The sequence below is a fragment of the Lissotriton vulgaris genome, chromosome 2_1 (genome assembly GCF_964263255.1).
Source record: "Lissotriton vulgaris chromosome 2_1, aLisVul1.2, whole genome shotgun sequence".
In the NCBI taxonomy this organism is placed as follows: Eukaryota; Metazoa; Chordata; class Amphibia; order Caudata; family Salamandridae; genus Lissotriton; species Lissotriton vulgaris.
Genome location: NC_141687.1, coordinates 412262588 through 412334676, shown reverse-complemented (window position 1 = coordinate 412334676; position 72089 = coordinate 412262588).

Sequence of the window (72089 nt, the reverse complement as noted above, 5' to 3'; positions counted from 1 at the left end):
GCAGTGGAAAAGTACCCACAGCATCTACATTGGCAACTTTATATCAGGAAAACAGTCTAGGGGAAAAGCAAAAAGTTTAGGGAACTTTAGCCAAAAAGGCCTAGTCCTACAGAGACATTATAGTTAGGAAATAGAATTTGACAACCTTAGAAATTCACTTAAAACACAAAAAACAAACATAACAGCAATTTTTTATATATATTTATATATTCTTATATAAATATATTACCAACTGGCGGTCGCCAGTTGGTACTTATAGTTAGAACCTTGTTTTAATTAAAAAAGTGTTTTTTGTTTTGCGAATATCTTTGACGCCTTTTGACGAATCTTCGCAAAACTTTCCAAACTAATGGTTCTCTTAGATCAGCTTCTGTATTGCACGTTTCGGGGTGATTCGTCAAGCAGGGGTAGAGAAAAAAGGGCGGTACTAAAACACGTTATCTCCATGTTAGTTTCCATAGGAATTTTGGAACAGGCTACAGCTGGAACTGCTGGACGGAATTACGCCAAATTTGGAAAAGGGTCTTGGTTCAGAAAGGGCCCTTTTAAAAAAAATGGTGTAAATCCATTTAGTAGTTCTGGCTGTAGCTTGTTCCAACTCAAAACATAAAAATATCAATATCTAAGGGCTGAGGAGGATTCACAAACCCTCCCGAACATGAGCTTCATTCTGGTTTAGAGTGTTTGCAGCAATCTTGTGACTCGGTAAATAAGTCACATGAAAACAGTAGTAACAGAAAGGTAGAAAACAAGAAAAGGGGGCAGGTAGAAACACCCTGACCTCCTAGGGCTGCTTGGGGGTTCCACAAGCACCCATGGCCCCAAAAAGCATTTTTTTTTAATTGGCCAAATTCGCGCTGGTAGCTCGAATCCATCTGAAAATAAAGCCCAAATCGCGGACTCCAGCACTTAGTTTTCTATAAGCCCCGAGTGGGCCAGGTCCTGGGGGCAATTCCCAATTAATTAGCGGGGGCACATGGCCCGCCTGTGGCCCCGGGGACTGCCACCTCCCCTGGGCTTTTTATTTATAAAACGCGGGGGCTCCTGCCCCCATTCTGCCCCGGGGACCGCCACCTTCCTGGAGCATTTACATTTGTGTGCAGGGGCCTCACGGCCCCAACCTGGAGCCCTAGATGGCCCTGGTGAGGGCCACCCCCCGAGGGACGGCTCCTGCAATGTCCCGGGGTGCTCACCCCCGGGACGTTGCCGTTTGCTAAAGCAGGGCGGGAGCACAGCTCCCACCCTGCCCTAGCAAACACTGCTTTGCTTCTTGGTAGCAAGAGCAGGACACCTGCTCTCGCTTCCAAAAAGCAAAGCAGAATTGCTTTTGGACAAGGGAAGCTGTTGTGTATCGATTTAGATTCCGTATGAATCTCCCGATTCATGCCCTTATATAGTTACAATTCACATTTCCCTTATTTAGGCATAGAAATCCAGCCCTTATTTAGGCATTGTCCATGCTAACCAAATACAGGCATGGCCACCTACATCGTACTCATTTATTATGCATGAACATCTATTCCTTAGGGGTTCATTCATGAAGTTCTTATGCCCGACTTTTACGTCAATACTGGCATTCCTAAATACCTTCAAGGTATAAATATACCTTCACTTGCTATGGCAAGCCGCAGTGCGGTTCTTCTACCTACTTGCATGACACGGCTCGCCACAGCAAGTCCCGAAGGAATCAAGTCCCCAAATGATGCACTGACCAGACGCTGCCGTCCTCCTCGCAGAGAATCCAGCTGCAGTGTTTCTGACTCCCCTTGCGGGGTGTTAGAGATCGAGACCCGGGAAAGAGATACCAACCTCTCTCATTCTAAGGTATGGAGCAGACTAGAACCTAGAGAGACTCCTGGAAACTATAACTAAACTATACTTTAACTAAACAGCACCTACTTCTTCCCTCGTACTGCACTTAGGCTAGGTACACTGGGGTAGGATTATTTTAGTAGCACCAGATGAGTATTTTAGCCAGTGTTATTTATGTATGTTTATGAATATATATCATAGCTTCAAACCATGCAATTACAGTCTTATTTCATCTTACTACAAGCGCTCTACGTATTGTACTTCGCATTCTGTCTTACAATTGTAGCAATTCATATCTCTTGCATGAGAAAGAAGACTGTTCAATAAACCCTTTTTATTGAAACGCCCATCTCCCTATTTCTGTTCAAAACTCTGTATGCACGATTGCACGATTGACTGAGTGAAATGGTATCTATTGTTTCCACTACTCTAAGATTATTCCGACTCTAAGGGAAACAATGTTGTTATGTTTATGTGGTTGTTAGAAACAAATCCCTTCTTGTTCATTCGAGAAATTTTCTAGTGACCTCTGAGTTAGCTGGCACACGCAAGTAGTTACTGACCTCAGTCCTATGTCAAAACTATAGTGCATATTATTCCAATGCGCAGAGCCTATCAGGGATATAGGAACTACATTACATAGCGCCCAACATGGGGTAGAAGCTTTGTTTAGAGCCTGTATCATCCCTGAGCAGCAAATTATGTTTTTGAATGACACTGTACAACAAACGTCTTGCCTTGGGTTAGCCAAGATCAAAGACATGAACACACCGACCATACCTATACCTGTAAGCAATAGCATTACATGGGGGGAGGTTGACGTACATAATATTTTGCATCACAACAAATCAAATCCTGAATGGAAAAAATGGTTACTTTGGCCCACAGACACAAATATCTGTCAAGATCGATTCCTGAACAAAACACAACTTTTCACTATCTATAGGCCAGACCCAAGATATGTTCAAGGGCAGCATCCTGGGGTAGTAACAACATACAGTGTAGGGAAACTATGCCTTGATTGGCTACAGACATCTACACTTGAGAATGTAAAACAACACTTATTATTACGTAAAGATGGCGCAGACCTTAGGGAATTCTTGCTAGGACCAAGAAAACCACTTCAAAAACTTTTCATATATGCCAGTGTATACGCTGCATATAATGAAATATGGAAGATTACCCAAGCAGAGACTGCAGAACGAATACGAGTAAAATTGATCATAATAATTTAGAGAAATCCCTCTCTGTGGTAGACAATGGGTTAACGACTCTCTCGTCCAGGATATATTCATTGGACAGCATTATGTCTTCATACAAGACTTGGTCATGTTGCAACATGGTCAGTCTCAATTACGTTCTATCATGCTATTAGGCTGGAAGCTACAAAACTTGTGTGCAGCTGATATGCCTTGATGTTTAATCAATACTACGTCACTGTTTTCAGAATTCAATCTCACTGATGAACAGATCAAACTGGCACAAAGGGGGGCAGACTATAGGGTGCAGAGCATTGAATAACAGTAAAAACTACCATTCACCGTGGTAAAATTACTCTGCCTGTTACAATTTTCCATTTTCAGTATTGCTTAAATCATATACCAGCAGGTAAATATGAAAGGCTGGGTAAAGAATACATCAAGACATCCTGGGTTTTACCATACACACACACAGATGTTGGAGTGGGGGACGTGAAGTGTTTCTTAGTGGCTCTAACTGTGAAAACTCACTAAACGGTTCTCTCCTTTGTCAGAATATTAATTTACACGGGCCCTGCGATGGTTCGACTACAAACTTATCCTGTCACCTGCAAGGCTCACCGGCTGCAGTGATTAATCCAATTTTTGGACTACTTTCTAATGGGAGTTAACTCATGTAGAACGATCACAGCTGCTGTGCATGCTACCAGGTATCCCATATCTAGTAACTGTGTCCTCCAGGATGACTTGCTGTATGCAAGTATTGTTTCCACAAACTTAGACAGCAAGGGAGTCACCTCTATGGCCTTCACTGAACATCTCTTCTATACGAATTGATACTCTAAGCAGAATAAAAGCCATTCTTTTGCAACAAACTGTGCCACTGACCTCGGCCAAAGAAACCTATGATCTACAAGTCGCAAGGACTTCTACTGAGATGCATGCCCTTTTGAATACAAACTGCCCTCATAATTCCTCAGAAATGTTAGAACGTATCTTAAACATGTCTGATACAAGCGGTATTGTACATCTATTTAAGAACGTATATGTTCAGGATTGTTCATGACTGTTAGCCCCTTTTCAAGCAGTCCTCGGAATACTTCCCAACTTTGTGCACTTTGTTTTTGGCAGACTGCCACTGCTTTTTGGACTCATTGAAGGGATCCTATTTTGGCTCCTACTGCTACGATATGTCAAGCCAAATCACCAAGTGTGTCACCCACCGCTTTGCCTGTGTGCTACCTACCACGTTGCCTCCACCACTACTTGTCGCATGCTCGTCTATGTGTTGGCTATGTAAATTTTAGATTTGTTTGTCAACACTATGTGAATTATCAATTTGATCATCAAACACTTTGAAATGTATCTATGAAATGTGTATTCATTTTCTCTAAAATGTTAATATATTTAAGATAAAAATATAAAGGGAACAAAAATGTGTATAAAAATATATATATGTGATAAATAAAATAAAACAGAATACATCTAAATATCTGGTGATTCAGTACTAGAGTTAGTGGGCTAACAAAATAGTAGTATTTATCTATTCAGTTTTCTGGTTTTTCACTAGTTATAGACCTTTTCAAAAAGCCAAATCACCAACGCCACTCCAAGCACCTTTCTTCGTCTTTCTGTACTTCTGTTGCCTCTTTCTGCATTTCTCTTGCTTTTTTCTGCACCTTTATTCCTCTTTCTGCACATGTCCTTTCTAATTAGCATTTTGAAAACCTTTGAGATTTACTGAAAAAAACGGAGGTTTCAAGGACGTTATATATAGGAATTAGCATTTAAAAAACCTTAGAAATTCACAAAAAAAATATAGGTTTCAGTTACGATATAGTTAGGAATTAGCATTTGAAAAACCTTTGAAATGCGCTGAAAACCCATAGGTTTCAGGGACCTTATAGTTAGAAATTAGCATTTAAAAAACCTTTAAAATTCACTGAAAAAACTATAGGTTTCAGGGACTTTATAGTTAGAAATTAGCAATTAAAAAACCTTACAAATTCACTGAAAAAACCACAGGTTTCAGAGGCGTTATAGTTAGATGGACATTTCACTCATACAAAACAAGAGAAATTCGGCTGTTATAGTTAGTTGAGCTAATTAATTCACATATTACATCATTCATGACATGGTCAGTGACATCACTGATGACATCTCAACTGACAACATCCACGTGATAATCTGATGTACTTCCTCACACCCTAATATAGACTTTGATACACCCACTCTAAAATACAGACTACCATTTTTGAAACCATAGACACACCAATTCCAGTTACTACATACCGACTCACTGGTTCCTAGGTCTACACACACATCCACTCATTCACCCTCACAGTCACTCATACATGCAGTCACTCATCAATATAGCACTATCATATACACTCATGCACCTATTCAGACACTCACACACTGCCACTCATCCATAGAATTGCTCACACACCTAGTCAGTCATGCAAAGAATCAATCACACTCCCATTTACTCACCTATGCAGTTGTACACACACCACCTCACTTATTCATACAGATACTAACACATGCTTACTCTCTTATGCAATCACTGATACAAGCACACACTCATACCTACAGCCACTCTCAAAATCAAGCACTCTCACATATAGTCATTTATATACTCCAACACTCAAATATATTGCCTTTCACGTATGTAGTTACTCACACATGTACCACTGAGACATCCATTCACTCGCCAGCACACCCATACACACACTCACCCACCAATATAGCCCTTCACAGATGCACTCTTAAACACATACACCCAGTGAATCACCCATTCCCACATATATGCACAGAGTCACACACCCCAAGACACTCAGGCTTCCATACAGATACTCAGACCACCAATCAAAAGCCCACATAGACACTCAAGTAGCTACTTACCAACACATGCAGCCTCTCACACACCAACTGACAAACTGATACAGGCATTCGCACAGTTTAGTCACTAACCCATGCATTCAGTAAGACACATTTAATCACTCACTTACATAGTCAGTCACGCAACTACTAAATCATCTATTCAGACACTTATGCATCCACTCATTCTTCAACACACCTTGGCATCTATATATGTATATATATTATATATATGTATATATATTATATATATATATATATATATATATATATATATTACCTACTGGCGGTCGCCAGTAGGTAGTTATAGTTAGGATAATTTTCAATGTTAAATCTCAACATTCTATTTTGAATAACTTTGGCGCCGGTTGACGAATCTGCCTGAAATTTTCAGGAAAATGGTCTCATGGCGGTCCGGTCCTTCCCTGAAAGTTTGGGGGGGATTCGTCAAGCGGGGGCCGAGATAAAAGGGGGGTCCCAAAACGCGTTTTCCCCATGTTAATTTCCATAGGGCGGTCGATTTCACTTTTAGCCCGAACGGCTGAATGTATTTTCACCAAATTTGGCAAAATTGTAGGGACTGGTAGCCCGATGTGCCTTTGCTATGTCTCAAGATATGTGCTCCAGTGGATTTTGAGTAATTAAGGTTCAAAAAAATATATATATCTATAGCAGCGCACAGGTGCGCGCACCGGAGTGCGCTCCAGGCGCGACACGCGAGGTGCGCATGGAAAGCTGATTGGCTCTCGGGTGTCTGTAAACATTCGAAACAGTCCGCAGCGGCCGCCATCTTGTACCTCGGTAGGATTGAGGTGGTAAAAATCAAAGGGGGAAATGAGCAAAAGGGGGCAGGGTACACCCCCCCTGACCCCCTAGGTTTGATGTGGGGGTCATAAAAAAGCCGTACAGGGCCCCCAAAATTTTTTTTTAAAATTTGCGCCGAGGGAGCGTCTGGTACGCGCACCGGTGAGCGTACGATTGAGAAAAAGAATGGCACTTTTTTTTTAAAAAAAATAGCATTTTTTTATAAATTGGAGGTAGTTCTGAAAAGAACTTTTTTTTTGTTTTTGTTATTTTATATTTTTTTTATACTTTTTGAAACGATTTTATATTTTTTTTGGTTTTTTTTCAGGGGAAAAACAAAAACAGGGATTCAGAAAATGCTCAACAGGAGCAAAAAAAATGAGAAAATTTAGGGACGGGGAGAGCATTGGTGTTCCTGTTTCTTTATTGCAATGAGTTCAACGCTCTGCTCCCCGTAACAGAGTAGTTCGTCACAGTTTGTGCATAAACATTTTATTCCTGCAAATACCGGCTGGATGTTAGGGACCATTCTTGCACGTGCTGAACCTGAAGGTGTTGCTCCACCAGTGGAGGTGCTGCTGCCATCTCTTCGTGCCTTCTCTGCCAGCTCCCTGACACTCTCCCTGGAGTAATTGTTGGGGTGTCTTCTTTTGACATGCCTAATTAAATTGGCATTTCCAAAGCTGTATTTTTTTAGAGGATTGCCTCTGGATAAAATACTTCCACATATTTTACAAGTTACTTTACTTGCATTAACTTTTTTTTGTCCTTCAGGGATGTCATAAAATTTCCAGATGAAGTGGTTCTTTGTTTTCTGGTGAGGAGGGTCCTCTTGCACAAATCCATCTGAATCACTGCTGGAGGACTCCCTTGCAGCCATTGCTGTAGATCAGGAAAATTAATGAGTAGAGAATTCACAAAACACCTCTTGCTCTCTCCAAGTGAAAATCAATAGTGAGAGAAATGGGTGGGTTTCTCTAAATTTAGAAAAAAATAATTATTGAACCAATGAAAAGTGTTATATACAGGTCACATGACCATGGGCTTCATCATTATGAAACCAAAACTGTTATGAACCAATGAAAAGTGTTATTTTCTGGTCACATGACCCGACGCGCTTACGCGACGCGCCGCGGGGCGCGGCCAGAGGCGCGCCGCGTAAGCGTGTCAGACGCCTACGTTGCACGATCGTATTCGCGCGAGTACTTCCGGGTGCGCTTACGCCGTGCGTATCACGCGGTCGCGGCTACGCGAACGTCACAATCATGTTTTCGTTTGCGATATTGGCGCTCACGAGACGCTCCTCGGAGCGCGCCCGGGGGCGCTTTTCAGAAATACGCTTTTCGGGGCGCACTCCGGGGCGCGCTCTGGGAGCGCTCCCCCCAAAAATTAAAAAAAAAAAAATGGGAAAATTGTAGGGACAGGTTGTCCTATTCTGAAGTGGTTTGTAAAAAAATTAACTTTATAAAAATATGTATTGTGCTACATTGGGCTTAATATATGTTAGAGCCAAAATGTAGCCCAAATGTAGCCCAAAGTAGCCCAATGTAGCCCAAAGATGGCCACCAGAGATCAAAAATTGTAAATGTAGCCCAAAATTCAACTAGATGTAGCCCAACTGTAGCCCAATGACAGAATGTACCAGAGTGTTAAAAAGAACAACTAGAGTGCTAACAGTCTTATTTATAAAGTGAAACTTATAGTTAGGAATTAGCATTAAAAAAACCTTTGAAATTCACTGAAAAAAACCATAGGTTTCACACCAGTTATAGTTAGGAATTAGCATTTAAAAAACCTATTAAATTCACTGAAAAAACCATAGGTTTCACACCAGTTATAGTTAGCTGGAAATTTTACTGATATAAAACCATTGAAATTCCCACGTTATAGTTAGTCGGACTCACTATAACTTGCGCGTGCAATGCACTGCTGATGACATCACATATTACATCACTCATGACATGGTCAGTGACATCACTCATGACATCACTGATGACACCATCCAGTGAATATGTGTCTTTCTGAAAAATAAATATTAGTGAGTTATGTTTAAAAATTTAAATACATATATTAGTGTTTCACTTTGTGTATAAGTGGCTACATGTGTTGATAAGTAGCAACATGCGTATGTATATGGGTTATTTGATATTATTATTAGTATCAGTATGAGTGTCTATATGGTTTGGTGGGGGTATTACTTAGCACATAGATGCATGAGTGACTGACTCTTTGTTTGTATGTGTTTTGAAGACAGCATATGTACAGGACTGTATGGGTGGATGAGTGTCTATATGTGTTTGTTAGTGAGTGAATGACTGTCTCACTAGTGTCTTTATCAGTAACTACATATGTTTTAATCTAGTATATATGAATATTGATGTATATAAGTGAGTATATGTGAGAGTAAGAGATTGTAAGATTTCCTTTTTAAATAAGTATGTGTTTCTATAAGTGATTGTTTAAGAGAATAAATATGTGTAATTTTCAATAGAAGTAAGGTGGAAGTGTGTGTATAACTCTATATTCAAATAAATGGATGTCCAATAGTTTATTTGCACGTGTGAATATGTGTGTGAGTAACTTTTGGATGAATGTCGGTGTGTAACAGGATGTATAGGTGTATCACTTCATATGATGAGTGAGTATATGTATGAGTGACTATATAGAACTGTTGGTGAATGAGTGGATGTGTATATAGATAGTGGAATTACTGAATTGCTTGTTGTAACTGATATAGGTATCTCCATTTTTTAAAAAATTTCAGTTTCTATTTTTGAATATGTGTCTCAAGGGTTACATTATAGTGAAAGGAGGTCTGTCACTATGTCACAAGGATGGTGTCATGAGTGATGTCACTGACCATGTCATGAGTGATGTAATATGTGATGTCATCAGCAGTGCATTGCACGCGCAAGTTATAGTGAGTCCGACTAACTATAACGTGGGAATTTCAATGGTTTTATATCAGTAAAATTTCCAGCTAACTATAACTGGTGTGAAACCTATGGTTTTTTCAGTGAATTTAATAGGTTTTTTAAATGCTAATTCCTAACTATAACTGGTGTGAAACCTATGGTTTTTTTCAGTGAATATATATATATATATGTATGTATATATATATATATATTCAATGAAAAAACCATTGGTTTTAGGTAAGCATGAGCGAATTTTGCGGATCTCGCGTTCGCGAATTTTGCGGATTTGCGGATTTGCAATCCGCAAAATCCGCAAATTCCCGCGAATTTGCGGATTTTTTTTTTTTGTGTTCGCCCGTGTTTCTGCCAGTTCGCGAGGGTTTTGTACACTTTCGCAAATTGCGAACTTACCTGTCGGGTCGCAAGTTTCGCGAACTTGTTGTTTCTACGTGTCCAGCCTGTTTGGGACACTCTTCTTCATCACTGCCACTCTCTGTCACCACTGCCACTCTCTGACTACTCATGCCACCCTCTGGCCCACCCATGCCACCCTCTGTTTCATCACCACACCCTCTGGTTGTCCAGTGTACATTATTTTCGGCAAAGCAAATCACACCTTCCCTGCCTCAAGTGACCTGAATTAATTTGGGGCTGATTAATGTGTCACAGAATATTTTTTTAGCTGGCACCTGCTTCCTTAGTGCGCCCTGATTAGTGATCTTTTGCACTTGCTAAGTGCTTTCATTGTTGCAAAATTAGTTACAACACCTGCCCTGCCCCAACTGACAATAATGAATTAGGGGCTGATTAATGGATTTTAACTTCCAGCCTGGCTCCTGCTTGTCTCCCTTAGCTGTAATTCAGGACCTTTGTGGCATATGTGTAACTATTCTGAGGTTCAGAGCAGGGTCACATAATAGTTTCAACTGGCAACTGAACTCTGGAGGGGCCCCTCAGGAAGCACTACAGGAAATGGCTACTAATGATGAGCCTGAACTTTTGAACCTGGTAAGTAGTTACTTTCAGTTTTGCTAAGATCGAATTTCTGCAATTTTGCACTTATTCGCGGGGCGCGAACTCACGCGAACAGTGCGAGCAGTGCGAGCAAAATCCGCTGCTCGCGGATTTGCGGATTTTGCGGGAGATTCGCAAATCTCGCGGATTGCGGATTTCCCGAAAATCCGCAAAATCCGCGAGCGGAACGGATTTTCCGCCCATGCCTAGTTTTAGGCCATATATAGTTAGGGATTTGCATTTACAAAACCTTATTTTACTCGCATAAAACCATTGAAATTCCATATATAGTTATAAGCGCTAACTATATATCGCGCACCCGCAATCCACTGCTGATGATGTCACATATTACATCATTCATGACATGGTTAGTGACATCACTGATGACATCACTGATGACATCTCAAATGACATCACTGATGACATCACTGATGACATCATCCAGTGACTGTATGTTTCTGTAAAGTTAAAATATCTCTTACATATTGAAGAATGAGTGGATATATAAGTGTCTGGATGAAGGATTTAGTAGGTGCATGACTGACTGTATGAGTGAGTGATTAAATGTGTCTCACTGAGTGCATGGGTTAATGACTAAACTGTCTTAATTTGTGCATCATTATGTCTGTTGTTCTGTAAACTGTTCCATGTGTTGATAAGTAGCTGTATGAGTAACTATATGGGTTATTGATTGGTTGCCCAAGTATTTGTATGGGATACTGAGTGTGTGTGTGGGTAGTTGGGAGGTGTGTGACTCTGTGCATAGATGTGTGAGCAGTTGATTCACTAGATGTATGGTTTCAAAAGTGCATGTGGAAACAGCTGTATGGGCGGTTGACTGTGTGCATGAGTGTATTGGTGAGTGAATGGATATCTCAGTGCTACATGTCAAAGTAAGTACATATGTAAAACACAGTACATGTGAGAGTTGACATATATAAATAACTGTGCATAAGAGCCAGTGAATGTGTGAGTGGCTGTATGGATCATTGTGAACTCGTATCAGGGATTGTATAAGAGAGTAAATATGTGTTAGTATATGTTTGAATAAGTAAAGTTTGTATAACTGTATATTTGAGGAAATGGAGGTGTGATTGATTCTTTGCATGACTGACTAGGTGTGTGAGTAACTCCATGGATGAGTGACAGTCTGTGAGTGTCTGTTTACACTGATTGTATCTAAGGTTATATTAGAGTCTGAAGAGGTTCATCGTATTATCACATGAATGATATCATCAGTGATGTTATCAGTCATGTCAAATGAGATGTTTTCAGTGATGTCATCAGTGATGTCATTTGAGATGTCATCAGTGATGTCATCAGTGATGTCACTAACCATGTCATGAATGATGTAATATGTGACATCATCAGCAGTGGATTGCGGGTGCGCGATATATAGTTAGCGCTTATAACTATATATGGAATTTCAATGGTTTTATGCGAGTAAAATAAGGTTTTGTAAATGCAAATCCCTAACTATATATGGCCTAAAACCAATGGTTTTTTCATTGAATTTTCAAGGTTTTGTAAATGCAAATTCCTAACTATATATCCACTATAACCAATGGTTTTTTCTGTGAATTTCATTGGTTTTTTAATAGCAAATATGAAAAGCTTAAAAATGTCAAGTACGTGATAAATAAAAACATTTTCGTATTTATGCACGCTGATGTGCTTTGAACGCTGCACCCCCCCCTCCCCTCTTTTGTCTTAGTAGTACTCTCTCTTTGCAGATACTGAAGGGTAGTTAACGCAGGCCTTTACCCCCGTTGTAATCCGTCGTGGCTGCTTGTCTCTCCATTTGATTGATTGTTGTCCAAGCATTTACTGTTTTAGAATTGGTTCTCTTTGGATCATTCTCTATTTACAAACAAGCACAAAGTCGCAATACTCTGTTTAGTCTTTGCAGATAGTGAAAAATCGTGTAAAAAAAATAAAAGTAATCGAGCAAAATCAGTAGGCCACTAATTGGATCTCTTTTTGACCTCGCTAAAATAGAAATATTAGGAACAACCCTTCATGAGAAATACGAAAATAGTGAGATGAACTGAGCTCCACACCATGAGGGCTGCAAGACAGCTCGGCTCCATCACCCATCCCGCACAAAATAACGACAAACCCTATGCAAATATTAAAAATATAGACAACACACCAGCAAAGAAACAGGGTAAAACATTTTATTAAAAAACTATTTACATAACGTTGGTTTATAAGATGATGTCAGTAGTGGACCGATGTGTGAATAGATCGAAAGCAGCACAAGGCTCCAAGATCCGGATGGCAAGCTCCTGGATGTTGGGTGCCATAGTTTAGAGTTCTGAATTTGAGCCTTTTTCAATGTCTGTGCTTTGTTGAATCAAATTTGCGGCTTGACACAAAGCTGACTCAAGCGTTGCTACTGATGCTATGCAGACCAAAACTGGTTTTCAGTTTGTACATTTTTCTAGATTTTTAATCCAAGTTTGGTTGACTTTGTAGAACGATGGCTTCAAATTTTCAACATACGGTGTGGTGGCGCTGACTGGGAGGGGGCGCTTCGCTCCTGCCCCCTCCCCAAGTAAGATTTTCATACGTGAAAGTACGTTAATGGTTTTGGTCCCTGAGATGCTTCGATGTCACTGCCATTCTCAAATAGCATAAGTTCTGGATGTTGGGTGCCATAGTTAAGAGTTCTAAGCAGCGCTTGTAACACTGTCTGAAGCTTATTTCCACCTACTGCAGCTTCACTATTCTCAAAGTAAGTGAGTGTCGTTTGTGGACCTGACTGCATTAGAAAACAATGTGATATGTTACCTTCCTAAACAGCTTGACGGAGGCCCCTGAGGGGCGGTGTGATGGCCATGGACTCGGAGAAGACGCTTGGCTCCGACACCCTCCCCAAGTCTTATAGCACTGGTGTAGCCTGAGATCGCCCCCGACATAGGCGGCCGGCTCCCGGGATCCGGCGGAACTTTTTGCCTTTTGATGACTCTTCAATTCTGAACCTTGTCCCATCTAGCTGAGTTGCGCCCACTCTTGCGGCTACAGCGTCTTGCCCACCATCCAGCTGAATTGCGCCCACTCTTGCGGTGCAGCGATAGGCGGCTGCCACAGGACTCTCAAAATGGCGGCCGGCTCTTCGGTTTTGGGCCTGGTCCACTAAAATGGCCCTGGGACACCTTTGAACTCGGACGCTTCCCTGATAGGGCTTGGGTCCCATTCTCGAAAAGCGTCCCCTCAGCCGTGAAGATTCTACAAAAGTCTTGGGGGCCTCCGACTCCCGCAGGCTTCTGGTAGGGAGCGGCTGCCATGATTGCTCGTGGAATGGCCACGACGGAGCTACGAGATGGTAGTGGTCTCATGCTGACGCCAGCTTTAGTCTGAAACATCCAGAAACACTGTAGACTACCAATTCGATCAGTTCCGGTAGCGCCCCAACATGACCCGGAAGAGAAGAACTTGCCCTCCCCTCTTTGACTGATGGTTCTTGTTGCCTGTCCCCTCTGTTGTCATTTAACAGAACTTTTTGGACTGCTGAAAGGAGTTGTGTTCCGAACGCTGGTTGGTGGAGACATTTTGACTATATTCTTGACCTACGTTGTCGCGTAATGCGTTATATGACACGCCGCGTTACCGCACCCGGAAGTGATCCGAGGCGCGGCGCGCAGCACGTAACGTAAGCATAACAGGACATGTGACTTGTTAATAAAACTTTTCATTGATTCATTTTACTTTTGTTAATTTAATGATGAAAAGCTTGGTCATATGACCTAAAAATTACGCTTTTTATTGTTTTCGAAAATATTTTTTTTTCAAACATATGTTATAATATTCCAGGCTAATGTACTTTCCCGGAAAATTTACAACTGTCTTGTAAGTAAAATATATTCCTTTTTCGAGAAAAAGGGCGTTTCTTCCTTCCATCACGGAGCCGTTGAGTAAAAGAGATTCGGCCTGCTATCTTAGTCGCCGATACGCCTGATTATCAGATTCTTATCGATCACTTTATATTGCAGACATGAAAAACACAACTGCTATTAAGCATTTATCTTTACTGCGTTCCTACATATTATACCTTTTATCCGTCATGTAATTGGACTGCTTTATTTCACTTGCCTTTACTGATTCGAAAACAGTGACTAAAAGTAAAAACTTTACCAATGTAAATACTACTACCGTGTTTTGTTTTAAAAACCTTTATTGTGAAAATGTCAGTATACAAATACGGGCCTATAACCACGTGGGCCGGCCACGGAGCAAACTGAAATCGTATATGATGAGGAGACATTTACACTGTAGAAGAACGTAACGAGCGGGCCATTAGGTTGCAAGAACAAAGGTGTCTAACAGTTGCGGAATCGGTGGACGTACATTTTGTAATTAAAATACGACACGGCCACTTACAATAACATTTTCTAGATATACATTTGCGGGCAAGGAGTTACGAGTCCCATTTATACCGGCGCCATTTTGGGCGAGGCCGGGCAGGTCCAAGATATAGTCAAAATGTCTCCACCAACCATCGGCCAGACCAGAACCCCTTTCGTCCCTTTATGCTACAAGATGGTGTCTTCCATTCAGAAAATATTGTTGGCAGCATTTTGAAAGGAAACAGAAACAGCCATTCTCCTAGTGAGTTTCACATTGTTACATTTAGGAAGAATGTTGAAGAGTAGTATGTGGAAAATCTGAAGCCATTTTTCTACAAACTCACAATCAGACTTGGATGGAAAAAAAAACCTGAAGAATGTACAAACTGAAAACCAATTTTTGTCTGTATAGCATCAACAGTAACGCTTGAGTCAGCTTTGTGTCAAGCCGCCATTTTCATTCAATCAATAGCGTCCCGCTGCACACATTCAGGGACCTGGTCGTGTCTTCAGATGAAACGGATTGTAGGAAAAGAAGCAGAAAGGAAAAGGAAAAAAGTTCCGCCGGACCTCGGGAGCCGGCCGCCTATGTCATGTGCCACCTTTGGCCACACCAGGGCAATAGTGAAGCTGCAGCAGGTGCAAATAAGCTTCAGACAGTCTTACAAGCACTGCTCAGAACTCTCAACTGAGGCACTCAACATCCAGGACTTGCCATTCGGATCTTGGCGCCTTGTGCTGGTTCCGACCTATTCACACATCAGTCCACTACTGACATCACCTCATAAGCCAACGGGGCACCCCACGCCGACTTTCGGCGCAGCATTGTAGGATGGCCACACCAGTGCGGCAATTTGCTGGACACCACCTCGGTGCCATCCGAATCTCGGCGCGTTCGAGTCACTGTACCGCAACAGTGACCGCAACTCAGCTGGACACGCCGTCTTTCGGCGCAGCATTGTAGGATGGCCACACCAGTGCGGCAATTTGCTGGACACCACCTCGGTGCCATCCGAATCTCGGCGCATTGTGCTGCCTTCGGCCTATTCGCACATCGGTCCGCTACTGACGCCGCCTCACGTGCCAACGGATTTTCTACGCTTTTTGTAGCCCTATGCCGCATAACAGGTCATGTGACTTGTTTATAAAACTTTTCATTGGTTCATTTTACTTTTGGTTTCCTAAAGATGGAAGGCTTGGTCATATGACCTAAAAATAACACTTTTCATTGGTTTAGAACATTTTTTTTTCCCAAACGATGAAAGCCCCACCTTGTTTCTGGATCATTCAGACTGAAGCTGGCGTCAGCATGAGAGCACCACCATCTCGTGGCTCCGTCGTGGTCATTCCGCGAGCAATCATGGCAGCCGCTCCCCACCGGAAGCCTGCGGGAGTCGGGGGCCCCCAAGACTTTTGTAGAATCTTCACGGCTGAGGGGACGCTTTTCGAGAATGGAGCCCAAGCCCTAGCAGGCAAGCGTCCGAGTTCCAAGGTGTCCCAGGGCCATTTCAGTGGACCAGGCCCAAAACCGAGGAGCCGTCCGCCATTTTAAGAGCCATGTGGCAGCCGCCTATCGCTGCACTGCAAGAGTGGGAGCAACTCAACAACATGGTGAGCGAGACGCTGTAGCCGCAAGAGCGGGCGCAACTCAGCTAGATGGCCGCCACCTGGGGAGGCCCGTTCACGCCGCCTCCCCCACCCCCGGGCCGCCGCACGCCAATTTTCGGAGCAGCATTGTAGGATACCAAAACCAGTGCGTCAGTTTACTGGACATCACCTGGGTGCCTGTCGTACATGTTGTGTCAGCCATGTGACACTGGACACAGTCCCATCAACATCTCAACGCGTTCTGCTGCCTTGGGACTATTCGCACAACAGACCGCTACTGACGAGGCCTCCCCCCGCACCACCCGGGACGCCCCACGCTGTTTTTCTGTGCTGCATTGTAGGATCCCAAAACCAGTGCGGCACCCAGGCGACATCACCTGGGTGCCGTCCAGAACTCTGCACGTTGTGCTGCCTTGGGACTATTCGCACAAAAGACAGCTTCTAACCATTGTTGCTTTTTGTGTTGAAAAATGTTTAAATGTTCCGTTCGTTATAGTTAATAGTTAATAAAGTTTTATAATCTTACTTTGTTGGAGTGTTATCTATTTTTTTTAAAACGGGTGAATGGGGCCTTGAATCGGGTTATTGTCATGTGTGGGCTTTGGAAGTGTGCTGCTGCAGGATCGGACATTTCAAACTCAAATGCATGTTCTTTTTCTTACCTTTCCGAAGCATGGAGCGCAATAGCAGGCAGAGAAAGGGTGATGCACGTGTTGAACACTACCTGACCTGGCAAGTTGCTGGCAGTGCCCCCCTGCCCGCTCCTAAAAGAGGGCACACACACACCGCCGCCCCGAGTACTTCACAAATCTTTAAAAGACCATGCGCTTGTTCATGAGGCTTAAATGGTTTATCACCTCTTCTAGAACCCCTGCATCAACCCTCTGACGTTTCCTGGAAAAATTACCATGTAACACAATACCAAGCCCTGTCAGCTGAAACCCCCAAGGAATCGTGGGGCATATTATCAAGGGGGTTTATCTCCGCTTTTTTGGCTTTAAAAGCCATGAAAGCGGAGATAAAATTATCTCCCTATTACCAAGCTGTCGCTAACACCAGTTAGTGACAGCTAAAAGGAGATAGCGACCATCTTGGGCCCCGCTTTGCATGTCAGTGATACTTATCACTAATGACATGCAAAGTGGCGTACCAAGATGTTAGCGCCTGGAAACAGTCCCTAACATCGCTATCTTCTATTACCAACTTTTGGAGATATTCGCGCTAAGCGCGAATATCTCCAAAATCTAACACCTGCCCTGAGCAGTTCTTAGCCATGTTATCCAATGGGAGGTGGATAACATGGCTAAGAGCATTTGCTCGATAATACATGAATATCGCTGACTTTTCTGCGATAATAGCAAGGTTTATCTGCGATAAAAATCGCCGATGTGCGGCGATAATTTTTGTCTCTAAACAAGTTAGAGACAAAAATTATCGCTAGTTGTTCGTAATATGCCCCCGGGTTTTTGCTTGCAGAAATCGGGAGGCGGGAGACTAGCACTGAAATCAGTAGTCACACGCCTGAATCAGGAGGGTTGGCATGTCTGAATTCTCTACAACTGGGGCCATAAACTACATCCGCAGGGGTAGGTGATAGCCTGGGACCAGCCTGGCATCTAAAATGGCTGCCGTGCACGACAAAATTGTGGCATTGGAAAAAAGGCAAGATGGCGCAGCCGCTGGAAGAGATGTATCAACATATATGAGCCTCCTCAGCCACCCTCAGGAAACATAGGGGATTAGGATACGTCTCCCGCACCCCCTTATACCTAGTAATTTAATTAACGAAGCACAAAATGGCGAATTCCCGTTTCGCTACCAGTTTGCGGCCCAGTTCGCGGCCCGTGAAGCGCTTCTACCGTGAAAAATCTTTTTTTTTTTCTTTTCCCCACGGGACCCTTTAATAACCCCAACAACATTCCTAGGGGGTCAAGAGGGGGATACCTTGCCCCCTTTCATTAAATTCCCCCTTAGTTTTTCACCTCTTCTTCTCTCTCGATCCTACCGAGAGACAAGATGGCGGCCGCTCCGGACTGTCACGCAGCAAAATAAAAAAAAGCTCACGCACAGCCGCTGGAAGAGATGTATCAACATATATCAGCCTCCTCAGCCACCCTCAGGAAACATAGGGGATTAGGATACGTCTCCCGCACCCCCTTATACCTAGTAATTTAATTAACGAAGCACAAAATGGCGAATTCCCGTTTTGCTACCAGTTTGCGGCCCAGTTCGCGGCCCGTGAAGCGCTTCTACCGTGAAAAATCATTTTTTTTTCCTTTTCCCCACGGGACCCTTTAATAACCCCAACAGCATTCCTAGGGGGTCAAGAGGGGGATACCTTGCCCCCTTTCATTAAATTCCCCTTTCGTTTTTCACCTCTTCTTCTCTCTCGATCCTACCGAGAGACAAGATGGCGGCCGCTCCGGACTGTTTAGAATGTTGACAGACACCGGAGAGCCAATCAGCTTTCTGCGCGCAAAGTTCCGAAACGCGAAAAGTAAGCGGACTGGATCGCTGCCCGGAGCGCTGTTACAGATATATATCTTGATTTAAACGTTAATTTCTAAAAATCCACTGAAGCACATATATTGAGACCTAGCAAAGGCACATCGGGCTACCAGTCCCTACAATTTTGCCAAGTTTCGTGCAAATCCATTCAGCCGTTCGAGCTAAAAGTGAGGCCAACCGCCCTATGGAAAACTCAATGTAAAAAATGCGTTTTGGGACCCCCCTTTTTTCTCAGCCCCCCCTTGACGAAACCCCACCAAATTTTCAGGGGCTGCTCAGAAACAAAATGTGCCATTTTCCTGAAAATTTCAGCCGATTCCGTCCACAAACGCCAAAGTTATTAGACATAGAATTTACAGAAATCCCATAGGGAATTAATCCTAACTATATATACCTACTTCGCCAGTAGGTAATATATATATATATATATATATATATATATATATATATATATATATATATATATATATATATATATATATATATATATATATATATATATATATATATATATATATATATATATATATTACCTACTACCTACTGGTGGTCGCCTGTAGGTAGTTATAGTTAGGATTGTTTTCTATAGGAAATCCGCATCATTCTATTGGGAATAACTTTGGCGCCGGTTGAGGAATCTGCCTGCAATTTTCCTTAAATTTGCCTCGCTGCGCTACGCTCCTTCCCTGAAAGATTGAGGGGGATTTGTCAAGCGGGTGCCGGGATAAAAGGGGGTCCCAAAACATGTTTTCCCCATGTTAATTTCCATAGGGCGGTTGGGCTCACTTTTAGCCCGAACGGCTGAATGGATTTCCACAAAACTTGGCAAAATTGTAGGGACTGGTAGCCCGATGTGCCTTTGCTATGTCTCAAGATATGTGCTCCAGTGGATTTTGAGTAATGTAGGTTCAAAAAAATATATATATCTATAAGCGCGCCCTGGTACGCGCACCGGGGCGCGCTCCAGCGCGCTACGCGAGTTCGCGAGCGGAAAGCAGATTGGCTCTCGGGTTTCTGTCAAGATTCCAAACAGTCCGGAGTGGCCGCCATCTTGTGTCTCGGTAGGATCGAGACACAAGAGGTGGCAAAAACAAAGGGGGAAATGTCCAAAAGGGGGCAGGGTAGACCCCACCCGACTCCCTAGGTTTGATGTGGGATCCATAAAAGGGCCCCGCGGGGCAAAAAAAAAAAAAAAAAAAATTCGATTTGCGCTGGGGGAGCACCCGGTATGCGCACCGCAGAGCGTACCGGGGAGCGTACTATGGGGAAAAAAGAATGACAGAGTTTTTAAAAAATGTAGCATTTTTTTATAAATTGGAGGTAGTTCTAAAAAGAACTGTTTTTTTTAATTCTTTTTGTTGTTTTATATTTTATTTATTGTTTTTTGGATTTTTTTTTACTTTTTTTGGCTTTTATGAACAATTTTATATTTTTTTTGTAATTTTTATGGGGACAAACAAAAAACAGGGAATTGTAAACGGCTCAACTGGAGCAAAAAAAAAACCAGGAGAAAATTAAGGTTTGTTTTTGCACTTGTGGTTGTCTTCAGCACGGTTAATCAGTTTAATACTTTGCTCTCCATAGCAAATTGTAGTCCCGCAAAATTTACAAACTATTTTAAAATCTCCAAACTGGGTTTGGATATTTGGGACCATCTCCCTTGTCTCTGGACCCGATGGAGTGGGTTGTTTACTTTGAGAGGTGCATGGAGAAGATTGGGGAGGGTTTCTGGTCAGTTCTCTGACCTCTGCCGCAGCATAGTTGTTTGGGTGCCAGCGTTGCATGTGGCGAATCATAGTATTGTTGCCAAAAAAATACTTTTTGGCAGGGTTCCCCCTGGAAAGTACAGTGCCACAGATCAGACAAGTAACTTTGGGAGCATTAACTTTCTTTAGGCCCCTTGGGATTTTAAAAAAAACTCCCAGACAATGTGCTCCTTTGGTTTATAGGGGGTATTATCTTCAGGCAGGAACCGCCTCTCCGCCTCCTCCTCCTCCTCCTCCTCCTCTTCTTCTTCTCCACCACTGTGGTGTTGTGGTGGTCCTTGTGGTGGTGGTGGTTGAGATGCTCCTGCTGCTGCTGCTGCTGCTGCTGCTGCTACTGTAGCCATTTTTCAGTACAAATAGGTCTGCACACAGGTCTTCCTCAGTCAAAGTACAAAGTGAGAATGAGGAAAAAAGGTGGGGGCTTTCATCATTTGGGAAAAAAAACTGTTCTGAACCAATGAAAAGTGTTATTTTCAGGTCACATGACCCGACGCGCTTACGCTACTCACCCCAGGGCGCTTACGTAGCGCGATCGTATGCGCTCAGGTGCTTCCGGGTGCGCTTACGCCGTGCGTAACACGTGGACGCGGCTACGCTATACGTCACAATGATGTTTTCGTTCGCGGAAATAGCGCAAACGGGACGGCGCTTTCCGGTGCGCACACCGGTACGCGCACCGGGAGCGCTCCAGGGCAAAACAAAAAAAAAAAACATGAACACTATGCATAAAAAAAAATAGTATTACAAAAATATACATCGCAGGCCGGTTTTCGACCAGCCCATTCAACCGAGTCAGTTATCGTAGCTGTCTTGGACTCCCTACGCCTCAGTGCTGACTCGGCGCTGGTCCTGCTTGATCTGTCGGCTGCGTTTGACACGGTCGACCACAACATCCTTCTCGACCGTGTCAGATCTGTGGGCATCTGCGGCCGTGCTCTTGACTGGCTCAGATCTTTTCTCTGCGGCCGCACTCAGGCGGTCGGTCTCCCCCCTTTCTCTTCTCACAAACTCCATACCACTTGTGGAGTTCCCCAGGGCTCATCCCTATCACCGTTATTGTTTAACATCTAAATGCTCCCCCTGCTTCAGTCCCTTCACTCTTTCAAAGTCACCACCTTCAACTATGCAGATGATCTGCAACTCACCTTTACAATTGACAACTCCCCCGACTCGATCTATCAATTTCAGAACACCATGCTCCATATCTGCCAGTGGATGGATGTGAATCAACTCAAGCTAAATCTGGGCAAAACGGAACTGGTCTTGTTCGGCAATAGTCATCGTTTTTAGAGCCCCCAATACTGGCCATCTAATTTAGGGTCCCCACCTGTGCCGTCTAAATCAGTCAAAAGCTTGGGGGTAGTTATTGGCGACGAGCTTTCTTTAAAACCTCAGGTCAATTCCGTTGTGTCCACCTGCTTTTTCCAATTGCGGAAAATAAAGAAGATCAGTCGGAAGCTCACTCGATCAGCTCTGACTCAGGTTGTAAGAGCGTTAGTGTTGTCTCACTTAGACAACGCTAATGGCATCTACCTTGGTCTGCCTGTCACCCTTAGCAGACGTCTGCAAATGGCACAAAACCAGGCGGCGAGACTGATATATCGCCTTCCACGATGGCAGTCAGCCAGACCGCTTCTGAGGCAACTTCATTGGCTCCCGTTTCAACATTGTGTCACTTTTAAATCGGCCTGCATAATCTTTAAATCCCTTCACACTTGTGGCCCTCAGTTCATTCAAAAACTTCTTCTTAGGTACACTCCCTCTCGCAGCCTTCGCTCTGCTTCCCAAATTCTCCTGACTGTCCCTCGCTACAAGCTGTTGCGCAAGGGAGGCCGCAGGTTTGCCACCCTTGCTCCTAAGTTGTGGAACTCTCTCCCCTTGGAGATTCGTTCCAGCACTGCTCTCCTTCCATTCAGGAAGCTCTTAAAGACATGGTTGTTCACCCAGGCTGCGGCCTAGTGCTTGAGGTCTCTTTGTAAAGTCAGTGCCCTGTTGGTCAGCGCCATGAAACCTTTGGGTGTGCGAGCGCTTTATAAAACTTTGATAAGATAAGATAAGATAGGATTCATTATAAAAAATATTATATTTCATAGCAATAGAAATTTGCTATTAAAAAACCTTTGAAATTCACTGAAAAAACATAGGTTTGAGGCCCTATATATAGTTAGGAATTAGCATTTAAAAACCCTATGAAATTCACTGAAAAGACCATAGGTTTCACACCAGTTATAGTTAGGAATTAGCATTTAAAAACCTATTAAATTCACTGAAAAAACCATAGGTTTGACACCAGTTATAGTTATCTGGAAATTCTACTGACATAAAACCATTCAAATTCCCACGTTATAGTTAGGAGGACTCATTATAACTTGAACGCCTGCAATGCACTGCTGATGACGTCACATATTACATCACTCATGACATGGTCAGTGACATCACTCATGACATCACTGATGACACCATCCTTGTGACAGAGTGACAGACCTCCTTTCAGTGTAATGTAACCCTTGAAACACATATTCAAAAATAGAAACTAACATTTTAAAAAGAAGGACATACCCATACCAGTTACAACAACCAATTCAGTAATTCCACCATCTATATACACATCCACTCATTCACCAACAGTTCTATATAGTCACTCGTACATATACTCACTCATCATATGTAGTGATACACCTATACATCCTGTTACACACTGACAGTCATCCAAAAGTTACTCACACACATACTCACACATGAAAATAAACTATTGAACATCCATTTATTTGCATATACAGCTATACACACACTACCACCTTACTTCTAAGGAAACTTACACATACTTACTCTCTTAAACAATCACTTATAGAAACACATACTTATTTAAACAGGAACTCTTACATATGGCCGGGATGCCTGTCACCCCCTCCCAACACAATCCCCAAGGATGGGAAGACGGACGCAGTTCTGAACTTTTGGAAGGCGGGAGGGAGTTACCCTCCCGGCCGTATTTATTAAAATATGAAACAAAATTAAAACATTAAAATAACAGTTTCATATCATGTACAATTTTCCATTTATGACATTACGATGCAGACACGTTTATTGGCTAACCTTAACAAATCTCTAATACAAAGGTTCTCCTAGCCGAGTCTAAACATCCTGGAAATGCATACTTTCTAAATAAAAATTGTACATCCTAACATTATGGGCCAACTGCAAGGTCGTAACCTGTGTCAGATCCCTACTACCAGAACTCCCTCCTCACGGTGTGAGGGGCGGGCGCACAGAGGACTGTACCTCTGTGCCAACTTCCAATTTCCCTTGTCTTAGCGGGGGCCCCTTATTTAATTTGACGCCATCTTAATGGTCGTCCGAGGACTCGTGTGAGGTGTCTAAAAGGTAGCGTGGACCCCCCTCCCACCCCACACTGTTTATCACATCCGCCGTCGCGGATATCCTGGCCCCGGGAAATTTGTAGGAGGGGCATCTAGCCGCCTCCTCCCCTGGGAGGGGCCTATGACCGCCTTCCCTTAGGCGACCCCATACTTAGTGGGTGCCGCCTCCCCGTGTGAGGGGCCAATGGCCGCCTCCCCCCGGGCGCTCCCATCCATAATGGGTGGCGCCCCCCCTCTAGGGACCTTGAAATTACTGCTCACCGATCATGACCTTACCGCCACAGGCCGGATAGTTGACCGGCTATCCGGCCCCCCCACACTCCTACTAAAGGTCATGCTTTTACAAACCCCTTAACCATGCTATGAAGTCTCCTATGAGTAAGACATTCCCTTCCCGGGACAAATGAACCCCATCTTCGAGATACATGTGATCCCCCCGAATACATCCATGCGGAATACAATGCAACTGTCCCGAGCGAAACAACCTACCAAGCTTGTTATTGACTTTCTTTACTGAATGATTCAAAGCTGATACAGAGAGGGCCCCCCGCCACACCTTCCTGGGAATCATGTGTGACCATGCTATCATGCACCCCGGAATCCTTCTCGCCAACCAGCTAACAGTAGATAGAACTCGCTCGAGTAGTACTCGCCGACCGAGTGTCACCAAATCATTGCCTCCCAGGTGTACTATGATTACAGACGGCGGTGACCTTGTCCGCTCTAACAGTCCCTCAACAAAACATTGAAATTGGTCAATACAGAGCCTGCCCCTTCCGTGGAAGGTCACCCTGCACCCGTATTCCCCAGCCGCGTGAATCATGTCACCTGCTTTGAATACGTCCCCGGCACGCCTCACGTATGAGTGGCCCACGACCCACACCACTCTTTCCTCAGCCGGTGATCTTTGACCGCTGGTCCCCAGGTGTCGGGTCGACTGCACAGTCCGCCCCGCATAGCATGCTCGTGAAACTGTAAACCAAACAGAAGACAAGAAGCGTGAGTGCATGACATTGGCTTCACAACATGTGCAACCGCACATACCTTTTATAACAGTTTGAGGACCATCGTCCCAATTGTTTCACCTTTTCCACACTCAGACCCCTGGCTGTAGCCTCTGTAGCTTCCCCTATCCTAAAGGAATAGGTCCCAAAATAGCCCGGGTCCAAGCCCGCTGCCGCGATTGCCATTGTTAGCACCCGCTGAAACTGAAACCTAGTCAGTGGGGTGGCGTCGGTGTGTCTCAGCAAGCTTCCCCCCCATGCTACCGCCCTTTGCACTAAATATTCCTCAATGCATTTCACCGGGCACATGGGGGACCCTCGCATGCGCTGGACATAAATTCTGTCCTCCATAGCACCCTGATCGGTCTTGGACCTGGCTATTGTGACTACCGTTGAATCACCCATGATCAGAATGTGTTCCCGACACAGACCTCCCCCCATATCCTGCTTATTTTTTGCCACCAGCTCGCTCACCCGCATAGCCACATGGAATGCTAATGCGAAAGCGGCCCGGAACAGCACTGCCTCGGACTGGGAGGAACATGTCGCGGGGAGTACCGACATCAGCAGGGACAACCTTTCTAACCCAATCGGGCGCCTCTCGTCTACTCTATGACCCTCGAGGCGTTGCCACCCCCGCAGTGCCTTCTTTACCAGAAAGGACGATGTGGGGTCCTTGATGCCATGCGCCTGTGCCATGAATGCAATGGCGGCCCGGTGCCTATTGGCCGTTGCCGCTGATCGGCCTGCCTTGTGGAGTGCTACTAAAAACTTTAGGACATACTCCTCCTGCCCCCAATGATCCCCTCCTGCTGGACCCAAAAATGCACAATAGGAACGAAACGCTCCTTCGTATGCCTTCCTTGTCCTGGGGGCTAGGCTTGCTCCCACGAGGTCCTGTAATCCGGGGCACCGAGTAACCAGAGAGCTTCGGGAAATGGTGCCGCCACTAGGTCCGCGGAAGGTAGATAACCCCTGAAGGCCTGCATGTGGGAACGAGAGAGTGCATCAGCCGCCTGGTTCAGCACACCCGGAACATGCCTCGCCCTAAACTGAACGTTCAGTCTCATGCAAAGTAGTACAATTTCCTTCAGTAATCTCAATATCCACTTGCAGCGTGCTGCCTGATTATTTATACATTCGACTACGGTCATGTTGTCGGACCAAAACACCACTGTGCGATCACGAAACTCATCCGGCCATGCTTCAGAGCCACAAAAATGGGGAACAACTCAAGAAACCCAATGTTACCTGTGAGCCCACTGGTGTGCCACCACGTCGGCCATGTTTGTGCCAACCATCGATTACCGAAGATGGCGCCAAATCCCACGCTCCCTGCCGAGTCGGTCCACAAACCCAGCTCGTCCGAGGATGCTGGTGACTTGCTCCACACCACTCGACCGTTGAAATCTGCCAGAAATGCCAACCATATGCGCATATCCTGGCGAACCTCTGCAGACAGTCTTGTGCGGTGGTGCCCTTCCTTGAGACCGACCATGGCTTGTGCAATAGAGCGGGAAAAGGGGCGGGCCATTGGTATCACTCTAAGGGCAAAGTTAAGCTGTCCCACTGCTTGCTGTAACTGATGGAGAGTTACTTTTCCTTTGCTAATGCACAGTTCTAAAGAGGCCCTGAATTTCACTACTTTTTCCCTGGGCAAACGGAAGCATCCCTCCACCGAATCGAGCTCAATTCCAAGAAACTCGAGTGAAGTCGATGGCCCCACCGTCTTCCCTGGTGCCAATGGCACGCCAAACCGCTTCATGAGAGTGCAAAATTCCAGTAAGGCCTGTGTACATTCCGTGTCGCCGGCTGGCCCCAAGAACAAAAAATCATCTAGGTAGTGCATAACCTGGGTATAGCCCGTGGCTCTGGTGAACGCCCATTGCAGAAAACAACCGAATTTCTCAAACTAAGCACAAGAGATGGAGCAACCCATTGGCATACATCTATCCATGTAGTAGCGTCCCTGAAACACAACACCTAACAGACGCTGATCCTGTGGGTGTACCGGGAGCAACCGGAACGCTGACTCAATATCCGATTTAGCCATCAGCGCTCCGGGCCCCAAGCGATTCAACATGGCGACGGCCTCATCGAAGGATGCGTACCGCACCGAACAGATTCCTGGATCAATCGCATCGTTCACCGAAAGACCCCTGGGAGCCGACAAGTTATGAATTAGCCTAAACTCACCTGGGTCCTTCTTGGGGACTACTCCCAACGGTGAACAAACGAAATTAGTGACTGGCGGGTGCCTATATGGGCCAGCGACCCGGCCACGGGCAACCTCTTTTGCAATCTTACTTTCCACCACCGCCGTATTCTGCTGAACCGACAGTTGGTTTTTACACAGTGATTCCCCCCGAAAATCCCCCGCCGGGATGTGGAAACCATACGAGAAGCCGTCCCGCAACACCCCAGCGGAGACATGATCAGGGTATTCATTTAGCCAGGGGATCATTGCCATGATATCTACGGGGGTAGGTAGCGGTACCCCATGGTCGACATTAGACCTGTTTGGCCCCTCCTCTACCCCCTGTATCACCATTCTTGGCTCTGCACGAACTCTCAGGGTGTGAAGAGTGTCCGCACCCTGCACACTCATGCCTGAACTTACATGTCCCTTGTGGCCTCGTGCACTTGCCTCTGTTAAAGTTCCAACAAACCCCTTTTTTACCCCCGTTCCCACCACTCCTCGGTTGGTGGTCACCAGCGGCGCCTGCTCGAAAGGGCGCCGCCGATTGATGGCGGGAGGGCGACGACCCATTCCCGCCAAGCGAAGACGACTTTGTCGCGCCCGGCAGGAGCTGCTTCTGCCAAGAGATGGAGTCGAGACAATCTCACGTCAGAGATGAATCGTGCTCCTTGGCCTTACGAAACTTACTATCATAACCCAACCATTCATTGCCCTCATATGTTTCATAGAAATCCATTATACGTGTCTGATAGCAGGCCAATTTGGTCAAAACCTCGGGCTTACGTTCCCCCATGATCGCAGTAAACATCGCAAATGCCCTGGCCCAATTTGAGATCGTCTCATCCACCCTGAATCCCGCCATTTTTGCACGCCACACACTCGGGTGCCACAAATCCTTCTGACTTTTAACATACTCCACCTCGTGATGGTCAGTCAAGAGAGAAAACATATTCACATACTTATCAGCCCAAATCAATTCTTTCGTGGCCAGCGGAATATGTTGGACCACCTTTTCCCTTCTTGAGGGTAACGTTCCCTCCCTCGCCATTGGCAATGGCTGCTTACCCGAATCCATAGCTGGTCCCGCTGTTTTTCCAACGCCAGACGCCGGTCGTTCTAGGGGAACCTGTGGGGGGACAAGAGGGAGTTTCGCCTTCACGGCATCTCTCGATTGCCGCAACTGCTTCATTAGTAACCTGGCCTCTTCGGCCGTGTCTCCTGGTGCCGTAGCACCCTCAGTATTTTTGCCGAGCCATGCGGCTAACTGGGCGGCCAACTCCGGAGGCATATCCTCCTCGTTAGTGGGCGTAACTACAACCGGAATCGGTTGGCCCGCGTCCGGGATCGGAACCGGGGCCTCCACTGGACTAACCGGGCTTGCCGGGGGTGCCTCGGGAACTGGGGCCTCCCCCCCTGCCGCCCTATTCCTGGCCCTTTTACCTCTCCCAGCGGGGACTACTCCCGGCAATGCTGGTCCGATGACTTTCTTCCGTCTGCCCGTATTGTTCATTGCCGCCATCTGTTTTTTCATGCTCGCCATATCCTTCATCAACATGCGAAGCATCTGGTCAGTCCCTGCCTTCTTTCCGGCCTTCTTGCCAGGCATCGTTGTCGGATATTCGATCCTTGTTGCTCAACGAGGTCCTGGATCCGAGGGTACGGAGTCGCTGAAAGAGAAACACAAAAATTACAAGTTCTCAAAAATTGCTCCTTGTTCCGTCGAGGGCTCACGTGCAACGAGAGGGTGTAGCTTCCAAGCACAGGAACAAGAGGATGCTTCTTTGGATTGTTGCTCCTTTTATTCCTCTTCGGGAGGGCGTGTACCCTCCTCCGGTACGCCTACAGGGCGTGGCCAACGGTGTAGGTGTCTAGGACAACCCTTATTGGGCGGGAAAAAGGCGCTCCCCGGCTATGCCGCTTCGGGCATACCAGCCGATACACGCCCCCCGCCCAAAATGGTTTCCCGGGGGGATCCGGGCCCCCTACCATACGTTCGGGGGGACCGAGGGGTCGCCCCTTTCCAATCTCTCACTCTCACATATACTCACTTTATACATCAATACTCACATATACTAGATTAAAACATATGTAGTTACTGATAAAGACACTAGTGAGACAGTCATTCACTCACTAACACACACATATACACACTCATCCACCCATACAGTCCTGCACATATGCTGTCTTCAAAACACATACAAACAGTGAGTCATTCATTGATGCATCTATGTGCTAAGTAATACCCCCACCAAACCATACAGACACTCATACTGATACTAAAAAATATAAAACAAAAAATAATTAAAAAAACAGTGACACCATCAGCTACACATTATTCATGACATCACTGATGACATCTCAAATGACACCACTGATGACATCAACTAGAGAATGTGTTTTTTTCTGAAAATTAAATGTTTTATATATGTATATCTCAAGGTCAATGGAAGAATAAATGGATATAAAAGTGTCTAAATGGATGATTGTTTTGTAATATTGATTGTATAACTGACTCATTAAGGGTGTCTTAGTGAATACATGGGTTAGTGAGTAATGTAAATATCTGTAGCAGTCTCTCACTTTGTGTATAAGTGGCTGCATGGGTTGGTGAGTAGCTACATGAGTGTCTATATGGGGTATTACTTGGTTTTTTGGAGTATCAGTATGAGTGTCTGAGTGACTGTATGCTTCAGTGGGGGGGTTTTACGTAGTGCATAGATGCATGAACGAGTGACTCACTGCTTGTATATGTTGAAGACAGCATGTGTGCAGGATTGTATAGGTGGATGAGTGTGTGTATGGGTGTGTTAGTGAGTGAATGACTGTCTCAATAGTGTCTTAATGAGTAACTACATATGTTTTAAACTAGTATATGTGAGTATTGGTGTATATAAGTGAGTATATATGAGAGTGAGATATTGGAAGAGTTCCTGTATAAATTAGTATGTGTTTCTATAAGTGATTGCTTAAGAGAGTAAGTATGTGTAAGTTTCTGTAGCAGTAAGTGTGGTGGTTTGTGTATAACTATATATATGCAATTTAATAGATGTTTGATACTTTGTTTGCATGTGTGACTATATGTGTGAGTACATGTATGAGTGACTGTATAGGACTGTTGGTGAATGAGTGGATGTGTGTGTAGATCTTTTAATTACTAAATAGGTGTGTTGTAAGTGGTATTGGTATGTCCATTGTTTTGAGAATGTTAGTTTCTATTTTTAAGTGTGTGTATCAAAGGTTATATTAGGGTGAGAGGAGGTCTGCACTCTATCACAAGTATGATGTCATCAGTGATGTCATTTGAGATGTCATCAGTGATGTCATGAGTGATGGCACTGACCATGTCATGAGTGATGTAATATGTGACGTCATCAGCTGTGCGTTGCGGGCGCGCAAGTTATAGCTAACTGAACCAACGATAGCGGGGGAATTTCAATGCTTTTGTACAAGTGAAATGTCTAGCTAACTATAACGCCCCTGAAACCCATGTTTTTTCAGTGAATATATATATTACCTACTGGCTATCGCCAGTAGGTATATATAGTTAGGATTAATTCCCTATGGGACTTTTGAAAATTCTATGTCTAATAACTTTGGCGTTTGTGGATGGAATCGGCTGAAATTTTCAGGAAAATGGCACATTTTGTTTCTGAGCAGCTCCTGAAAATTTGGTGGGGTTTCGTCAAGGGGGGGCTGAGAAAAAAGGGGGGTCCCAAAACGCGTTTTTTGCATTGAGTTTTCCATAGGGCGGTTGGACTCACTTTTAGCTCGAACGGCTGAATGGATTTGCACGAAACTTGGCAAAATTGTAGGGACTGTTAGCCCGATGTGCCTTTGCTAGGTCTCAATATATGTGCTCCAGTAGTTTTTGAGAAATTAACGTTTAAATCAAGATATATATCTGTAACAGCGCTCTGGGCAGCGATCCGGTCCGCTTACTTTTCGCTTATCGGAACTTTGCGCGCAGAAAGCTGATTGGCTCTCCGGTGTCTGTCAACATTCTAAACAGTCCGGAGCGGCCGCCATCTTGTCTCTCGGTAGGATCGAGAGAGAAGAAGAGGTGAAAAACGAAGGGTGAATTTAATGAAAGGGGGCAAGGTATCCCCCTTTTGACCCCCTAGGAATGCTGTTGGGGTTATTAAAGGGACCCGTGGGGAAAAGATAAAAAAAATGATTTTTCACGGTAGAAGCGCTTCACGGGCCGCGAACTGGGCCGCAAACTGGTAGCGAAACGGGAATTCGCCATTTTGTGCTTCGTAAATTAAATTACTAGTTATAAGTGGGTACGGGAGACGTATCCTAATCCCCTATGTTTCCTGAGGGTGGGTGAGGAGGCTGATATATGTTGATACATCTCTTCCAGCGGCTGTGCGTGAGCTTTTTTTTTTTTTTTGCTGCGTGACAGTCCGGAGCGGCCGCCATCTTGTCTCTCGGTAGGATCGAGAGAGAAGAAGAGGTGAAAAACGAAGGGTGAATTTAATGAAAGGGGGCAAGGTATCCCCCTCTTGACCCCCTAGGAATGTTGTTGGGGTTATTAAAGGGACCCGTGGGGAAAAGAAAAAAAAAATGATTTTTCACGGTAGAAGCGCTTCACGGGCCGCGAACTGGGCCGCAAACTGGTAGCGAAACGGGAATTCGCCATTTTGTGCTTCGTAAATTAAATTACTAGTTATAAGTGGGTACGGGAGACGTATCCTAATCCCCTATGTTTCCTGAGGGTGGGTGAGGAGGCTGATATATGTTGATACATCTCTTCCAGCGGCTGTGCGTGAGCTTTTTTTTTTTTTTTGCTGCGTGACAGTCCGGAGCGGCCGCCATCTTGTCTCTCGGTAGGATCGAGAGAGAAGAAAAGGTGAAAAACTAAGGGGGAATTTAATGAAAGGGGGCAAGGTATCCCCCTCTTGACCCCCTAGGAATGTTGTTGGGGTTATTAAAGGGTCCCGTGGGGAAAATAAAAAAAAAATGATTTTTCACGGTAGAAGCGCTTCACGGGCCGCGAACTGGGCCGCAAACTGGTAGCGAAACGGGAATTCGCCATTTTGTGCTTCGTAAATTAAATTACTAGGTATAAGGGGGTGCGGGAGACGTATCCTAATCCCCTATGTTTCCTGAGGGTGGCTGAGGAGGCTGATATATGTTGATACATCTCTTCCAGCGGCTGCGCCATCTTGCCTTTTTTCGAATGCCACAATTTTGTCGTGCACGGCAGCCATTTTAGATGCCAGGCTGGTCCCAGGCTATCACCTACCCCTGCGGATGTAGTTTATGGCCCCAGCTGTAGAGAATTCAGACATGCCAATCCTCCTGATTCAGGCGTGTGAGTACTGATTTCAGTGCTAGTCTCCCGCCTCCCGATTTCTGCAAGCAAAAACCCGGGGGCATATTACTAACAACTAGCGATAATTTTTGTCTATAACTTGTTTAGAGACAAAAATTAGCGCCGCACATCGGCGATTTTTATCGCAGATAAACCTTGCTATTATCGCAGAAAAGTCAGCGATATTCATGTATTATCGACCTAATGCTCTTAGCCATGTTATCCACCTCCCATTGGATAACATGGCTAAAACCTGCTCAGGGCAGGTGTTAGCTTTTGGAGATATTCGCGCTTAGTGCGAATATCTCCAAAAGTTGGTAATAGAAGGTAGCGATGTTAGGGACTGTTTCCAGTCGCTAAGATCTTGGCACGCCACTTTGCATGTCATTAGTGATAAGTATCACTGACATGCAAAGCCGGGCCCAAGATGGTCGCTATCTCCTTTTAGGTGTCACTAACTGGTGTTAGCGACAGCTTGATAATAGGGAAATAATTTTATCTCCGCTTTCATGGTTTTTAAAGCCAAAAAAGGGGAGATAAACCCCCTTGCTAATATGCCCCACGATTCCTTGGGGGTTTCAGCTGATAGGGCTTGGTATTGTGTTACATGGTAATTTTTCCATGAAACGTCAGAGGGTCGATGTAGGGGTTCTAGAAGAGGTGATAAACCATTTAAGCCTCATGAACAAGCGCATGGTCTTTTAAAGATTTCTGAAGTACTCGGGGCGGCGGTGTGTGTGTGCCCTCTTTCAGGAGCGGGCGGGGGGGCACTGCCAGCAACTTGCCAGGTCAGGTAGTGTTCAACACGTGCATCACCCTTTCTCTGCTTGCTATTGCGCTCCATGCTTCGGAAAGGTAAGAAAAAGAACGTGCATTTGAGTTTGAAATGTCCGATCCTGCAGCAGCACACTTCCAAAGCCCACACATGACAATAACCCGATTCAAGGCCCCATTCACCCGTTTTTCAAAAAATAGATAACACTCCAACAAATTAAGGTTATAAAACTTTATTAACTTTTAACGATAATGAACAGAACAAAAACTAAAAACATTTAAACATTTATTAACACAAAAAGCAACAATGGTTAGAAGCTGTCTTTTGTGCGAATAGTCCCAAGGCAGCACAACGTGCAGAGTTCTGGACGGCACCCAGGTGATGTCGCCTGGGTGCCGCACTGGTTTAGGGATCCTACAATGCTGCTCCGAAAATTGCCGTGGGGCGTCCCGGGTGGGGCGGGGGGAGGCCTCGTCAGTAGCGGTCTGTTGTGCGAATAGTCCCAAGGCAGCACAACGTGCAGAGTTCTGGACGGCACCCAGGTGATGTCGCCTGGGTGCCGCACTGGTTTAGGGATCCTACAATGCAGCACAGAAAAACAGCGTGGGGCGTCCCGGGTGGTGCGGGGGGAGGCCTCGTCAGTAGCGGTCTGTGTCCAGTGTCACATGGCTGACACAACATGTACGACAGGCACCCAGGTGATGTCCAGTAAACTGCCGCACTGGTTTTGGTATCCTACAATGCTGCTCCGAAAATTGGCGTGCGGCGGCCCGGGGGGGGGGGGGGGGAGGCGGCGTGAACGGGTCTCCCCAGGTGGCGGCCATCTAGCTGAGTTGCGCTCGCTCTTGCGGCCACAGCGTCTCGCTCACCATGTTGTGGAGTTGCTCCCACTCTTGCAGTGCAGCGATAGGCGGCTGCCACATGGCTGTCAAAATGGCGGACGGCTCTTCGGTTTTGGGCCTGGTCCACTGAAATGGCCCTGGGACACCTTGGAAGTCGGACGCTTGCCTGCTAGGGCTTGGGCTCCATTCTCGAAAAGCGTCCCCTCAGCCGTGAAGATTGTATAAAAGTCTTGGGGGCCCCCGACTCCCGCAGGCTTCCGGTGGGGAGCGGCTGCCATGATTGCTCGCGGAATGACCACGACGGAGCCACGAGATGGTGGTGCTCTCATGCTGACGCCAGCTTCAGTCTGAATGATCCAGAAACAAGGTGGGGCTTTCATCGTTTGGGAAAAAAAAATGTTCTAAACCAATGAAAAGTGTTATTTTTAGGTCATATGACCAAGCCTTCCATCTTTAGGAAACCAAAAGTAAAATGAACCAATGAAAAGTTTTATAAACAAGTCACATGACCTGTTATGCGACATAGGGCTACAAAAAGCGTAGAAAATCCGTTGGCACGTGAGGCGGCGTCAGTAGCGGACCGATGTGCGAATAGGCCGAAGGCAGCACAACGCGCCGAGATCCGGATGGCACCGAGGTGGTGTCCAGCAAATTGCCGCACTGGTGTGGCCATCCTACAATGCTGCGCCGAAAGACGGCGTGTCCAGCTGAATTGCGGTCACTGTTGCGGTACAGTGACTCGAACGCGCCGAGATCCGGATGGCGCCGAGGTGGTGTCCAGCAAATTGCCGTACTGGTGTGGCCATCCTACAATGCTGCGCCGAAAGACGGCGTGTTCAGCTGAGTTCCGGTTACTCTTCCGGCACAGTGACTCGAACGCGCTGAGATCCGGATGGCACCGAGGTGGTGTCCAGCAAGTGGCTGCACTGGTGTGGCCATCCTACAATGCTGCGCCGGAAGTCGGCGTGGGGTGCCCCGTTGGCTTATGAGGTGATGTCAGTAGTGGACTGATGTGTCAATAGGTCGGAACCAGCACAAGGCGCCAAGATCCGAATGGCAAGTCCTGGATGTTGAGTGCCTCAGTTGAGATTTCTGAGAAGTGCTTGTAGAACTGTCTGAAGCTTATTTGCACCTGCTGCAGCTTCACTAGGTCCGGCGGAACTTGTTGCCTTTTCCTTTGTGCTTCTTTTCCTACAATGCGTTTCTTCTGAAGACACGACCAGGTCCCTGAATGTGTGCAGGGGGACGCTATTGAATGAATGAACGCGCCGAGATCTGGATGGCACCGAGGTGGTGTCCAGCAAATTGCCGCACTGGTGTGGCCATCCTACAATGCTGCGCCGAAAGACGGCGTGTCCAGCTGAATTGCGGTCACTGTTGCGGTACAGTGACTCGAACGCGCCGAGATCCGGATGGCACCGAGGTGGTGTCTAGCAAATTGCCGCACTGGTGTGGCCATCCTACAATGCTGCGCCGAAAGACGGCGTGTCCAGCAGAGTTGCGGTCACTGTTGCGGTACAGTGAGTCGAACGCGCCGAGATCTGGATGGCCAAGTTTCAAGTTTCATCTGGCAGTTTTTCTCCATCCCTCCTGGATCAAAGAAGGTGAATGCTAAATATGCCACCTGCCTCATCTGAACATATGAAGTTAACTTGTATACACTGTGGTGCTATGCTGTCCTATGGCAACATGAGCATCAACCTGATGAATACGGCATTCGAAAATCATAAATGCCCTAATGCACCCAAGAAGTAATTTTTTTTTTGCTCCAGTTGAGCCGTTTTCAATGCCTGTTTTTTGTTGTTTCCCCTCCATCAAGAACAAAACAAAAATACAAGGCGCTAAGATCCGAATGGCAAGTCCTGGATGTTGAGTGCCTCAGTTGAGAGTTCTGAGCAGTGCTTGTAAGACTGTCTGAAGCTTATTTGCACCTGCTGCAGCTTCACTAGGTCCGGCGGAAATTTTTTCCTTTTCCTTTCTGCTTCTTTTCCTACAATGCGTTTCATCTAAAGACACGACCAGGTCCCTGAATGTGTGCAGGGGGACGCTATTGATTGAATGAAAATGGCGGCTTGACACAAAGCTGACTCAAGCGTTACTGTTGGTGCTATACAGACAAAAATTGGTTTTCAGTTTGTACATTCTTCAGGTTTTTTTTTCCATCTAAGTCTGATTGAGAGTTTGTAGAAAAATGGCTTCAGATTTTCCACATACTACTCTTCAACATTCTTCCTAAATGTAACAATGTGAAACTCACTAGGAGAACGGCTGTTTCTGTTTCCTTTCAAAATGCTGCCACCAATATTTTCTGAATAGAAGACACCATCTTGTAACATAAAGGGCCGAAAGGGGTTCTGGTCTGGCCGATGGTTGGTGGAGACATTTTGACTATATCTTGGACCTGCCCGGCCTCGCCCAAAATGGCGCCGGTATAAATGGGACTCGTAACTCTTTGCCCGCAAATGTATATCTAGAAAATGTTATTGTAAGTGGCCCTGTCGTATTTTAATTACAAAATGTACGTCCACCGATTCCGCAACTGTTAGACACCTTTGTTCTTGTCACCTAATGGCCCGCTCGTTACGTTCTTCTACAGTGTAAATGTCTCCTCATCATATACGATTTGAGTTTGCTCCGTGGCCGGCCCACGTGGTTATAGGCCCGTATTTGTATACTGACATTTTCACAATAAAGGTTTTTAAAACAAAACACGGTAGTAGTATTTTCATTTGTAAAGTTTTTACTTTTAGTGACTGTTTTCAAATCAGTAAAAGGCAAGTGAAATAAAGCAGTCCAATTACATGACGGATAAAAGGTATAATATGTAGGAACGCAGTAAAGATAAATGGTCAAGGGCAGTTGTGTTTTTCATGTCTGCAACATAAAGTGATCGATAAGAATCTGATAATCAGGCGTATCGGCGACTAAGACAGCAGGCCGAATCTCTTTTACTCAACGGCTCCGTCATGGAAGGAAGAAACGCCCTTTTTCTCGAAAAAGGAATATATTTTACTTGCAAGACAGTTGTAAATTTTCCGGGAAAGTACATTAGCCTGGAATATTATAACATATGTTTGAAAAAAAAATATTGTTCGAAAATAATAAAAAGCGTAATTTTTAGGTCATAAGACCAAGCTTTTCATCATTAAATTAACAAAAGTAAAATGAACCAATGAAAAGTTTTATTAACAAGTCACATGACCTGTTATGCTTACGTTACGCGCTGCGCGCCGCGCCTCGGATCACTTCCGGGTGCGCTAACGCGGCGTGTCATAAAACGCATTACGCGACAACGTAGGTCAAGAATATAGTCTAAATGTCTCCACCAACCAGCGTTCAGAACACAACCCCTTTCAGCAGTCCAAAAAGTTCTGTTAAATGACAACAGAGGGGACAGGCAACAAGAACCATCAGTCAAAGAGGGGAGGGCAAGTTCTTCTCTTCCGGGTCATGTTGGGGCGCTACCGGAACTGATCGAATTGGTAGTCTACAGTGTTTCTGGATGTTTCACACTAAAGCTGGCGTCAGCATGAGACCACTACCATCTCGTAGCTCCGTCGTGGCCATTCCACGAGCAATCATGGCAGCCGCTCCCCACCAGAAGCCTGCGGGAGTCGGAGGCCCCCAAGACTTTTGTAGAATCTTCACGGCTGAGGGGACGCTTTTCGAGAATGGGACCCAAGCCCTAGCAGACAAGCGTCCGAGTTCCAAGGTGTCCCAGGGCCATTTTAGTGGACCAGGCCCAAAACCGAAGAGCCGGCCGCCATTTTGAGAGTCCTGTGGCAGCCGCCTATCGCTGCACCGCAAGAGCGGGCGCATCTCAACTACATGGTGAGCGAGACGCTGTAGTCGCAAGAGCGGGCGGAAAACAGCTGAATGGCGGAAGAGGCACAGTGTAGCAAAAGCGGGCGGAATGGCAACTAAAACGATAAAGGGGCGCCCCACTACAGCTTGTCTTCAGGTCAAACGGATTGTGGGACAAGGTCCAGAATTGAAGAGTCATCAAAAGGCAAAAAGTACCGCCGGGAGCCGGCCGCCTATGTCGGGGGCGATCTCAGGCTACACCAGTGCTATAAGACTTGGGGAGGGTGTCGGAGCCAAGCGTCTTCTCCGAGTCCATGGCCATCACAGCGTCCCTCAGGGGCCTCCGTCAAGCTGTTTAGGAAGGTAACATATCACATTGTTTTCTAATGCAGTCAGGTCCACAAACGACACTCACTTACTTTGAGAATAGTGAAGCTGCAGTAGGTGGAAATAAGCTTCAGACAGTGTTACAAGCGCTGCTCAGAACTCTTAACTATGGCACCCAACATCTAGAACTTATGCTATTTGAGAATGGTAGTGACATCGAAGCATCTCAGGGACCAAAACCATTAACGTACTTTCACGTATGAAAATCTTACTTGGGGAGGGGGCAGGAGCGAAGCGCCCCCTCCCAGTCAGCGCCACCACACCGTATGTTGAAAATCTGAAGCCATCGTTCTACAAAGTCAACCAAACTTGGATTGAAAAATCTAGAAAAATGTACAAACTGAAAACCAGTTTTGGTCTGCATAGCATCAGTAGCAACGCTTGAGTCAGCTTTGTGTCAAGCCGCCATTTTGATTCAACAAAGCACAGGCATTGAAAAAGGCTGAAATTCAGAACTCTAAACTATGGCACCCAACATCCAGGAGCTTGCTATCCGGATCTTGGAGCCTTGTGCTGTTTTCGATCTATTCACACATCGGTCCACTACTGACATCATCTTATAAATCAACGTTATGTAAATAGTTTTTTAATAAAATGTTTTACCCTGTTTCTTTGCTGGTGTGTTGTCTATATTTTTAATATTTGCATAGGGTTTGTCATTATTTTGTGCGGGATGGGTGATGGAGCCGAGCTGTCTTGCAGCCCTCATGGTGTGGAGCTCAGTTCATGTCACTATTTTCGTATTTCTCAAGAAGGGTTGTTCCTAATATTTCTATTTTAGCGAGGTCAAAAAGAGATCCAATTAGTGGCCTACTGATTTTGCTCGATTACTTTTATTTTTTTTACACGATTTTTCACTATCTGCAAAGACTAAACAGAGTATTGCGACTTTGTGCTTGTTTGTAAATAGAGAATGATCCAAAGAGAACCAATTCTAAAACAGTAAATGCTTGGACAACAATCAATCAAATGGAGAGACAAGGAGGTACGACGGATTACAACGGAGGGGAGGGGGGGGGCAGCGTTCAAAGCACATCAGCGTGCATAAATACGAAAATGTTTTTATCTATCACGTACTTGACATTTTAAAGCTTTTCATATTTGCTATTAAAAAACCAATGAAATTCACAGAAAAAACCATAGGTTATAGTGGATATATAGTTAGGAATTTGCATTTACAAAACCTTGAAAATTCAATGAAAAAACCATAGGTTATAGGCCATATATAGTTAGGAATTAGCATTTACAAAACCTTATTTTACTCGCATAAAACCATTGAAATTCCATATATAGTTAGCTAACTATAAGCGCTAACTATATATCGCGCACCCGCAATCCACTGCTGATGATGTCACATATTACATCATTCATGACATGGTCAGTGACATCACTGATGACATCACTGATGACATCTCAAATGACATCACTGATGACAACTCAAATGATATCAATGATGACATCTCAAATGACATCACTGATGACAACTCAAATGACATCACTGATGACATCTCATTTGTCATCACTGATCACATCACTCATGTGATAATACAATGAACCTCTTCAGACTCTAATATAACCTTACATACACTCAGTATAAACAGACACTCACAGACTGTCACTCATCCATGGAGTTACTCACACACCTAGTCAGTCATGCAAAGAATCAATCACACCTCCATTTCCTCAACTATACAGTTATACACATCTTACTTATTCAAACATATAATAACACATATTTACTCTCTTATATAATCCCTGATACAAGCTCACAGTGATCGATACAGCCACTCACACATTCACTGGCTCTTATGTTCAGTTATTTATATATCTCAACTCTCACATGTATTGTGTTTTACATACGTACTTACTTGCACATGTAGCAATGAGAAATCCATTCACTCACCAACACACCCATGCACAGTCAACCGCCCATATAGCTGTTTCCACATGCACTCTTGAACTCATACTCCTAGTGAATCAACTGCTTACACATCTATGCACAGAGTCACGCACCTCCCAGCCACCCACACACACACTCAGCCTCCCATTCAAATATTTGGGCAACCAATCAATAACCCATATGGCCACTCTTATAGCTACTGATCAACACATGCAGCAGCTTACACAACATCAAACATACTGATGCACGAATTAAGACAGTTTAGTCACTAACCCATGTACTCAGTGAGACACATTTAATCACTCACTCATACAGTCAGTCATGCACCTACTAAATTCTTCATCCAGACACTTATACATCCACTCATTCTTCAATATGTGAAACATATTTAAACTTTACAGACACATACAATCATTGGATGTTGTGATCAGTGATGTCATCAGTGATGTCACTGACCATGTCATGAATGATGTAATATGTGACATCATCAGCAGTGGATTGCGGGTGCGCGATATATAGTTAGCGCTTATAGTTAGCTAACTATATATGGAATTTCAATGGTTTTATGCGAGTAAAATAAGGTTTTGTAAATGCTAATTCCTAACTATATATGGCCTATAACCTATGGTTTTTTCATTGAATTTTCAAGGTTTTGTAAATGCAAATTCCTAACTATATATCCACTATAACCTATGGTTTTTTCTGTGATATATATATATATATATAAATATATATATATATAAATAAAACGTATTTACATTTTACCGAAAAACACAGTCACTGGATGACGTCATCAGTTATGTCATCTGAGATGTCATCAGTGATGTAATCAGTGATGTCACTGACCATGTCATGAATGATGTAATATGTGATATCATCAGGAGTACATTCCGGAGATGCGAGTTATAGTTAGCTCAACTAACAATACCAGCCGGATTTCTTGGTTATCAACAAATGAAATGTCCAACTAACTATAACGTCCCTGAAACATGTGTTTTTTTCAGTGAATATATATATATTTTTTTCTGTATAGGTGGGTAATATATACAATGCCTTAGGAGGATGTGTGTTGCTAATTTTTTAGTCCCGTTAATTTTTGTTTTTAGCATTGCTGGATTAATGCTGTTTTCTCGTGTGTTGCCATGCCTCCTTTGTCTAGCCAATGTGTGAGTGTGTTTGCCATAGGCCACCATTTATCTTTGTTTTCCATGCATATGGCTAGGGGCCTTTTTGTATTTGCAGTGTCCATAGGTCTGCATGTGTTCTTTGATTCCCATTCCTCCTGCTTGTTGTTGTTTAACCATGTGGCTGGTGAATATTTTGTTTTACCAGCCAGTGAGCTTTTACCTTAGGCCTGCATGTGTTCTTTGTTGTGCCCATGCATCCTTGCTTGTTGTTTGACCATGTGGCGATCTTGTGCAACCATCAGTTTTTAAAGCCATTTTGTATGTAGAATCTTAATTCTTTTTGCTTTTGCTAATTTGTTTTAATGTTTCCCTGATATCAGGTTAATTAACTAAGAATTTGAGACCTACTAGCTCAATGTTCATACTAAATGTACTGTCTGAACAGTGTTTTATATTATTTTATACTTTTTTGCATTTTTCAGCTAGACCACTTCTTGTCTCCTAAATCCCAATGGGTTTCTCATGGTAGTCCCCTAGTACATCACCAATGATATATTTTTTATTTAGCTTTGGCAAATTTTTCACATACAATTGTAAATATGTTTTGTTCATTTTTTTCAACAAAAAAAGAATGTACATTTTGTACAATTTTTTTTTCATTCATTTTTTCACATTTTTCTAACATCCATTTACCCCCTTTCTTCCATAGGTGCACAGCTGCACCTCCTCGAGTGCCACATCCCAACTTGATGCCCATAAAGCAAACAGTTAAATCTGTATGTTTTTTCTCTTTCGTATCCTTCATGATTTTACATGAAAGTTTATGTTGGTCTGGTTATACTTTTGAATGGATAACTGTCTTGTCTTTAATTATATATAACTGAAGCAACAACACTAATAATATTGTTTGTACTACTAATCCAAACTGCAACAATGCCGCATTTCACTGATGTTCTTCTTGCTTGCTTGCTTTAAGGTGCACAAGAGAAGAGACATCTCCCACAGTACTGCCAGACAGAAGGCCTGTGCACTTGATACGTGACCACACAACATGGACATCTCTTCAGCTTGTGAAACTAAGTGCTACAGTCAACTGACAGCTTTAAGATGGCACCAAAGAAAGGTGCTTCCATCAAAGTGGCAGTGAGAAGAAGGAGGTTATCACCACTGGTATGTTGCCCCAGACCTTTTTTAGGCCAAAATATGGGAGCAGGCTTGGAGCAGCACTCTTGCACCAATGGCCCCACCTCAACCTAGGCCCAATCCCATATCTGGCACAAAGGCAACCACTCTAATCACGGCAACTCCAATGAACAGTGATGTTGAATTGGAGTTATCTCTTTCACAAAGTAGTACCCAAAGATTGCCAGAAACTCAGCTAAGTGGACAACAACAGCTGCATCCAACAACATTAGTTCCTCTTGAAGTAGGAGCACTTCAGGATATTGAGCTTTGTGCTGAGGAAGTAGAAAAAGCACCTCTTTCAGAAGACCCATTGTCTTCCAGATCCCGAGCAGGAAAAAGAAAGGGTACTCCGTCTTCTTCTCCAACCCCCTTCTGATGATCAAGACTCCACTTGGATGCTACCTCAGTCTGAGACATGCCAGGAGAGGCTGGTAAAGGAAGATTCCTGAAAGTCTTAGAGTTATGGATGAAGACGAGGAGCATGTTGACAACCTAGTCATCATGGATGTTAGCCCAGCTTCAGTGGAGACTGACGTTACCCCATCTGAACCTTCTCTGAGAGATGTGGCATAGATACAACCACCACCGCCAGCTTCCATATTTGCAAGGCCCCTGTGACCTACATCCACCATCACCTCTGAAGGCATTGCAGAGAGACAAGCACTAAAACACCCACCTAACGTCACTTCTTCAGACACTGGCAGTGGCACCGGTGTCAGAAAGTTGATCTACCCAGTTTGAGACTTCTTTACAGTTAGCAAGCAGGAGCTGAATATTGCTGAATGCTCTATTTGCAAAGCAAGTGTTAGTCTGGGTAAGCTTGGTACAAACTATGGTACCGGAGACCAAACAATCCACTTGAGAAAGCACCACGCAATCTGCTGGTAGGCCACCTTAGCCCAAAAACTGCAAGTGGTGTTGGTGAAGGTGGCGAGAGCAGGAAATCAGATCTGATCACGGTGGTAGGTGAAGATGAAGAAGAGTGTGACAGTTTTGTTGTGCAAATAAGCCCTGTCCCTCTCGCGGGATGAGATAACTGGTTGAGCTCGCCACTGAGAGCAAACCCTGTACCTGCACTCCCATGATGTTGTCCTACTGCAGCTGGGCTGGTCGACTCCAGTGCGATTCTTTCCTGCATTGGATTCCTCCCCTTAGTCCATGTGGCATCTGCTAAAGTGAGTCCAACATAGATTCCCTGTATCCCGTTTGGATTCATTATTTGGCTCCCTAAGATTCTTTTGTTGTGGGCGCTGGTGTCTGTTCTACAGAGCTATGAAACCATCAAGTCCCAATGCATCCTGTGGAGGACACAGCACTCAAAACATGGAATAAGATTGAGCAGAGACCAGCACCGAGATGGATGTTGACCCCTCCCAGAGGTTGTAGGGGCCAATGCCTGAAGATTCGTTGGTTGGGCAACCAATACCGAGGTTGCTCTGATCTGAGTCAGTCATCAGCCCGCTCCAAGTGCCTCCCACAGAGACAGAGATTCAGACAGCGAGGACTGACTCTCTCTTAGCAGATTGATTAATGGCGGCTGCCACAGAAGGCTCAACTAATCCCTCTACTGCTCTGATGCCTGCACCTTGCAACATTGTAGTTGAATCCCCGGAAGACACTACCTCACAAAACCACTGCTGCTACTGGGGTGGTAGTTGACCAGCACCCCCTGAAATCTATGGCTCTAGGTCACATCGACGAAAATGTGAGTACCCGGGTGGGGGCTCATCAAGGACCAGATGTAGGAGCCCTAATACCGGTCAGATGTAGGGGCATGTTATTTTAAGAATCAGTAATTTTACCGATTCGGTAAATATACCGATTCTGTAAAATACCGAATCAGTATATTTACCGAATTAGTAAATCCATATGTAGGTGACACTCCTAAGAGTGCCACAGGCCCTTAAGAGTCGGCATTTTAGCACAAAATCCTATTGTGTGGTAAAATACCGAATTTAGGTGTGCATGCACATCTGTGCATGCACACCTGTGCAATGTGACACACAGACAGGCCCTTAGGGCATGTCTGTGTGCCACATGGCACACATGCCTGTATTTGGGGTGCTAAAGGGTGTCCAAGTGACACGCCCTGCACCCTTGGTGGAATCGGTATTTACCGAATCGGTAAATACCGATTCGGTAATGCCCATTGATTCCTATGGGCTTCATTGCCCATAGGAATCAATGGGCATTACCGAATCGGTATTTACAGAAGCGGTAAATACCGAATCTTAACGATTCGGTATTTACCGATTCTGTAATACCTACATCCCCCCCCCCTCTATTTTACCACTTCTTAAATACCGAATCGGTAAAATTCGTTATTTAAGAAGTGGTAAAATAAAATTACCTACATCTAGGCCCAAGTGCCTTGGACACTGTCATTCTGCTCAATTACCACTAGTCTGCTATATCACTATCCAGTCTTTCCCCATGTCAACAGGGTGGGCTTTCTCCTATGGTATACCTGGCTTATCTGCAGCTATACCTCTACTCTCTCCTCCATCACCCAGTCGCATCAAACCAGCCTGAATTATGTACAATGCAGGCTTGCTCACAGGCAGTGCTAAGGAGACAACTGTGGAATATGTGGCTAATAATTGCCCTGCTGCTCCAATGAAACAGTCTAATTAATCAACCAAATCAAACTATGACTGTACAGGGTGAAGGACTGGGTTCTTTAAGACCCAGCGGTGCCAGGGCACAACACCTGAAACCTTCGTGGGTAACCTGCTCCGGCGTACGAATCACAGAGACACGGGACACTTCCTTCAACGTCAAAGATTCAAGGTTTATTTGCTGCAGGGAACACAGAGATCACGGCAAGTACACAGCGTGCAACTTGGGGAGACTGCTTCAAATTGGTTCTGTGGATCGCTCCTTTTATACAGTTTTTACCCATAGGATTACATTGAGCACAAAAGTTTACAACCCGGTTCCCACCATTATCCCCCAGAGGGGTCGCTTTGGTCACTTTGAAACACATCAGGTCCGGAACATAAGTGCGGAAACATTTGGCGGTTCCCAACTGTAAAAACCATCTTCCCACCATTAGCAAATTCCAATCAGCAGTAAAAACAGATCGAAATAGGAACAAAGACAGGTGCAGAGGAAGACGGTGACAGTGGGGAGATCGGAAAGGGTGTAAAAGGGGAGGTATCGGGAAACACGAGATACAGGCATCAAAGGGACGTGCCTAATGAGATGCACGGCTGAGACAATAAGTCCGTGCGGCAAGATAAGCCTCGAGCGGCGCCATCTGCCTTACAGTAGCAACCCCCTCGTCATAAAGACACTTACAAAGAACATGTGTCTTCCGCAAATATCTTGGGAGTCCCAGGGTCGCGAAGCGGACAACGTCCGTTCGCTGGCTACTTGAGGGCAAGAGACAAAATGGATGCCGTATCTAAGATGGAACCCGTGGGTACAGATGAAAAACCCACATAACAAACAAACGGTTTAAGTTAGCACAGCGAAACTGCGCACACTTACTAAACTCGTCATTTGCGGTTCATAGATACCAGACTCGACTATATTCGTGCGAGTCGAAAACACCACTTACAATTGTCACGGAACCTCAGACGCTCCTTTTGCCCTCATGTAGGCAAGCACTAGTCGGAATCATATTCGATATTCATCAGACCATCGAGATGTTGCTGTAGCATAGCTCTGTCCAACCGAGTCCCCTTGGTAGCAGATGGTTGTCTCATACACGTTGTAGCACAGAGGCCACATAAGGCAGGACCACACTGCACACAAAGGCAACACGTGAACAGGAACACCACAACGACTCCGATGATCATCAGAATCTTCCAACCCCAAGTCGACATCAGGCCCCAAAACCATCCAAGTAGCGTCCAATCCCCTACATCCACGTGTATGGATTCGGAGATCTTATGCAACCTCGAGATGGCTTGATAGACAGTAGGAGCATTATCTGGAATGAAAATGCAGCAGCTCGAATGGATCACCTTACATACCCCACCTCGATCTGCTAAGATGACATCTAAAACCATACGGTTTTGTAACGTCATAAGTCTCTCCGCCTGAAGTTCTGTGGTGATATTACCAAGGGCACTGGCAGTAATATTAGCTGTCGATTCTACCACTCGAGTCAACTGTCTCAGGTTCCTACTATTGACCATAGGTCCCCAAAACGGGAGGAAACCCTTGAAAAAGTCTCCTGCCTCTTGACCGGCAGTATCCTCTTCACTAATTACGCCTCGCACAACTCTAGTCTTATGATAATCGGCATCTACAGTGAACGTCGGAGGCAACAGATTTGCAATAAAACATGAGCCCATGAAGTCAGCGGGCAACCATGTGTATGCACGATCATAACAGATAAAGTATGTACCCTTGGCAGCCAGAAACACAGGGGACGAGGACATCGGCAGAATGTAATTTTCAGTGCAAGCACTTGCTCCAAGTCGGGCTTGCGATCTTCGGCCACGACCCATAAGACAAAAATTACCAGTGTGGGGTACGACCCATATTGGAGGCGAGTTTTTAAGCTGCTTTTCACTAGTGAACACACTATATTCACCTCTACTTAGGACTCTATAGGCCTGTACCTCTTCTTCGGGAATAAGCGAAGGATCATAGATCTCACTGTCTAAATCCTCTATTGCTATCGACAAAGGTTTTTGATACGAGGTAGGACCAGAGTAGGGGGAACGTGGTTCTCGAATGGGGTGGAAACCCAGTGCGCTTCGAAACATTGTTTGAAATGCTCGAGCTGACCCTTGGGAACTATACGGTAGCACCAGATATGGAATTCCCTTATCCGGAGTATGTGGCATCAACCCACACACCCAACAATTAGTAGTGTTAACCACTAACTGATGCTGATGGAGGAGCTGAATAAAGGAATTGTTGCGGAATTCTACACGTCTAGCCTGCTCGTGTTCTGGTAACATGTGAAAGGAATGGGGAGAAGCAGTAGAGGTAAGATTAGGGTAAGAAGTAGGAGTAGGTGTAGCAGGTAAGAAGTAAGACATCGTGTAATACACCCCACCCGCCAATAATGCAGAAGCAGTCAAAAACAATACAAACAATTGGAATATGAAGCATTTGGTACGACTGAGTTGCTGCAGCTTGAATCTGTGGACTTGAGCTTCCTCCAAATCATTTAGCTTCGAGAATGCCATTCCCTACGACCGTCCGCAACGTTTCTTGACGCACTTCGTTCTGTGCAGCAATAGTCAATCCCTAGGAGTTCCTAGGAACCGACGGCCTTTAACCTAGCGTCAAGACCTACTGTCCAGAAGGAAGTACGCGCGCGGCCCTACGGCCTTCAATGCACAATATGTACGTATGCAAAAACAAAGTCTCTCAGCTGTGGAAGCAAAAAGGTACAAGGAATGAAGCTCAAAATATATGTACAAAAATAATTACAGTAATACGAAAGTTCAAAACTGATCACGGAAAACGGGATAATGCAGTTGTCAATACAGCAAGGCAAGATCTTTTTATTTGTCCTTAGTGCGAGATCGCAAAAAGTATCGAGTTTTCCCAGGACGTGTCTGCTCGTCGAACAGAGGATCCGTTGAAGAGACAGCGTCCTGCTGATCAGTTGAGTGTTCTGGTCTTGAGTCTTTTGATGCCAATTGTTCAACAGTGTCTTTCTGCTGCGCTGAGGATTCTTCAACAAGCTGGGCGTCGCTAAAAGGCACAAACGCCGGCAATGTTTCTGTTTCAGATGACGCAATGCCTCTCCTTACCCACGGGTCTGCCGGCAAAGGGATGGGGACTCGCTTGGTGTGCGTAGCATGCACCCAATTTTTGCGTCCCTCAAGACGAACGGCAGTCCTCGTGGCCAGGAGCACTTGATAGGGTCCGGTGAACCTCGGGTCCAGGTTATTCTTGCGTGAAAAGTTCCTTGTCACCACCCAGTCTCCGGGCTGGAGCTGGTGGCCTGGACCCTCTGTCTGCGTCGGCAATGCGTCGTAAACCTGTTGGTGAATTAACCTCAGTTTAGCAGTCAAGTCATGTAGATAATCGATCAACATTGGGTACTCAAGATCAGAAAACATTCCTGGCCTAGGAACCCCCCACACATTCGCAGGACGGCCGAACACTATTTCATAGGGACTAAGCCCTACTCGGGAGTGTACAGTCGCCCTAGTTGACAGTAATGCTAAAGGCAAAGCGTCAGGCCACGAAAGACCAGTCGTAGCCTGAATCTTCGCTAACTTTAGTTTAAGGGTGCCGTTGTACCCTTCAACCAATCCAGCTGACTGGGGATGATTGGCGCTATGGAATTTCTGATTAATTCCAAGGCCCTTACACACACTCTTCATCACACTTCCAACAAACTCACTTCCGTTATCTGACCACACGACTCTAGGCATTCCATACCGAGGAAAGTATTCCTTCAGTAGGATTTTCGCAGTAGACAAAGCAGTATTGTCTTTGAGGGGATAGGCCTCGATCCATCGGGAAAATGCGCAAACCACAACTAAAACGTATTTCAGGTTATTGCATCGCTCCATATGGATGAAGTCCAATTGAATCACCTCAAAGGGATACGAAGGAGGAGCAAAACTGCCAGGAGGAGTTGGGGTTCCTTTGCCAGGATTGTACATCATACACACCATACAATTCTTCACCAAACGTTCAGCACACTTCGTAATACCGTCATTCTTCCACACAGGAGCCAGCAACTTACAAATACCTTTCGCGCTAATATGTGCTAACCCATGTGCCATTGTCACAACGGCCAGCACATACGCATCAGGCAACATCCATCTTTTCTGATCCGACAAATCAATCCAACAACCATTCGCATCCAACTTTCCCGTACTTTCTTTCCACTTCGTCTTTTCAGTCTCAGTGGCCTCATTCTGAATTGCTTTCACACTCTCGATAGTGTCTTCGCACATACTCGATTCTGTAGGCCACCTAACCGAACTCGTCACATACATTCGAGTGCTAAGGTTCCGGGCAGTCTCCTTAGCAGTCTCGTCCGCAAACGCATTACCACGACCAACATCATCCGTCACCTTACGATGCGCACTACACTTAACAATTGCAACTTGCGTAGGCAAAGTCAATGCATCCAAAAGATCGTTCACAAGCTGGCCATGCTGTATCTTCGTACCGTGCGACGTCAAGAAACCTCTCTCTCTCCATAATCGTCCAAAGCTGTGAGCAACACCAAACGCGTATTGACTGTCGGTAAACACATTCACACGTTTCCCTTTCGCCAACACACACGCTCTAGTAAGAGCAATCAGCTCCGCAGCTTGGGCAGAATTCTGATTCAACCTTGCAGTCTCAACAACAGTATTCAATGTTACAACAGCATAAGCAGTAGTCACATCGCCATTCGGCAACTTAAAACATGACCCATCCACATACAAAGTGCCATCCGGATCTTCCAATGGGGTGTTTTTAAGGTCCACTCGACCTTTCGTTTCCTCTTCAGTCCTCAAGTAGCAGTCATGTTCTGCTATTTCATCTGACTCTGTGCTAATTGGTAACAAAGTTGCCGGGTTCAGAACGTTACAACGTTTTATGTGAATGTGGCTTGCCAAGAGCGTCAATTCGTACCCAGACAACCTCGCACTCGTCAAGTGCTGAGTTTTCGTTCGGTTCAAAAGAGTATCGACTGCATGCGGAACCATCACCGTAAGCATATTATCCATGACCAATCCTGCTGATTGTCGGATGGAGACCGCAGCTGCCGCTGTTGCTCGTAAACAACTCGGCAATGCTCTAGCTACTGGGTCCAAGGTCGAGGAAAAATATGCACATGGACGTTGCTTACCACCAAAAGGTTGCGTTAGAACACTCAAAGCACAACCTTCCCTCTCGTGAACATATAACGTGAACGGCTTACCGTAGTCAGGGGTACCTAACACAGGAGCCGAACACAATGAATCACGCAGTTCAGAAAAACTTTTCTGACATTCTTCCGTCCATGGTAAAGGAATTGAAACATCTTTGCACGTAAGAGCCACCAATGGTTTCGCTAGCAATGAAAAATTAGGAATCCATTGCCTGCAGTACGACGTGATACCTAGAAAGGCACGCACATCTCTTTGGGTTTGTGGCACAGCCATTCGCGCAATCGCTGCAATTCTCTCTGGGGTCAATCTCCTTCCCTCCTTTGACAATAAGTGACCTAGATAGGTTACTTCTTGACAACAATATTGGAGTTTAGAAGGTGACACCTTGTGATTTAACTCACAGAGATGTTGCAGCAACGACACCGTAGCAATTTTGCAAATGTCCTGAGTATCAGCAGCCACCAATAAGTCGTCGACGTATTGGATCAAAGCCGCACCGACCGGCAACCTAAATGCATCCAGTTGACCCTTCAAGGCTTGACTGTAAATAGATGGACTTTCACAGTAGCCCTGAGGAGCGTGTTTGAACCGGAAACTGCGTCCACCGAGAGAGAAACCGAAAAGGTCCCTGCTCTCTTCGGCAATCGGGATGCTGAAAAACGCATTTTTCAAGTCAATCACCGAAAACCATGATGCAGACGCTGGAATCAGAGTCAGTAGCGCCGTGATGTCAGGCACAACAGGAAATTGAGGAACCACAATTTTATTTACCTCCCGTAAATCGATAACAAAACGATAAACAGGCGGTTTTGAAGGATCAGTACGTTTAAGAATGGGCAGTACAGGGCTGTTGCACACGTTTCCCCGAATCTCTTCAATAACATCTTTCTCGATCAAATCATAGATGATCGCCAATAGTGCTCGTTCACCATCAAGGGAGATACGATATTGGGGAATACGTGGCAGCCGCACATTAGATTTCAACTGAACAACATAAGGGGAGATATCAAGCAGGCCCACGTCATTTGGACCTGTTGCCCACAAAGACGCAGGAAGAGAACTCAATTCCGATGGGAGCTTATCGAGGGACAAATACATGGGAGAGACAACCCTCTCTCCCAACGTAAGCTTTACACCCGCAGGAGAACAATACAAAGTTGCGTACAAACGTTTAAGCAAATCCAGGCCCAAAAGATTTTCGCCACAACCCGTGGTTAAAATCAACGGAGCTTCTAGCTCACGTGGCCCAATTTGAAGGGGCAAAGGGCGCGAAACTGGATTGCTAACAGGGGCGCCAGAGAATCCAACGGAAACATTTGTTAAGCCAGACAAAGGTGCGCCAGGGAGTTTCGAATACATGATAGAACTTTTCGCTGCACCAGTGTCCAACAGAAAAGGCTCAACGACGCCCGCTGTCGCAACTGCGACGTAAGGCCCTCTCTGATCAACCGGAACTGATACCACTCCCTCTCCTTGTCTTTGGCTGTCCTAGTAATTACTGTCGTCAGTTCCCTGATCGACGTAATAATCGTCTACATTATACTGCGCAGATCGTCCTTGCGATGATCCACGTTGATCGAAACAATTATTAGAATTGGATGAGTTATCTGAGCGATCGTTCTGAGCACCACGGCCTCTACCTCGTGATGTTTGCTGCGAACCACCACGACCTCCTCTAGTCGAGTTACCACTATTGCGTTCGTTTAAAACAGGGCAATTGAATTTAATGTGACCCTCCTGTCTACAATAAGCACATTGATTGTACCCTAACGAAGATCTTTGGGAGGAGGAATCGTTACGGGTTTGGGATCTGTTTGATTGCGGCTGTGACCTATTCTGTTGCGAATTATTTTGATTTGACCGCGGAGGATACGCTTGTTGCAACAACACTTTAGTTTTTAGCTCTTTCGTCTTTTTATCAGCACGGTCAATCTCTTCTTTCTCTCTATTCTCATAGTATTGTGCCGTAGCCAATATCTGAGCCGAAGTAGAAACGGCCCATGCACTTTCCGAATTTCTCAATTTATTGCTCAAATCGGGCAACAAATTCGAAACAAATTTATCCACAAACAACCTTTGACCACCCTCCGTGCCCATATCCTGACCACTATGGTCGATGAATGCTTCCTCGAACCTCGTAAAGAAGTCGGAAACACTCTCATCTTTCTTCTGCTTACAGGCTGACAACTTATCCCAATTCACCTTCATAGCTGGCATAAGAGTTTTCATTAATGTTATGATTCTTTGAGGGAGAGCAGCAATCAACTGTTCAGGCTTAGCGCCACCAACTTGCAACCCATCTGCCGCTACAATGGCCGCCCAATCACCACCTAGTTCGTTTGCGTGATCTTCCTGGCGAATCTTAGCCCATACCGGTTGCGGTACGACATTGCCAAACAACATGTCGATATCGGCAAGATTCATTATCGTAGCATCTACGAGCTGCGATAATTCTTTGTAATACCCTGCAGGATTTTTGCGAGGGTCAGGCAAAGATTGCTTCACCTGCAACACTTCCGATCTTTTCCATGGGAGATGTATCCATACTCTCTGGAAATGCGGCGGAATAATAGGAATAGCAGTAGCATCGCCTGGCATCCACACTGGTGGAACTTCCCGCATAGGGTATTGGCCAGACTCGTCTGGTTGTTTTTCAATATCCTCAACAAACAATGCATGAGGGATGGGAGCGGGACGAAGAGATAGCAATCGTTCAACAGCACGTCGAACGTTGGTATCCACTATCAGCCCATTTGCGAACTGAAGCTGGAGATCGGACAGAGCGGCGAGCACCTCGTCAGGCGCATCGGTCGCTATTTGATCATAAAGGAACTTACACATTTCATTAAACACATATCTCTGGGTTGGCACATTGAATTGACAGAATGTTTCGAGGACAACACGGGGTGGACTTCTCTGCGGATTTACCATCCAACCCATCGCCATATTATATAGCGCAACACGTTCTCTGTTTACAGGAAGCTGACTTCGTCTTTGAGGACCATCGGAACCAGCGGACCCATGAACAGGTCCGAGCGAATGAAAGAAGCTAGCCGCAAGAGGAGAATTGCGACTACGAGTAGAGGGAGAAGAATAAGACACAGGGCTAACAAGAGAAGGAGTAGAAACAGTAGCAACAGCAGGGGTTAACAAAACAGGAGCAGTAGCAAGAGCGGTAGCGGGAACAGGAGTATATGGAAGCGGAGGAGCAGTAGGAATAGAAACAGACAAAGGAACAGGAACAGTCGGAAGAACAGGTGCAGGTTGAGGAACAGGCGGAGGAGGAATAGGTGGAAGAACAGGTACGGCAGGGACCACAGGAGCTGCGGTACCCTGTACGTACGGAGGTGGTGACTTCATAAGATAAGACATTAAGGGATCCTCAACTGGCTCTTCCTTCTTTTCCGACTCCGTTGGTAAAGCGGGGTAACACTTATCTACAGTCATATGCTGTAATCGGTCAAACACTTCCTTATCCTTAACCTCCTTATCTCGCTGAAATTGCTCTGCTTTCTTCACTATGGTAGCAACATTATCTCGCTGACTACGTTTATTCTGTCTAATTTCTTTCTGTCGGGCTTCTTTGCGCCACAACCGAAAAGCATCAAACATGGCCGGCCTTGACTTTCTTTCGAACAATTTAATCTCTAGATTATCTAAGATCGGGGCCTCGAAGCTACCATGAGGTGGCCAACGAAGGTCGCCGTCCTTTTTCGTGTATTTAATCCAGTAATCGTTAAAGGTAACTGGGCCTAGCCCATGCTTACTATAGAGCTCATACGTGGGAGTTCCAACCGGAGGTATCGGACATGAGTCCTCCAATCGGGAATCCGTACCACAAGGTCTGAAACAACTAAACAGAGTACTACGACCAGGCATCTTGCACACTAGCCGAGTTTCACAAACTTCAAGGGTTACGGGATTTACCAAGTCCCAGCAAAGAACAAAACCCTCGGTTTTTGGCGGCTGCAGTCGTCAAACAACACAACAAAGTACGCTAGCAAAGTGTCACCGACAAAAACACTCACACAGCGCTAACAACAAAAACACTCGCTAAAGTGTCAACAACCAAGAACTATGGGAGCGACCCACAAATACTTAACTCAAAAATCAATGGCGTCTCCAGGAAGGCCCGTCAATCGTCTCGCTATACCAAGGTCTACGCCAGGCGCCAAAACAGGTCTACAGTCAGGGCAGCAGTCCGTCGCAGCCGTCCGGAAGCGGGAATCTTCGCGGGAAAAGTCTTCGGGCCACTTATTTCGACAACAGGATCGATGAAGCGGAGTGCACCTTCCCTCGGAGATTTCACACGAAGTTCCTCACAATCGTCGGGCTTGGACCGGTACCACTGATGCAGCCCCACGTTGGGCGCCAACTGAAGGACTGGGTTCTTTAAGACCCAGCGGTGCCAGGGCACAACACCTGAAACCTTCGTGGGTAACCTGCTCCGGCGTACGAATCACAGAGACACGGGACACTTCCTTCAACGTCAAAGATTCAAGGTTTATTTGCTGCAGGGAACACAGAGATCACGGCAAGTACACAGCGTGCAACTTGGGGAGACTGCTTCAAATTGGTTCTGTGGATCGCTCCTTTTATACAGTTTTTACCCATAGGATTACATTGAGCACAAAAGTTTACAACCCGGTTCCCACCATTATCCCCCAGAGGGGTCGCTTTGGTCACTTTGAAACACATCAGGTCCGGAACATAAGTGCGGAAACATTTGGCGGTTCCCAACTGTAAAAACCATCTTCCCACCATTAGCAAATTCCAATCAGCAGTAAAAACAGATCGAAATAGGAACAAAGACAGGTGCAGAGGAAGACGGTGACAGTGGGGAGATCGGAAAGGGTGTAAAAGGGGAGGTATCGGGAAACACGAGATACAGGCATCAAAGGGACGTGCCTAATGAGATGCACGGCTGAGACAATAAGTCCGTGCGGCAAGATAAGCCTCGAGCGGCGCCATCTGCCTTACAGTAGCAACCCCCTCGTCATAAAGACACTTACAAAGAACATGTGTCTTCCGCAAATATCTTGGGAGTCCCAGGGTCGCGAAGCGGACAACGTCCGTTCGCTGGCTACTTGAGGGCAAGAGACAAAATGGATGCCGTATCTAAGATGGAACCCGTGGGTACAGATGAAAAACCCACATAACAAACGAACGGTTTAAGTTAGCACAGCGAAACTGCGCACACTTACTAAACTCGTCATTTGCGGTTCATAGATACCAGACTCGACTATATTCGTGCGAGTCGAAAACACCACTTACAATTGTCACGGAACCTCAAGGGCAAACCAGAAGTCACTAGGAAGTTCAAGGATGCATCCAAAAATTCACCAGGTGGAAAATCCTCTCTATAGCAAGGGAGGGGAAGGGCTTTCAGTAGTGGTACTAAAATCAGTCCTTTATGAGATTGGGTGAAGTCAAAGGTGGAAGTAAAAGCATTAATAACAACATTGTCATATGTCCATGCAAGATCAGCAGCGCAATCAATGCATCAATGTATCATCTCCTGTTGTTTCCTACTGCCATCATGACTCTGGCCTATCCAAGATCAGTCTTAAGTCTCCAAATAATGCCCTAAATGATGTCCCTCCCAACCATACATCTTCAGAAGATTCATAGGATCCCTTTAGCATGATTTGTGAGTGGTAGCCCTCACTGCTTACCATTCTACAGCTCTTGCAGGCCATAGGGCAGGGGCCCTGCAATACTATGCCCAAGCCTGGAAGGATAGTGACATTATCCAACAATCTGTAGCTGAGGTTACTAGTAAGGTCTGAGCACAGAGACAGCACTGCTGGAGGTAACTGAATCAATCAAGGAGGTGACTGATCGCGGAGGGAAGGCTATGCTGGTATTATTGGATCTTTCCGCGGCCTTTGATACCGTCCCTCATAACCGTCTTCTTGCAAGATTGCAGGAGATGGACTTAGAGGGACGGTATTAAATTTGTTTGAGTCCTTCCTGTCCGAGCGCCAACAACTGATCTGGGTCCCTCCTTTTTCAGCGATTGTTCCTCCATTGGCAGTAGGTGTGCCACAAGGGTCGATACTGAGTCCCACTCTTTTTAACCCCTTCGCTGCTCATGACGAGCTCAGCTCGTCATGTAGTACACTGGTTGTGTGCTCATGACGAGCTGAGCTCGTCATGAACAATGGGGATCCTGGAGTTACAGCACTGCAGGGGAATTCCCTTAGCACTGATGTGGTTAATATTTTTTTATCCCCCCTGGCCGAATTGGTGGAGCCCTATGGCGCCCGAATCGTGACCTACACTGACGATACGCAGCTTCTCTTTACTTGCGATAAGAACACTGAGTTCGATGGTGATTCCATTAAGAGCTGCCTTGAGGCCGTTTTCGCTTGGTTTCAGCGTAATCAGCTAAAATGTAATTCAGATAAATCTGAAATTATCTTTTTCGGCGGTGCCCCTGACACTCATTGGAAATCCTGGTGGCCTGTGGATATGCATCCCCCGTCTTCACCCACCTCGGTCGCCAAAGATATGGGTGTCAAAATTGACAATGGTTTAACTTTTAAACCCCAGATTCTCAGTTTGGTTGGCCAATGCTTTGCCTTGCTGCGTACTCTTAGGAAATTTCTCTCTTTTCTCTCTGTCTCTCACAGGAAAATTATAGTCAGGCATTGATCGGCTCTAGGCTTGACTATGCTAATGTTCTTTATCTAGGGCTTCCAGAGTACCTTCTAGGGCCATTTTTGGCCTTAGTTGTAGGACTCACACCTCAGCCCTTCTTGACTCGCTCCACTGGCTCCCAGTGAGGAAGCGCATACTTTTTAAGACCCTGACCATTACTTTCAAATCCTTGCATGGTATTGGTGCTGTCTATCTTAGGAAACATGTTCAATTTTACTTTCCTTCCAGATCACTATGTTCGGCCACTCAAGCCTTGGCCATTGTTCCAACTACCAAGCGTGCCCGTATTGGGAGCCGCTCCTATAGATTATTGGCACCTCAGCTTTGGAATAAGCTCCCACTTTCTCTCAGGAAGTTAGACAACCTGTTGGCCTTCAGGAAGGGTCTGAAAACCTGGCTGTATGGCCTTTAGTCTGCTGTGTTCCTGGTTTCCTCTACAGATCTATACAGCGCCGGGACACTCTGTCTGAGTAGCCTTGCGCTCTATAAGTCATCCTCATAACATAACATAACATAACATAACATAACATAACATAAGGTCTTCGCCCTTTCTATGACATGGTTGAACTCCAACAACGTGTCTCTAACATAGAGGATGCTGTAGCTGTTGCAAAACAAGTCTATTGAGGGTCATGATCGGCATCTGGATAATATACAATCTAAAATCAAGGATTTGAAAAAGCATAAAAGACTGAACAATCTCCTTGTTTTTGGTATACCACAGGAAAAAGAAGGCGATGATCCGCAACAATTCATTGTGAAACTCTTTGGGAGTGCATTACCAGATCTCTTTGACTGAAATATGGATTCACAAACCCAGAGGGTAAACCACCTTCTTATAAGTCGGCTCAATGAAAATTCATCTTCTAGTTCTAGTTCCAATACTTGACCAACAAGCGCTTTAAAATCGGTAATTGTTTGCTTAGATAGACTATTTCTATCACCCATCTACCCCTGTGTTGATCGAGTCATTATCAATGTATATCTATTATGATTTCAGCAATTCCACCATAGAAAGGTGTTGGAAGCTTCGGCAATTAATTAATCCTCTTAAAGCTGCTGGAACACAGGTCTTTCTTCAAGAGCCAGCCAGGCTGCTGGAACACAGGTCTTTCTTCAAGAGCCAGCCAGGCTTAACATCATCAAAAGTGGACAAACACGGCTTTGTTTTACTGAATATGATGCCTCACAGATTCTTGACAGTATGAAAAGGAGGGGTTCACTAGACTGTCACCTTCTTCTTACAGTTGGAATGAGACACAGGCATTCCTTCATTATGATCTTTAGCTTTTTTGGGGGATCTGTTGAGCTCTTCTTTTCTTTAAGAGAGGGAAGGGACACATTTTTCATTTTGGGCATTGATTTGGTTGCACGGAATGGGATGGGTTTTGCTCTCTAGGCTGTCATTCCCAGCAGCAGACATGGGCAAAGGGATGACTTCCCAAGCCACAGATAGATGGGTGGGTTACTTGGGGGTCTCGGCAGGTGGGGAGGGATAAGGTTTCTGCTTCTAGGTGTAAAATAACTCAAAATGGTCAAAATACATTCTTTATCTTGATACTTGGGTTTTTGTTTTATTTTAAGACTGGGGGACAGTTGGTTGAAATAAGAGGGTCTGAAGGCAAAGTTGCAGGTTGAAAGGCTTCTTTAATTTCAGAAGTAATAACACCCACAGGAGAAAGGCCGCCGCTCGACTCCAGGACTCCGGGCAACTGACTATCGTTGCCCAGAGCGCTAGAACCGAACGGAGGGCCAGAACACATCAACAGAGAGCAATCTCTCGTGCTGAGCACAGCACGAGGGAATGCATATACTACAACTTCTCCCTCTCCACAACATTTCAAACAAAATGAGAAAGGGGGGAAGGCATGAGTTAGGACATGAATAAAATTTTAAAACTGAGGAATGAAAATAAGTTTCAACTTAAAACATAATCATTGAACCTGACAGGAAGCCTCCTACATCGAACAGATGGGGCGGAAGCTTGGAGTGAAACCTCCTCAACAGTCTCAGAGAGAATGGAAGGAGAAGAGGAAGATGGAAAAGAAGAGGAGAGACCTGAAGAGGAAGGAGGAGAATCAGTTGCAGAAACAGAAGCATCCAAAGGAGGAGAAGAGGCAGAAGAAGATTCAGGATTTAACCAAAAAGACCAGTCACATTGGTCAAACTGCTGTTTGGACAAACGCAACAAGGAACGAGCTTGTGAGTCAGAAAGGATAACCAGAGCCCTCTTGTTCCACCACCCTCTGCTGCCAAGTAAGGCGGAGGCCTTACTGACAGCAGTAACCTGAACAGGTGTGGAAAATTTGGAGAGTCCTTTGGCAACCTTTCTAGGATTTTTAATGAGGACCCAATCCCCAACTTTAAGGACAACAGAAGTGAAAATTTTACCTGAATCATGTCTGGTTTTCATAAGGGATTGTTTCTGAGAAACTTTTTCAGCAAGAGAGACATCAGAAGGTGGAAGGGTCTTGACGTTTTTCGCAGACAACCATGTGGGACACAATTTGGTATGTACATTCCTACTTCTTAGTAAAGAAAAGGGAGAAACACCAGTGGTACAATGGGGAGAAATGTTATATGACCAAAATTTCTCCTCAACAAAAGTCCTAACATCGTTGTGTGAGGAAATGGCTGTTTGGACAGCGTCTTTAAGCAGTCTATTGGCCCGCACAACTAAGCCATTCGAGGTGGGCGAATAGAGAGCAACCTTGAAATGGACAACATCATGCTCCAATAAAAATGAGTCAAATTTCTCAGATACGAAATGGGAACCATTATCGGTGACCACCACTGAAGGACAACCTTCGATGATGAAGAGATTGCGCAAAAATTTGACAGCATTGGCAGAAGAAGGGGAATCACAAAACATGTGGTACAACCATTTGGAATGATAATCAATGAGGAGAATGACGTATTTCATGTCATGGGGAAGGACGTCAAAGGGGCCAGAAAAATCCAATCCAACCTTTTCCCAGGGTTTGAGTGGAAAGGGAACGGGATGGAGGGGTGTACCAATGAGTTTCCATTTCTTATCAGAGAGCAAACATTCATTGCAGGAATCAATGTAAAATTTTACCTGGGACTCAATAGAGGGCCACCAATAATGTAACTTAATGAGTTGAGATGTTTTAGTAATGCCAAGATGTCCCTGATGTGCAAATCTAATGATATCAGGTCTGACATCCGAAGGCGGAACGAAAACATCATGCCTCATAATTAGGTTGTCAACAAGAGAGAGTTCAGAAGAAACCATGGAAAATGCCTTAAGTTCATTTGACAAATTTCTACTCTCAGGCCAGCCCTGAGAAATGTATTGTGCAACCAACTTGAGATTCTGATCATTTTCATAAGCTTTTGACCAACAATCCTCTGTAATAAAAGGGCACGATTTGGTGGCATCAAGGGTGGCGACAACACACTCAACATCACCAAAATCTTGAAAATCTGAATCAGAGTTGAGTGACATGCGAGGTAAACAGTCGGCACGAAAATTTTTGCCACCTGAAATGTGCTTAATATTGAAATGAAATTCATGTAATTTGGACAAAAGTCTGACAAGTCTTGAAGAGGCTTTACCTAGGCCATCACCATTGAGAAGTTGAGTGAGAGGCTTGTGATCGGTGAACACATCAAATTCTCTACCCCAAATGTAGTTCTTAAATTTTTCAATAGCCCAAACACAAGCCAATGACTCACGCTCAATGGTGCTATAGTGGGTTTCAGAAGCTTTAAGTGTTCTAGAAGAAAAGGCAACAGTGTGTTCCCTACCAGAAACCCACTGGCCAAGGACAGCACCCAAACCAGTCAAACTGGCGTCAACCATGATGAAACACTTGGCAGAGTCCTGAAAGGGGTGCAAAGCAGGGGCACCAATAATCATGTCCTTGACATGTGAAAAAGAGGAGTTAATGTCTTCGGTCCAAGCAAATTTGGAACCTTTGCGAAGCAAAGAGCGGAGAGGTTCGACAATTTGGGCATAGCCTTTTACAAAACGGGCGTAATACTCCGCTAAACCCAGAAAGGAGCGGAGGGCATCCTTGTCTTTGGGAGGAGACGCTTGAGAAACTGCCTCAATGAGGGAGGACTTGGGTTTTATTCCTTCGGGAGTCAAAGTGTGACCCAAGTAATCCAGGGACTGGGAGCCAAATTTACATTTGTCGGCCCTGACGGTCATTCCAGCTTCATTCAGCTTGCGCAACACAGTGGAAAGATGGGATAAATGGGAATTCCAATCAGGAGAGAAAACCAAGATATCATCCTGATAGGCCTGAACTCCAGGAACAGACTCGAAAAGGTGATCCATGATTTTTTGGAAAACACTAGCTGCGCTAGCAAGTCCGAATGGAAGTTTCAAATATTTAAAAACACCAAAAGGGGTAACAAATGTAGTGAGATCTTGGGAGGATTCAGTAAGGGGTACCTGATGGTATGCAGAGCGCAAGTCAATAAGGGAAAAATATTTGGCACCACCTAGGTTGGCGAGAAGGTCATGAATTTTGGGGAGGGGGTGGCAATCAACCAAAATATTTTTATTGAGGGTGCGAAGGTCGGCGCAAAGCCTGACCTCGCCGTTCTTTTTGCGCACGATAACAATGGGTGAAACCCATTCAGAGGAATCCGACGGTGCAATGATGCCATCCTTTTTGAGGGAGGTGAGAACAGATTTGAGTTCGTCTCTGGCACTGATGGGGACAGGACGGACTTTGTGAACAACGGGTTGTGCAGAGGCTTTGAGTTTGATCTCGTGTTTAAAACCTTTGACGGTACCAGGTTGACTGGAAAAAACATTGGGAAAAGTATCCAAAATTTGTTTGATGTCTGCCTCATGATTATCAGAAAGAAGACAAACAGAAACAAAAGGTGGAACCGGGGAGTAGCCTTCAGGTGGTTCACCAACCCTAATGGGGTGATCCGAACCAGGAACAAGGAAGATGCCCATTTTGGCAAGATCTTGCCAGCCAACTATATTGGGACCCTTGGTTGCAATGTAAATTTTTGTGATAATAGATCTCCCAAAACATTCAAGCCTATAGTTGAAGTAGCCCAGCAAAATAATATCAGATTCATTAAATGCTTTGGGACTAAGGTCAGGTTTGAGCAAAGAAATGGAATTGTTCCATTTTTCAAGGAAAAATGCTTCATTGAGAATAGTTATCGGAGATCCAGAATCTGCCATAACTGTGACTTCAATGTTCCCAAACAGTGCAGAGCAATAAGGACCTTTAACCAAATTAGAAGTATCAATGAAGTTGCAATGAATAGAAACAACCATGTCTTGAAATTCATCAATACAATCATCCAGCTCAGGACATACAATACTATTTACAGAGGGTCTGGATGATCTCTTGACAGACTTGCACATACCTTGGAAATGACCTAACTTTTTACATAAAACACATCTTTTCCCTGAAGCAGGACAAGAAGGATTGTTGCCAATATGCGACTTGGAACCACACCTGTAACAATAAGGATTAGGATTAGGTTTCTTTTGAAATGGCCTAACCGACCTATTAGTGTTAACTACACTAATTGAAGTGGTATTGTCATATGAAGGAGAGTGAAGAGAAGAATGAGCCTGATCTTTTTGCAGTGCATTAGAGGTGGTGATGGATCTTTCGATGCTCTTGGCAATGTCAATAGTTTCCTGAAGAGTGAGCTTCTTGCAGCTCAAGAGGCGTTGCTGAATCTTTTTCGAAAAACACGCAAAAACAAATTGATCCCGAATGTAAATGTCGGGGTTAGACTCAAATTCGCAAGTAGAAGCCAAGATCCTTAACTGAGCAATGTACTCTTCAATGGACTCATCTTCTCGTTGTCTCCTTTTAAAGAAGTTATGTCTCTCAAGCATTTCATTAGGTTCTTCACCATAATGTCTTGCGAGTCTAGATAAGGCTTCCTTATACTCATCCCAATTATCACCAGCATCACCAGAGGGAGGAGGGGATCTTGGTAGATTTTCAAAAGTATGTTGTGCAGCAACGCCCAAACATCCATATAAGATGGCAACTTTCCTCTCCGGAGTGAACTTAACTGCATCAATGGCTACGATATGGTTGGCAAAGGCTCTAACCCATTGACGCCATGGAATAGTAGGTTTTCCAGGGAGTTGAAGAAAAGGAGGGGGTTGAGCAAATTGCTGAGAAGAAGCCATTAATATGAATTAAAATGTTAAAGTTGTGGTTAAAAATGCTACAGTTGTAATTGTGAATAAGTAGAAAATTCTAAGCGTGTCAATGACAAATAAAATGAAAGTGGAGTGTGTCTGTCGAGGAACAACAGAGCACACTAAGTACAAATAAATTTGTAAAAAATATGCTTGTCAAAAGTGATAAAAAGAATGTTACAGTACCAGTTTAAATCCAGCGTAAGATTAAATGCCACAGAGGGGAAGTACAGGTCGCGCTGAAAAGTCAGTCATTGGGAAACTGACTCCGTGAAGATCAGCGCGGAGCGAGTGGTTGCTAGGCGACGCCTAGAAATGGCTGCCAAACGTGGGGTGATGACGTTTCAGCGTAATGAGGTGAGACGCTGGTGTTGCTGCGTCGATTGCGCGAGGAAATGAGGAAGCGCAAGACGATGACGCTTTGGTGTCGCGTGACTCACCAGCTGAGGCTCGAGCGCTGGCAACCGTCGGAATGACAGGCAACGTGGCGAAAATTGAAGGAAATCGCCGGAATGCCGCTCACCAGGTAGACGTCGATGAAACTGGTATTCATACAGCGTAGATGGGTCTTTATAGGAGCTGGAGGACGGGCATATGAGGAGTAGACCGAGTTTTTCCTGGTGGGTGTTCCGCAGGTTCGTGACCAGCTCTTGTCGCCAAATGAAATAAGAGGGTCCGAAGGCAAAGTTGCAGGTTGAAAGGCTTCTTTAATTTCAGAAGTAATAACACCCACAGGAGAAAGGCCGCCGCTCGACTCCAGGACTCCGGGCAACTGACTATCGTTGCCCAGAGCGCTAGAACCGAACGGAGGGCCAGAACACATCAACAGAGAGCAATCTCTCGTGCTGAGCACAGCACGAGGGAATGCATATACTACATTGGTACAACAAGATGATTTGTTCAAGCTGCTGATAATATGCTTTGTAAATGGGTAGATTTATTTGTTTATGTTAGAACATGTCAAGTCTTAATTCATCCAGCAAACGACAATTAGTTCACAAAGAAAAAAGAATTCATAACCCCCAGATGGTCTTTTTGACAGAAACTCATCTTGCTTATCAGGATGAGCATTATTGAGGCTCCTAGGCCATAGCACTATTGCATGCCCCTCCAAGTCAGTTTCCATCTAGGAAGTTGCCATTTTGACACATAGAAATCTTGAATATAAAGTTCTGAAAACTACTGTTGACCCAAGACTCAGCCCAGCTGTCCTCGTTTCGTATCAAATTTGTGTTTTGTGCAGTTTATGGTCCGAATATCGACAAACCTGGTATGATGGATGGCTTATTATTCGAACTATTGGACTGGCCTGGTGAACATTTAGTTATGGGGGATTTTAACTGTGTTCTTGATTATAGTATGGATACCACTAACCATGGTGCTTCACCCCAGATGTTGAAAGCTCAGGCTTTTATTTTAGATCTTGCCCGTATACATTAGCTGACAGGTACTTGGAGGGAATTGTCTTTAACGGAGCAAGGTTACATGTATTATTCTTCACCTCATCAACAGTAATCCAGGATCGTTATGATATTTGCTGGTGGCAATCTCTTACAGGAAGCAGTAATGGAAGTATGCCTCAGGGTAACTTCTGACCACAATCCTGTCCTGGTTTTTTTTAACATAGAAGCAGACAGTATCCGGCTGCGTCAACTTTCCTTTCCACACCACCTCTTTTCAAATCCGGAAAATGTAAAATCTATGTCAAAAGCCCTTTCTGACTTTATTTGATTAAATGATGGCACAACTTCTCTGCAAATAATCTGGGACTCAATGAAAGTTTTCATTTGCGATACTACACTGTAGTTTGCTTTCTGTCAAAATAAGGCTAATCAATATAATATACAAAGGCTTTGGGTCAGATGTAGGTGGCTAAATACCGGTCAGTAACACCAAAATTCGGTACATTTCAGTGTTTACAACCGGTATTTAGCCATTCCTAATGTAGGTAATGAATCCGTAAATACTGATTCCTTAATACCGATTCCTTATTGCTCTTGTATTTAAGGAATCGGTAATATTGATTCCTTAAATGCAATGTAGGAAGCACATTTAAGAGTGCTTTTGAGCCTTAAGAAATCGGTAATTACCACCAACTTCAAGGTGGTGGTAATTACCAATTTCCCTTTCAAAAGCACTTTTTTGCCTTTTTAAAGTGCCACGTGGCACACATCCATGCCCTTAGGGCATGTATGTGCCCCACATGTGCACACATGCACATTTCAGGGGTGCAACAGGGTGTCCTTTGGACACCCTGGCACCCTTGAAATACCTCCTGGTATTACCAATTCGGTAATACCGAATCGCTAATACTAAATATCCTTACATTCATTCCTACGGGCCTCCATGCCCATAGAAATGAATGGGTAGGTATTCCTTATTACCGAATATCAATTACCGATTCGGTAATAAGGAATATTAAGGATTCAGTATTTTTTACCGAATCTTCAACTACATAGGAAATACCGATTTCTTAATAGTGAATCAGTAAAATTCGCTATTAAGAAATTGCCATTTCTCATTTACCTACGTCTGGCCCTTTGTCAGCTAATTACATTACTAGAATTATCACATGCTTCTAATATCGTAGCGGGGAGACTCGACTATTCACTTTTCCTTAATCGAAAACCATTCAATTTTGGGGCAGGCACTAAAAGAAAAGGCACCTACCAGCTTTGTAAGAATCGGGCTCTATGAGTACAGTGGGCAGTTAGGATATGTGTTAGCGCATCAAATATTAGTTAGCCTTGTTCACACTATTAAAGCAAAAGATGGCTTAATTTATACCAACCAGCTCGCAATCGCAGAACAATTTTCAGCTTCATCAGGACCTTTACAATCAGCCTGATGATTTAGATACAGCAGGTTTGGGTGGTTCCCTCAGGGCTGTTGTTTACCTGTTTTACATTAGATTCATGCCACTGCTCTTTAGACAGAAATCACTGCTGGTGAAATGATGATCTCTTTGGCTATGCTTCCCTCGGGTAAGGCTTCTGAGGCAGATGCTATATCCTTGGAGTTCTACAAGATATTTAAGGATATTATCACCCCTCCACTCCTTCATGTTATTCAATATATTGATGCTAGGGCTTCTACTTTGATAATCGACATAGCCACCAGCAGCAAAAGACGTACATTGCCCAGAGAGCAAACTCACTGTCATTTGCTTTTAGATCCTTAGCCAAAAAGCTTACGGGGCCATCATACAAACCTCTATTGGCAACGATAAAAGCAAAAGTGCTTCCCACCCTGTCATACGGCAGTGTGGGACTGCACGAGGAAGACGCAGCATTGCTCAATAAAATGCAGATAGCCATCTTTAAATCCACCTTCCAAATTCAACGGAGAGCTTCACCAGCTCAGACGAGATTAGAATTTGGAATAATAAATGAAATAGTGGGAAGAAAGTACGCAAACATAAAGTACTGGTACAGCTTGAAACAGAACATGGCAACCTCAGAACTGCACCCAGCACTGTGGGAAGAAATAAAAGATGATGTTAAATACCCACACAACCAGTACCTTGAGAAGGCCATAACCGAGACTGGAACAAGAAATCTCTAGGAACTCAATCTGCCTTACCCAGTGTTTGAACAAGCCATAAACAAGTCAACAAAATTCCATTCTCTTCTACTTGACAAGGCCACGTTCAGCACAAGAAAACACGCTTGGATGGTGATATCAAACTACAAAACTCTAACTGCAGCCCCATATCTAACAATTACATTTCCATCTTACAGAAAACAAAAATTAATGGGGCTCCGTCTGGGAAATTTTCCATCAACCATGGACCAACCAATTTGGGTGCATGACGGACCCAAAATCTGTAGACTATGTGGGAGCAGCAAGGAGGACTTTATTCATCTAGTCTGTACCTGCCCGAATTTAGCCCAAGCACGAGCAGTCTTCCTAAAAAAGGCAATGAATGAACGAGGCATAAGAACGTGTAGATCGGCTATTATGTCAACTTTGAACCCAACAGACACCCGTTTGAACAGCTTATTATTAAAGTTCCTCGTGGCTCACGCCCAAGCGTTAAAACATAACCAGGCACCCTGTCCACATAAGGACACCATAACTGCGGTAGTTCTGTGAGAGGGCTCTTTTGAACTTAATAACGTATAAATATCAGAACTCTTGGAACTATAAACTACATGGATTGCTTAACTGTTTTTAAACAACAAATTCTTGCACTAGACTCAGAATGTTTTAGAATGAATTAATAGAGAATTTATCCATACAAAAGGAAATTTTAAATGAGTAGTCAGTTTTACAAAATGTATTGTTATGGTTTTAATTAACTGAAACAATAAAAAACTTTTTCTTTCTTTCTTTCTTTCTGATGCTAGTGGTGTAGTGCCTGTGTCTTGGAATAGGATCAGTATTGCCATCTTGTAAAAAAAATCCAAACCACCGGAAGAAAGCGTCCCAGATCCACCAATATTTTTTATCAATGCTGATGCAAAAATGTTTGCACAGATCTTAGCATTCTGCTTTGCCTCTCTTATTGACATGCTTGTTTCGCAGCAGCAGCATAGTCTCATACTCAGATGGGCCACCAACTGCCATGTTAACACAGCGGTGCATGCATTCGATAAACTAGCAAAATGTGGCATAAATAGTGGTATGATACTCTTAGACACTGGGCAATGATGGCTGCTTTTGGCATAGGGATCATTTTAAAAAATGGGCACAGTCCTTATATCAAAACCCCATTGGCCAACTACTACATGCTGGGATATCTTCGATCTGTTTTCGGATCTATTGTTGCACCCAGCTGGGTTGGTCGTTATCCCCATTGCTATTTGCTTTATATATGGAGCCATATTTGCGTTCTCTGCATTTTAATGAACATATTCAGCCTATTGTTCTTGCAACTGTAAATTTAATATCACTGCATATGATGATGATATCACAGTTTTTTCCCCAACCCATTGATTTCTCATAATCATATCATGGCAAATTTGGAGAATTTTCAGGTTATAAACTTAATATGACTAAAAAACAAGTGTTCCTTAATTTTGAACCTGAATTTCCGATACCAGGAGTCTGCTCGTCGGCCACTTATCTTGGCATCCACCTAACTCCGCAGGTGACACAAATTATCAAGCTGAATTATCAGCCAATTTTAATTGTTGTGCAAAAGAAACTTAGGGTGTGGAATAATCTTCCTAATAATTTTATTGGCCGATGCAGCAATATTAAAATGAATGTCATACCCAAATTTATATACTTATTCCAGGCAATTTCTCCATGGGTTTCAAACTTCTTTTTTAAAAGGCTTAATGGAATTATTAGTAGTTTTACCTGGGGCTATCGACAGGCTAGGCATGCAATACGCTTCATTAAATTACTGTATGATCAAGAGGGATTTTCACTCCCTGGTTTTAAGCTTTATTTCTGGGCAGCATTTGCCTGATGTTTTTGTAGCCTTTTGATTGCTGGTAACCCTGACCCAATTGATTTTTTGTTTCATTTTGTGCTAGAATCAGATTTTAGATTGTTCTTGTATAGATTAGGGGATCCCAACTATTTTAAACAGGTGAGATTTGATTCCAATTGGCATATAAAAGGTATATGGTGGGAGATCTCCATCAAATATGCTTTTACACATATGCATCCTGACACACCGCTTCGGGATAACTCAATGTTTCCTGCTATATTTAGTAACCAGGTGGGCAGGGAATGGTATGTACTTATTGTCTAGGCCATATCTATAATCTTAATGGGCTTTCAAATATTTTTTGGGCTTCTGGAATCTTTCAATCTCCAAATGAAACATACAAGAAAGGGCCGGAGGACATTTAAAGACCTGCAGGGGACAACTCCTCCTATCACCATACAAAAATACCAGGTAGTTGGCCCTTAGGCCGCTGTAACCTTTTGTCCACATGAGGAATCCACGCCAAATTTGCGTCCTTTTCTTCCAACATTTTGAGGATTCTAAATGTACCCAGGGTTTGTGGATATCCCTGTAGGGCACCCAGACATTAGCCAATATAAAGACTACATTTTATTTTTTTAAATGGAGAAAAAAATTGTGCTTTGATATCTTACATATGTTTGTTGTCTGCCCTGTGCTCCAAGAATTTTGGGCAGGTGTGTCACACCTTTTTAGATCTTGTATTGGTAACTCTATACAGCTCACGCATAAGGAATTTATGTTAGGCTATAGGATGGATATTGAGTAACCCCGGGTGGGTAACTCTGCTCTGCCAGTGGAATTTGTGGATTTTTGCCTACTCCTCGCTCCCTTGCGACCGCGGAGTTTAGGCAAAACTCCCCTCCATGGCCGAGCGGAGTTAGCCAGCTCCTCCACCCTCCCAAATTACTTAAAAATGAAACAAGAAGGCACTTACCTGCATGGCGGCCTCCTCCTATGCCTGGCCCCTCTCCTTCCTGCTCCTTGCCGTTCTTCTATGAAGTATCCCTACGTTTCACAGCAAATCCAAATGAGCGGCAGCTCTGGACGATGACGTGAGGCACTTGAAGGAGATCCGAAGAGGGAGTTTAATAATCCAGAACAGGAGCACTGGAATCCAGGTAGGTATTGCAGCAAAGAGGCAAAGCGGGGGCTACGGGGACTTGGCTTCCTTATAAAGGAGGCTGGAACTTAGTGGAAGTTTTGCACACGAAGGTGTATATGTCAGGGGCCTGCTACACATTTTAATGACAGGTGCAAGGAATATAAGTCACATGTACTGACAGGTGCAAGGAAGATGAGTCACCCAAGTGTAAGCAGGGGAGCAGTCAACAATGAAGGGAGGGCGTAGTGATACTCAGCTGGGGAGAGCAGTCACAAACGCTGATGCTAGGCTTGGCAATTATTTAGCAGGATAATATGTGTAGTATTAAGACGCAGCAAGACAAGTATATTGAACAAACATTATGTTTAGTAAAATAACAAAAAAAAGGAACATAAGGAAAACGTGAACTAAACAATAATCAATACCGACTTATCATACATGGATCTATGTGAACATCCTGACATCAGAAAACACATGCTTTACACATTGAGAATGTGTGAGAATTTCCAACATAGTAACTGAGACATGCCATACTGTGGAGACGACGGTGGTTTATAACAATGGGTGAGTGACTAGGTTTTGAGAATGTCTGTATCAGTCTGTCATATGATGTCTAAGTGGTTGTAGGGGTTGGTGAGTGAGTACGTGAGTGGCTGTATGGGTGATTGATTGGGTGTCTGAGTACCTGTGTTATCTTCTTCGTCCTCAGGATCAGCGTGTAGATAAAAAGGCCCCCTCCAGATCTATCCAAACCCAGGGTGCTATAAAAGCCTTGGACTAAGGAAGGATCAGATGAGGGCTGCAGGAACAAATGGGAAGGGAAGGAAGGGGACAGCGGGGAGGGAGAGCTATAAGACAAAGGACGAGATGGTTGGAAACTGTTCTTGTACCAACAATAAGTACTATCAGGTAAGGTCAGTTTGATACTCTCTCTACCTTGAAAACAATGAATGGCTGATATACTCAGGAGATACCTCTCTGCTACTGAGAGCTGGCCTTGGTAGCTTAATGGACTCTTCCCCTCTGAAACACACAATATGATTCGAAGTTTGAATACACATGCGCCGTGAACCCTTACATCTATGATACGTAGGTCTAGAATAGTAACACACCTACCCTGTACTCCTTCCCTTCTTGTCTCAAAATGGGGTTCTAGGAACAATGCCTTAACAGTAGTCTACGAAAGGTGGGGGTTATGTCACCCAAACAATGTAAAGCAGAAATAAACAAGTACCTCTCTTTTGAAGACTCTTGCCTGAAACCTCCGAGAGATGAAGGAGGGCGCCTGGTTAAACTCACCAGGACCAATTCCCCTATGGAAACGGACGAAGCAAACCCTCTGCAATAGCCGTGGAAAGAAGGCTCGCCAACAGAGGGTCTGATAAACCAAGGACAATAAACAAAGAACCACTTCCGCATTAGCCGTGGAAAGAAGGCTCGCCAACGGAAATGGTAAATGAACAGGAAAATGACAAACCCCGTTTCCGCATGAGCCGAGGAAATAAGGCTCGCCAACGGAAACGGAATGATCCCCTTAGCACGAGCCGAGGAAAGTGCTCGCCAATGGGGAGCACGAGAATCCTGCGCTCGATTGCTTGCAAAGAGCACAACTCCACGGAGTAGCGGTTACCTCACCACCGGTTCTGTTAGCACTCCGAACTCCTCTGGAAATCCTCCAGGGTATCAGGATAAGGACAACGAACAATGGGATGGTCAGAACCATCAGCAGCAAAGACAAATAACTACCGGGTCAAGATTCAGGATATCGGACACCGGGCCTAGGGGGTGGCTACCTATATACCCCGCCTCTCTGCTGCTAAGCATTATGGGCAATGTAGTTTCTTTCCTCTGCGGCTTCACAGTGAGGCGCGATTCGGTCCATAACAACCTGTAAGGGTATATGAGTGGCTGGAGAAGAGGGTGTGTGAGTGCCTGCAGAGAAGGGCTGTATAAAGTGACTGTGTGTGTATGGCTGTGTTAGTGACTGAATGAATGTGTCAGTGGTATATGGGTGAGTAAGTGCTTCTGATAAAGGCAGGGTAGGTGAGTGTCGAAATATATGAGTGACTGTATGTGTGAGTGAGGGGTTGTGATAGTGTCTGTATGGGGTAGGGAGTGCATGTGTGAGGGGCTTTATAGGTGAGTGAGTATGTGTTAGTATCTA